At 36.3% G+C, this 57,491-nt stretch overlaps 1 protein-coding gene across 2 annotated transcripts; it reads right to left on the minus strand.

Moving 5' to 3' along the window:
- Positions 1-2,262: 2,262 nt before the first annotated feature.
- TBC1D8B (TBC1 domain family member 8B) lies at positions 2,263-52,751 on the minus strand. Of its 2 annotated transcripts, XM_016206399.2 has the most exons (21): positions 52,561-52,751; positions 41,399-41,509; positions 39,443-39,561; positions 38,714-38,939; positions 37,748-37,988; positions 35,714-35,921; positions 33,871-34,038; positions 27,971-28,120; positions 27,285-27,435; positions 26,326-26,540; positions 22,359-22,476; positions 21,190-21,475; positions 20,090-20,219; positions 19,472-19,570; positions 16,332-16,400; positions 15,927-16,167; positions 15,149-15,214; positions 13,618-13,701; positions 12,208-12,264; positions 7,072-7,169; positions 2,263-5,486 (listed from the first exon to the last, which is right to left on the minus strand). In XM_016206399.2, the coding sequence occupies exons 1-21, from the start codon at positions 52,688-52,690 to the stop codon at positions 5,091-5,093; spliced, it is 3,363 nt and encodes a 1,120-aa protein (XP_016061885.2). In that variant the 5' UTR covers positions 52,691-52,751; the 3' UTR covers positions 2,263-5,090. The 2 variants fall into 2 exon arrangements, with proteins under 2 accessions (XP_016061885.2, XP_016061886.2); XM_016206400.2 differs by lacking the exon at positions 12,208-12,264.
- Positions 52,752-57,491: the final 4,740 nt, after the last annotated feature.

Below are 57,491 nucleotides of genomic sequence, written 5' to 3' on the forward strand. Positions count from 1 at the left end.
CACTGAAGTACAATAGTCATCATTGAAATATAAATTAAAACTACAATATGAAATACTACTACACCCCCCCTTAAAATAGCCAAAATTTAAGAATGCCAAGGGCTGGCAAGAGTGTGGAGCAACTGGAACTCTCATATATTACTGATGGGAATACAAAACAATACAGTTGATCTAGAGAACAGTTTGGAAATTCCTTATGAGGTGAAAAATAAATTTACATCTCATCGATCCCATTCCTGGGTGTTTATCCTAGAGAAATGAAAGTATGTTCACAAAGAGATTTGTGCACAAATGTTCCTAGAAACTTTATTCATAATAGACAAACCTGGATACAACTCAAATGACAATGTACAGGTGAATGGACACACAAATTGTGGTATATTCATACAAATGAAATACTAAAAAGAATAAATCTCTGATATGGACAACAGCATGGGCGAATCTTATATACATTATACTGAACAAGACATAAAAGAGAACTTACTGTGTGCCTCAATTTCTATAAAACCCTAGTAAAAATAAATTTAATATATGACAGAAAGCACATCAAGGGTTGTCTGGGTCTGGGGGTAGGGGAGGTTGACCTGGTTAGGGAACAAGGGAATTTAGAGGGGTGAAAATTTTCTACAGTTTGATAGTGGTGTGGTTGGTTACAAAGGTATATAAATTTGTCAAACTCAAAAATGTATACTTTAGCCCAGCTGGGTGTGGCTCAGCGGTTGAACGTCGACCTAGGATCCAGGTGATCAGGGTTCGATTCCTGGTCAGGGCACATAATTGGGTTGCGGGCTCGATCCCTGGTCGGGGGTGTGCAGGAAGCAGCTGATCAATAACTCTCTCATCAGTGATGTTTCTATCTCTCTCTCTCCCTCTCCCTTCATCCCTCTGAAATCAATAAAGATATATTTTTAAAAATGTACACTTTAAATGTGTATTAATTTATATGTAAATTATACCTAGCTTATTTTTTTTAAATCAGGGAAATGCAAATTAAAACCATAACAAGACATCATTATACACCCACCAGGATGGCTAAGATGAAAAAAGGCAGACCATTCCATATGTTGGTAAGGATACAGAGCTACCAGATCTATTAATTATGATTGACGGAGTGTTAATTGGTACAGTCATTTGAAATACTGTTTGACATCTATGATCTCAGCCTCCTGATGTTCATGCCATTGTGTAATCCTCTTCCCTTGAGAGTGGGACCTGTGACTTGCCTTTAATCAAAAGAATATGGAAAAGGGGATGAGGGGTCACCACTGTGGGATTATGTTATATTATATAAGGAAGTCTTGTTATCAGACTTGTTCTAGAGACTCCTTGCCGGATTGATGAAGTGGCAATTTGGGGGAAACCCACATGGCAAACATCTTTGGGCAGCCTGAAGAAGCTGGGGGCAGCTGCTAGGAGCTGAGTGAAGCTTCTAGGAACTGAGGAGGGCCTCCAGCTGACTACCAGCAAAAAGTTGGGCCCTCCAGATCACAACCATAAGGAAATAAATTCTGCCAACAGCCTGAGTGAGCTTGGAAGTGGATTCTTCTCCAATTGAGCCTCTACATGAGAACCAGCTTGGCTGACACCTTGGCTGCAGTTTTGTGAGATCCTAAGCAGAGCCTGTGTGTGGTCATTTGTTACACAGCAATAGAAAACAAATACAGTGTCCAATGTCCACTCCAGCCTTATAGTGTGCCTTCCTGTATTACAGAAGCTAAAAAGCTAAAAGCTAAAAGGACATGCCCCAGATTTCTTTGCAACATAGGCCAATCAGATGCATACTCATGAGACCTGAATGACAGAAGAGAGGTGGAGGCTATGCTTCTGCCATTTCTGCTGGGAAACATGGTTGTGAAGATGTTTGTTGTTCTCTTTCAATATAGTCACTAGCTTGTGGGTACTGAGAGGTCTGGCATCTATTTTGCTGGTGTAAATCAAAGCAGATAGAGCATGGTTCTGGAGGTAGCAGCTTTAGTGTTGGCTTTCCATCATGACAGCACGAAGTAGCAGTTTCCTAATCATACAAGAGTTAGCAACTCCTTTGGTGGTCTGGTTCTCTGGTGTAGTTTTGGAAGTTGTTCTTGAATGCTCAATTTAGAGTCAGTTCTCTTGCCACTTAATGTCTGGTAATAAATCTTTGCCTAACTAAACTAATTAGAGTGAATTTTGCTCTCTGCAACTGAACCTTAACTAATAAAGGAAGTCCTCAAGTAATAACTGAGTTAAGTGTTAATAAAAATACATCGTAACAAATAACAGTAATATATTTAAGTAAACCATTTTTCATATTTATTATAATAGATTTATAATATTTATTTTTTTATAAAGACAAGAAAAGCCACCTTAGAACATACTTAATTTAATGTATAAGGTATAATGCACCGGTTCAGTTTGACACAGCTACGTAAGATTTTTAATATTAAGAACAATCCATTTGCTCAGCAAGGTAGCAACTATAAAACTATGTGTTTAGCTTGTTTCTCCTACAGACTCAGAAAATATTTGTCATTTTAACTTGTGTGTATAGTCTTTGTGCAACTGAAAAATCTCTTTTAAGTATTCAATTTTAATTAGTCTAGGCTATAATACAATACTAAGGCAATCTTCAATATTCTGACTTTAAAATATCAAATATTAATAGCATATGCTCTTAAGAAAGTATCTCTTTTGTAAATACAATTGACAAAATATTCAACAAAATATGTGCAATAGTGCCTTTGTATATAAGTATAGAGCCTGTGTCTTTCTAGAGCTACTGAAGTTTATCAATCATTGCATAATAGCAAATGTGTGATAGTTTACATATATATCAATTAAACTCTAAAATGTGGACATGTTTCAGCAAATCACTTCTGAGAAAAGGCACAGATGCTATTTACCAACTATCTCTTTAAATGGTAATTTCCTTGAAAAGACAAGGTTGAATAAATCATTTTAAAGACACTACTAGTAAGTGTTTGGCCAAGTCCAATTTATGAAATTTTCAAAGGGTCTACTTAAAAATTCTTGAATCTTTCTGAAAATAATATATTCTGTGGTGACAAAGCCCTCTATGTTAGGCCTTGTTCACAGTGGATTCTTGTCAAAGGCTGACTATACCAATTTCTTTCAGAAAGGGAGACTTCTTGGGTCACTCTAAAGGATGTTTACTCTTTCACTGTTTCACGTCTAAAAAGTCAAAGGGCTTAAAACCAAAGTCTTTTTTGAAGAAAGAAGCTCAATGGATGTTTTTTCCCCACAATTCCAAAGTCAATTGATTAATAAATTGCTCCTGTCAGAAGGGTAGTTTGCTTATTTTTTCTTTAAAGTGCTACTGAAGCCCATTATTTTTACATGGACTTTCACTGATATATAAGCAGCATAAAGTATACAGAAATTACACATCTAAATCAGACAGTAAAAACTTTTTAGATAGATACCAGCAATTCTATACATTACCTTACCAACCATTACACACAAGTATACTCTATGAACTTGCCAGACTAATACAATAATTCAGTCTATCTAATGTAGCTTAAATCATGACTGGTGAAAATCTAATATCTAAATCTAGAACCAAAGCAGTCACAAGCTATTCTGAGACAAATGCCACAAACAGCAGTGCTCAGAAGAATTTCAAGTAATTTCTCAGTTTAATGAGAAACAGTTAAAACTAAACTGTTTCTTTTTTTTAAAAAAATGTTTTTATTGATTTCTGAGAGAGGAAGGGAGAGGGAGAAATAGAAACACCAATGATGAGAGAGAGTCATTGATCAGCTACCTCCTGCATGCCCCCCACTGGGGACTGAGCCGACTACCCAGGCACGTGCCCTGACCAGGAATCGAACCTTCATCTCCTGGATCATAGGTCGATGCTCAACCTCTGAGCCACGCCCAGCCAGGCTGAACTGTTTCTTAACCCTTCTGAAAAAGCTGGCTATATCCAGCTTAGATACAATTTCAATATGGTTTTTCTTTCTATTAGCCCAGAGTTTTGAGTTCTTGATTTAGTTTTATCAATAAAAGAATTAGAAGTGTGAGTCAGCAGCTTCTGAAACCACACAGGTAGGGAGAATTCAGAAGTTAATAAAAGAAAACATTTATTATTAAAAAAACCAAATGAGATTAACTTTAAAAAGTTAACATTATTTCAGTTAGATAACTTGAAAATGAGCCCCCTATATGGTAATCTTATAATTAAGGCTATAAATCTAAGAGCCTGGTTTTCTAAAGCATTCTAATAGGACTGTGGCAATTTGGAAAGTAGCATTCATCCGTATAACATATCATTATCACTAATACTCAAATATTAACACCACATTTCAAAATTATCAGTAATTCATATGTAAATAGTAGCACATACTAGTAATTTCTTTACCAAAAGTGATATGTTGGCGCCCTCTGGTGGTATCATTTAGCATACTCCCCTGATCCTGCAGATCTTGTAAAAGTGAAGGGATTAAGAAGTACAAATTGGTAGATACAGAACAATCATGGGGATGTAAAGTACAGCATAGGAAATATAGTCAATAATACTATATATGGTGCCATGTAGGTACTGGAAATACCAGGGGGATCTCTGAGTAAAGTATATGGTTGTCTAACTACTATGCTGTACACCTAAAACTAATAGAAAATAATATTGAATGTAAACTTTAACTGAAAAATAAAAATTATACATGCCCTGGCCGGTGTAGCTCAGTGGTAGAGTGTTGGCCCTTGCACCAAAAGGTCTTGGGTTTGATTCCCAGTCAAGGGCACATACCTGAGTTTCAGGTTCTTCCCCGGCCCCTGTTCAGGGTGAGTACAGGAGGCAACCAATCTATGTGTCTCTCTCACACTGATGTTTCTCTTTCTCTCTGTCTCCCCCCCCTTCCACTCTCTCTAAAAAAGTCAATGGAAAAAATATCCTTTGGTGAGGATTAACAAAAAAGTAAAATAAAATTAGAGATTACTACAAAGGAATGATTCATTGTGTTTCCAAATATATTTTTTAAACCCTTAAACACACTGGTAACATGATAAATTCCTGATTTCTACCCCCAGGAATCAAGCTGACAACTACAGGAATCTTAGTAAACTTGTCTGGTAGGCAATTTCTGTTAAGAGATTTATATCTTGCTTCTAGAACTTAACTGAGAGGTTTTTGCATTTTCTAGTTTGGCTTTTACATCTATGGGTTTCTCAAAAAACCTCACCACTGCTGGCTCATTCAACAAAGATGCAAGAATCTGTTCAAATGCAAATGACCACTGAGGTTCTTCCCTGAGCAAGGAGGGATCTTTCCTCAAGGGGCTCTCTGTTTTCCCCTCACTGGGTCCTCCAGAAGCACAAACTGTACCAGAGAATCCTTTGGCTGATGATGTAGGGCTATGAAGTGTCCTTCCAACTTCTTCCATTCTGAGCAAAAGGCTGGTTACAACAGCAATGGCTTGATATAACAACTCTTCTTCAGGATCCCCATGAAATAAGTTATAAAGGGTCTTTGAAAACTGAATAAATTGTGACTAGAAGACACAAGTTAGAAATATCACATTTGATATTGGATTTAGTAAATATAAAGAGAACTTAGAAGTGAATAGTCAACTATTTAGAATTTGTACCATATAACATTCACCACAGAAGTTACATGAACTGATGATTAATCCCCAAATAAATCTTGATTCTATAAAGATAGATACTAACAGCAGAATAAAATTCCATTTAAGTCATCTCATTTGTTGCCCTATGGCAGCATATTATATATACAATAATTTCTGGACAGTTTACCTGCCAGCATTCTTTCAGTGTCAGCTGGCACTTCTAATTAGGAAAAGTCTCATAAATCATTCACTCATTAATCAATCTTAAAAAGGGATTAAGATGAGGTATGCTTTATCTCCCTCAAAGGGCTAGAGTGAGTAGCTCAACTAGGATGACTTAAATTTAGGGAAAAATGTTTTGGGACCTATCTAGCAGTACAAGGTAACTCTAACGAGCCCATTTGGACCTTTCTCTTTAAAGACTGAGGTGGGCCCAAGTGGAGAAACCAACTGCATTGTTTGCTAACTGTCCCTAGATAATCACAGACATTCCTAAAAGATATCTGTCAGTTAAAAAAAAAGATTCCAACACAAGAGTCCTATAAGTCAATCCTACCAGAAAAGTTTATTTGTAAATAAAAAGCAATTACAAAGGATGTACCTCATAAAAATATACTGTTCTGCCCTGGCTGGTTTGGCTCAGTTGGTTGGGCATTGTCCCGTGAACCAAAAGGTTACTGGTTCAGTTCTCAGTCAGGGCACATGCCCAGGTTATGGCCCGATCCCTGGTAGGGGTCGTGCAGGAGGCAGTCAATTGATGTTTCACTCTCAGCTCTCACATTGATGTTTCTCTCTCTCTCCCTCTCCCTTTCTCTCTCTCTAAAAATCAACAGAAATACTTATTTAAAATAGATACATATTGCTCCAAACTTTTAAGTTCATTTCTCTTTTTTCCTTAGTCTACAGTACTGTTTATTTATAAAAATTTTAGAATAAATACATCTCATCAATTCATTTTTAAAAGTACTTATTCAACTATCAAATTACCTAGTTCATTGAGAAATACTAAGCTATTTGATAGTTTTCATTTCAGTAAAGTTCTGGGAATATTAAATATCTATGCTAACAGATTTTAATTTAAAAAATATAATAACATATACTATTTTGTAAGAAAGAGATGGATTTAGAATTGTGTCAATACTAGTCATTGAGCAAGTTCAAATACAAGATAATTATGAACCAGGGTGTGACTTAGCTTAGTAATTTCTTATTCATAGTACCTAGCATTGGGTTTGTCCATCTAGTAAGCACTAAAAATGTTTACTGAATAGATAAAAATTTCTAATAAAGCTAGAAATAGAAAACATTGAAATATATTATACATATACATTTTTTTCTATAGGTAGAAACTACACTGATGAATTTAATTGTTAAAAATAATTTAATCCCATTCTTCATAGATGACTTAACTATTTTTATAATAGCATGTTAGCTACTTTAGAGTTGAATACACCCACATTCATAAAAATAACATCAAAAACCTAGAATTTTTTCTTTGAAAGCACTATACCTGTTTCATTCTTGGTAAATCCTTAATGTTTTCTTCTTTTTTGAAAAGCTCATCTTGCCATTGACTAAGATATGCTTGAATATCAACTTTTCCTTTGCCTGAATGAGAATAAAAGCATTTTCATAATAAACAGTCCACTATATTGTCCCAAAATCTCAAAAAATAATTATCATTGAAAGATATTTCACTGAGTTATAAGATTCTACCTTTTTTTTAACCTAGGAAATTATCTGAATTAAACTTTTATTTCACCTACTGGCTCTCAGGACACTTTTCCATTTCCACTAAACTAAAACTTACTTTGGGAAGGTTGGGGACTAGGGAAGATAAGAAGCAAGATTGAGAAGGATGCATTTTAGATTAAACAGTACACCCTAGCTTGAAGATGTAAATTTCATGTAGACGTTTTCATGCACACTACTAAGTTTAAAATAGCTTCTATATGATGTTCTTAATATGCAAATATTAAGTTGTCTTTGGCGGCTCTTTGTGAAAAATTCAAAATACAACTTATTCATCCCTTTGAAGAGTTTAATTAAGATATTAATGTGACTTTATTAATAATTATAAAAATATTGAATGTGCCTATAATTTGAGACCCAGCATTCTCACACCAATATGAACTTGTCCTATCCTAAAGAAATATCTGTAAAAGTATGCTAAAATGTAAGAACAAAGTGTTTGTTACAGCAGAATTTGCAATATAAATCATTAGGAACAACCTAAATATCCATCAATATTGGGCTAGTTATTAAAATAAATTATGGTACGAAGATCCAAGACGGCAGTGGAGTAGGTGGAAGTTACAATCACTTCCTCCCAAGTCCAAATTGGAATTACAATTCAATTATAGAAAATCAACCTGAATAATCAACAGAAGACAAGCTGAACCTAAGTCTTATAACCAAAGATTTACAGAAGAAGCTATATAGAGACTGGTAGGAAGACAGGGACACAAAAAGGAATGGCCCAGCTCCCACGAGCAGTGGCTGAGAATCCGGAGGGATATCTCAGCTGCAAAGGTTCCCCCTGAGGAGTGTGGGGGTCTCAATCCCATGCAGGACTTCCCAGCCTAGAGCGCCAGAGACTAAAAGAAGAAGCCATATAACATCTGGCTGTGAAAATCATCAGGGAGTCTGTCCATCAGGGAGAGACAGGAGTCCGCTAGAGAGACAGGTGCCCTCTTAAAGGGTGAGTGCACAAAATCTTGTTTGCAGCCACTAACCCTGGGCTCTGGTGGAAGGAGGGTAGAGCGGACTACAGTTGTATGAGGACAGTCTGGGGTTTGTGGCTCTGGGGAGACAGCTGAAGGGTGAGCTGCCAGGATTGCTGTGCTAAATCATTCTCTCACACCACAGATGCCATCTTTCTTGGGTGGAGCACTCCATCTCTTATAGCATAAGCCTGGGGGAATGCAATAACCCCATCCTCTGAACTCCCTATTGCTCCACCCTGTAGATCTCATGCCCTGCAGAGGAGTCAGCTGCCCAGGATCAAAATGTAGAGGTCCAGGCAGACTCATGGTGTGCCATAGACTGAGTTGTGTGGCTCTGGAGCAGAGGCCATTCCCACCACCTTCCCAAGAGCCTGACTGGCACCAAATTTCCCCCATGGGAAATCCGCTAGCCTCATTTTCCTGACCCCCAGGCAGCCCTGCCCTGCCCTGCCCTGCCCTGCCCTGCCAAGCTTGGGTTCTCCAAAAGGTAAGGGTAGAATCAAGGACAGACTGAGTTCTGTGGCTCTAGGAAGGTGATTATTTTTCCCTCGCATACCCGACCATTCCACAACCCTCCCTTCACAGGGTCAAATCTTGGTCTGCTTAGGCCTGATAAACTCTGCTGGCCTCCCCCTGACGACTCCCTGAGGCTCCACACTACCACAAAGGTCTGTGGGCTACTGGTGGGTGGCAGTTGGTCTTGGTATACCCTGAGACTTTGGTTGAGTAGCCTGAGACCCAGCACTGGCACTAAGTCCTAATCTGTATAAACCTGGTGAACACCAATTGCCTCTACCTGGTGACTCACTGAGAACATGCCTCATGCAACTAGTGTTCCACTGTGTCACCAAAGGTTTTTTCAGTGACGGAACCTAACAGGCAGCTGGCAAGCAGAGATGGAACTCGTGGTGCCTTGCCCTTTTGCTGATCTGCCCCTGACCTTCGTGTTGGTGGAAGCCAGTCTTGGTACACAGCTTGGCCCCTCCCATGCACATTCAGGCCCAGCAGAGCCAGCCACAAACTGTGGATTGCTCTTTAGCTCCAAACAGGTAGCCCACAGCTGGTCACAGGCAGTGCCTGACACTGACCTGCACCAAAGTCCCTCAGAAAAGGCCCCAGAACCAACACATCCTGTGGTGGGATTCAAACTACATCAGAGCACAAATCAACTACCTTCACAAGCAGCACACCCAAAGGGAGATCTTGGCAGGCAGCAGACTCTGCTGGGTCAAATTCCACTTCATTGGGTCAGCCCCCCACAGTAGCTCATACACTTTGGTTGGGGTTGATCATCATAGTCAGCTAGCCCGAGGGCCAACCTGACCCACAGGTGGGCCAAGAGTAATCAAGACTCAACTACAATAGGAGGCTTCACATAAACCATACAAAGGACATTCCTAGAGCACCTAGCTCAGGTGATTAGGGAGACAGATTCACTAAGCCCCATAATACCTACTATATAAGGGCACCATATCAAGGCTGTGAGGCCTGGCCGGGTGTGGCTCAGTGGTTGAGCGTAGACCTAGGATCCAGGCGATCGGGGTTCGATTCCCGGTCAGGGAACATGCCCGGGTTGAGGGCTCGATCAATGACTCTCTCATCATTGATGTTTCTATCTCTCTCTCTCCCTCTCCTTTCCTCTCTCTGAAATAAATAAAGATATATTAAAAAGAAAAAAAAAAAAGAAAAAAAAAAGACTGTGAGACATAAAATATCTACCTAATACACAGAAATAATTACAGAGAGGCAGCAAAAATAAGGAGACAAAAAAGCCTGCCCCAAATGAAGAACAGGAGAAATCCCCAGAAAAAGAACTAAATAAAAGGGAGGCAAACAATATACCAGATACAGAGTTTTAAAAAAATGGTCATGAAGATGACCAATGAACTTATGCAAAACATGGATGAACTCAGTGAGAACTAAAAGAGATAGAGAACATAAAAAAGGACATAAGTACCATTTTAAAAAAAAACAGAAATGAGGAATACAATTATCTCAAAATAAGAATAAATGAGAAGCAGCCGGCCGGTGTTGCTCAGTGGCTGAGCGTCAACCCATGAACCAGGAGCTCACAGTCCGATTCCCAGCCAGGGCACATGCCCAGGTTGTGGGCTTGATCCCCAGTAGGGGGCGTGCAGGGGGCAGCTGATCAATGACTCTCTCATCATTGATGTTTCTATGTCTCCCTCTCCCTTCCTCTCTCTGAAATCAATAAAAACATATTTTAAAAAAAAGAATACACAAGAAGGAATCAACAGCAGGCTAGATGAAGCAGAGGATCGAATTAGTGATTTAGAAGACAAGGTAGCATTAAACACCAAACCAGAGCAGGAAAAAAAAGAAAAAAGGAATTAAAAAATATTAGGATTAAGAAACCTCTGGGATAGCATGAAGCATAACAACATCTGCATCACAGAGGTGTCAGAGGAGAATAGAGAGAGCAAGGGAAGTAGAACCTATTTGAAGAAATAATGACAGAAAACTTCCCTAACCTGGTGAAGAAAGAAGACATACAAGTGCAGGAAGCACAGGAAATCCCAAACAAGATGAACCCAAAGAGGCCCACACCAAGACATATAATTAAAATGGCAAGTTAAAAACAAAGAAAGAATATTAAAAGCATCAAGAGAAGGACAGTTACCTACAAGCTTGCTCCCATAAGTCTGTCCGCTGATTTCTCAAAAGAAACATTTCAAGTCAGAAGACATCGGCACAAAATATTCAAAGTGATGAAAAGCAAGGACCTACAACCAAGACAACTCTGCCCAGCAAAACTGTTATTTAAAATTGAAGGAGAAATAAAGAGCTTTCCAGACAAGAAAAAATAAAGAAGTTCATTGCCACCAAACCAGTATAACAATAAATGTTAAAGGGTCTTCTTTAACAAGATGATGAAAAAAAAGATAAAAAGTATGAATAAAATAGCGACAAATATTTATCTATCAACAATTACTTTAAATGCAAATGGTTTAAATGCTTTAATCTAAAAACATACAGTGGCTGAATAAATAACAAAACAAGACCCTTACATACGCTGTCCACAAGAGATTCACTCACTTAGGGTGGAAAGACACACACAGACTGAAAGTAAAGGGATGGAAAAATATATTTCATGAAAATGGAAACAAACAAAAAAAGCTGGGATAGGAATATTTATACCAGACAAAATATATTTTAAAACAAAGGCTATAACAAGAGCTAAGGAAAGACCCAGCAATTCCACTTCTGCGTATTATCCAAAGAAAATCAAATCACTAAATTGAAAAGACATACACTTCCTTATGTTCATCACAGCATTATTTACAATAGCTAAGATATGGAAGCAATCTAATTGTCCACCAGTAGATGAATGGATAAAGAATATGTGGTACATATATACAAGGGGAATGAAATCTTGCCATCTGCAACAACATGGATGGGCCTAGAGGGTATTGTGCTGTAAGAAATAAGTCAGACAGAGAAAGACAAATACTATATGATTTCACTTATATGTAGAATCTAAAGAGCAAAATAAACGAACAAACAAAATTGAAACATTCAGACACAGGGAACATACAGATGATTGACAGAGAGAGTAGGGGGCTTAGGGGACTGGGTGAAAAAGGTGAAGGGATTAAGAAGTAAAAATTGGTAGTTACAGAATAGTCATGGGGATGTAAAGTACAGCATAGCAAATATAGTCAATAATATTGTAAAAAATACAATGAGTATTTGTCAGATGGGTACTAGATTTAACAGGGTGATCACTTCATAAGTTACATAAAATACGTAATCACTGGGTTGTATGTCTGAAACTAATATAATACTGTATGTCAACTATAATTGAAAAATTTAAAAATCAAATTGTCACATAAAAAAGAAAAATCTGCTTTTCCCCTTTGTTTAAAAAACAATTAAATTATACTCTTAGATCATAGTACCTTTTTCAGGGCTGTTTTTTACTGATTCTGATTTCTTCTCACTTGTAGGCTTAGAAACTAAAAGAAAAGAGGACAATTGCAATTTGCAAACTATTTAACAAATAGCTTTTGTAAAATAATATTTTATATTAAGACTTTTAAGCACATTATTTTCTTCCGTTCAGCAAACCAATTTTAGCTGACCTGGCCTCCTATCATTAGAAGACAAAGTATTCAAGCCTGGTCAGAATGACTTAGTTGGTTGAACACTGTCCCGTGCCAGTTCCATTCCTGGTCAGGGCACATACCTGGGTTTCGGGTTTGATCCCAAGTCAGGGAGCACATAGAAGGCAACGGATTGATGTTCCTCCCTCCCCCCCTCCCTTCCCTCCCCCCTCCCTTCCCTCCCCCCTTCCCCCCTCCCCCCCTCCCTCTTCTCTCCCTCTCCTTCTCCTTCCTCTCCCTCTCCCTCTCCCTCTCCCTCTCCCTCTCCCTCTCCCTCTCCCTCTCCCTCTCCCTCTCCCTCTCCCTCTCCCTCTCCCTCTCTCTCAGTATGTCCTTGGGTGAGGATTTAAAAAAAAAAAAAAAAAAGATGACAATGACAAAGTATTCAAGAACTTTTATAGTAAAAAGAACATTAAGGGGAAATTCATATGAATAAATTCCTAGGAGGAAGTATAGCAAATATTAAGTATTTATTTCTGGGTGGTGTTTTCTTCTTTGTGACTTTCCTCAAATTAAATTTTATTTCTTTTATTAGGAAATAAAACATACTGGAAATGAGGAAACAAACAGTCCTGATTGTGGCAATGACTCATTGTGAAATCTTGCATAAGTCACTACTACTTTCTGAACTTCAATGCCCTTATCTATGTAATTAAGGGACTTGACTACATGGTTTATTAGGTCTCTTCAAACTTTATGTTCAAACACTAACATATAGTAAACATAAACATACATTAACCAGGACATATTCCTCTATAAGACATTCACATTTATGGAACAGAAGCAAAGGACACAAAAATAAGCTCATAGTCCTTCCAAATTATGTCAATGTTTGAATAATAGCTCTGATCTTCAATCATCAAAGATTCTATTGTCTTCATTGTATTTTTAACAAGGCATGAAAATGATCTGATACATTTTAGAAATTTCTGCAATGTAAGTGGGAACTGCATTTTTTTTCTAATTCTCCAGTAAAAAAGAAATTCCATACATCAAAACCCAAAATGCAGTTTAGTCAATCAGTCAAATATTACTTACCATGCATTTAGCACTTTACTAAGTGCTGGGGTAGCACAAAAGAATCATAAGGTATAATTAACCCAAATTTTACTAGTGGTAGGTAGCTGGGTAAAGAATACTCAAGCCAGGAAGATCTCTATTGAGTGACTTATTATCAAATAGATACATCTTTGAACAGATATTTACCATGGAGCTGACTGAAATAAAGTAATTCTTCCTCAGAAAGTTCATCTCCTTTTGAAGGGTCCTTTGATTTCACTTCAGTGTAAGCTGAAAACACATTACCCAAATCAAATTTACTAACAGTGAGGAACAGAAACAGGTCCTTTAACAGTTCAAGTAAATCTGGGGACAGAGATTTAAGTAAAGGGTTTCTGTAAAAGAAAAGACATATGAAGAAATGTGGAAGTGGTACTATATTGAATAGCAAATAACAGGAAATACTTGATCACTATGAGTTCTGTTGTTTCTCCTACTTGCTTTTTTATAGTTTTCTGAGAGCTATTACAAGTTGAAATAAGAAAATCTGCCATTTGGAAATCCTGAAAATGTGACCTCAGTTATTTTAAAACATCTTCAATAATAAGGAAAACATGAAGTTGAGTGCTCTAACAGATACGTAGTGTTCTTTCTATTTTTGATCCTTCTACTGAAAGCACATTTATTACATGACAATATTAGACATTTTAATGGCAATTTTACTTGACAATGTAAAGTCCTTCATAATTAAACTATTTGGTGGTTTGTCTTTTGTTTTTAATGCTGTGTTTATGATCTGGGTGTGTGAGGAGTTAAAGATGGCTTTTAGATTTTTGGTTTGGTAAAATAATGTTTCTTGGCTATCCTGGGAAGACTCTAAAAGAGATCCCAAGTGTAGCTTTAGACAATGTTCTTTGTTTTTGTGAATTACCTATCTAAGCTAAAAGGTACTTTTGCAATGTTCCTTTAGTTGAAAGCCTAAGACTGTTTTTCCAAAATATGGGTCAGGCCTAGAAAAGTCAGCCTCTTAAGGTTAGTGGGAAACAAAGTAAATTGGAATGGTGTGGTAACACTGAGGCAGGTAGAATAGCAAAAAACCTGAGCTCTGGAGTCAAGACGTCTGTTTGAATCCTAGCTATGCAATATATTAGCTGTGTGATCTCTGGCAAGTAATTTAATCTTTTTGACCCTTAGTTTCCTTATTGTCAAAATTGGAAATATAATACCACCTTTCAGTAATATTGTGAGAATTAAATATAAGAATTCATGTAAAGTAAATGCCCTGACAGAACAAGTGCTCACTCAAAAAATGGTAGCTTTTACTTTGTTTTCCAAATCTTCACTATCCCTGCCCTGGTCTCATTTTTCTGAATAATTTGTAGTATTTCACAAGTTTGTCTAAAGTTAAATTCTACTCTCTAATGACAACAACAATAAAAATTCAACACTATATCAATATTCAAATGATAGGTAGTTCTTATATACAAACTATTTATCATTAAATTGACAGACTACTAACAGGAGGGAAACTTGTGAACCCATATGTTACAGACTCTTTTCCATAGATTTCAATGTATTTATATATCAGCAAAAGTACTGGCAGTATGATCCACGGGCCACAATAAAGGAATAACCTTATATACTGAATATTGTTATTTGTTAAAATGGAATTATATCTGTAATTATACTTGTGAAAATGGAGTCAACTCCTATACAATAAAGACTGTTAAACTCTTACCTGGAGGAATATGCAGCTTAAAAAGTAGTTTAAGCTTCTCAGTAAAACTTCCGTTATACATAATGTCTGTTCAATAAAATTTAATTGCAAATAGTCACATATCCAAAGGAAATTCAATCAATTCCAGCAACACAGATTAATTAAGATAAAGATATTAGCCAAGAATTAGAATTCAGAAACCTTCTGTTACTTAAGCTAACAGTTAAATAACCCAGTCAGCGGGATACTCTCTTTCTAGTGTGTAAGCACAATGCTCTTCTGCTGATCTCTCTTCCCTCAACCTCATATTTCTTTTTTCTTACATGTGGGCTTATACATCACTTGAGGAGAGAACTCTTCTTCAAGGGAAAATCCCTGACAAGACAGCATGCTGGGGTGTTGGAAAAGAAAGGAATGATAAAACTGGTGGCCCATCTCCAGGTACAACATGTTTGTTGGATATTTCTCTACCACTTGCCTTAGCTGTGTGGATGGATTTTTACTGAGGGAAAAAGTCCTTCTGAAGTATCCATTTGCCTGAGTGTGGGAAAATCAGGACATTCTCTTCTTCATGTTAACTGTTAAAACATCCATATCTAACAGCTTGCTTTTTTAGAAGGGTTGGGGCAAAAGGAGACCAATATAATCAGACTTAGCAACAAACACAGAAAAAGATTCAGTTATTGCTAAAGCTGGAGACAATATAACACAGGCTGATAAAAACCTGACTAAATTGGCAATAATAGGCAGTACAACTATTTTTTGCTTGATAAGAGAAAGTTATTCAACATCATCTTACCAATTGCAGAAGAGAATTCTTTGAAGTTTATAAGGCAGTCAGAGTTTTCATCCAACAATCTGAATGTCCATAAAGCTAGTGAGTCTCTGTTTGCAGAAGGAGCCCAGGGACTCAACAAGTGATATAACACTCTGAACTGCTGGCAGTCAATCTGATACTGTTCCAAATATGGCAAACTGGGGTCATGGTGCTTCAATACTGGACAACACAAACCCCAATAATAAGAAAAAAACAGCTCTTTCTATTTAAAACAAATAAAAAAGGAAAGGCATTAAATCAGCAAAAGTAATTTTACATGATTTTTTTTAAACATGTCTACTAAAATAATTAAAGACAAAATACTTAAGAGTAGTTGTGGTAAAAAATCTATTACAAGAATATTATTTTTCACTTGAAGAACAGTACCTTAAAGATGACATAAAGTTCATCCAATTCATGAAGGCTCAATTTCACATCTTGTGATACAACACGCAACTTAAAAAGATTAAAAGCAATTTAGAATTTAACACTTCAGTACAGAAATTCTCTTTGACTCCATTTAGAAATCTCCCTCTGCCAGAGTAAAATATTTTTCTTCTAACTTTAAAAAGGAATAACAAAGGTAAATGCATCTATTTTGCCCTTTAAAAAGGTTGTACATAAAATACAGTTGAATTCTACTTCACTATGTCCAAAAAGTATTAGAACTAATGACAGTCAGTCATATGGCCATTTAATAAAGGAACATAAACAAATTAGAAAACGTAAAGGAAAAAAAAGATCTCATTCATAGTAGTAACAAAACCATCAAAAGCATAGGAGTAGATAAACCCAACAAGAAATATATAAGACCTACATGATATAAACTATAAATGCTTACTAAAGGACATTTAAAAAGACATCCTTAAAATGAATATTAAAAACTTTTAAAAAGCCTTACCAGATTTCAAAATGGACTATAAAGCCATAGTACTTAAAACACTGTGGTGTTGTTGCAGAAAAAGAGACTCCAGTAATGAACCAATGTATGTATATAAGTATTTAATGTATGAAAAAGGCAGAGTATAGTAAGGATGGACTAGACAATAAATGGTAATCAAACAATATGCTGTTTCAGTTGGAATAAAATTCTATTAAGGACCGATCTCACACTTTAAGAAATAAAAGATTTAACTACATAAAAATTTGAAACTTATACACTCTGAAATATACCCTAAAGAAAATTAAGAAAAAAACAAGATTGAAGGGAAATATTAGCCGCAAATATAACTAACAATGAATTAATACCACTAATATATAAAGCTCTCCTACAATCAATAAGAAAAAGACAAACAACCTCTTAGAAAAATGGACAAAGGCTATGAATAGGCAATTAAGAGAAGAAATAAAAAAGCTAATAAACGTGATCAGTGAAATAAAAAGGATGATTTGATTTTTTAATCTATCAAATTGGTGCAAATTAAAGATTTTTAATATCTGATGTTAGTGAGAAGGTGGGGAAAAAGGAATTCTTACACACTGGTGGTGGGATTATAATATGGTACAAAACATTTGGAGGATAATTTGGCAGGATCTGTCAATTTTCAAATGGGCATACCCTTTGACTTAGCTTCTACTTCCAAGAATCTACCTTACAGATACACTCTTACAAATATGTAAAAAGAGGTATACAAGGATGTTTAGATATGGTATTACTTATAAGAACAACAACAAAAAAAGAATGTATATACACAAATAGTTAAATAAAGTATAGCATATCCATACTATAATATACTATTCAATACATTAAGTGAGGTAGATCTATAAGCATTAATATGCAATGACCATGATATACATTTGAATGAAAAGTTGCAGAATAAAATAACTAGTATGCTCTCATTTTAAAAAAAAACTATACTAGCCCGGCCGGGCGTAGCTCAGCGGTTGAGTGTCGACCTAGGATCCAGAAGATCAGGGTTCGATTCCCGGTCAGGACACATGCCTGGGTTTCGGGCTAGGCAACCGATCAATGACTCTCTCATCATCCATGTTTCTATCTCTCTCTCCTTCTCCTTTCTTCTCTCTGAAATCAATAAAGATACATTTAAAAAAATTAAAAAAAACTATACTACCTGCCCCTACCTCCCACATACACATTTATGTCTATAGATATACACAAAAATGATCTGGAAGGATATGTGCCAAATCATCTTAATATTGGTTACTCCTGGGATAGGAAAGCTTTACTTTTTTACATTTCTGGACTATCTGATTTATAATAAGCATGTATTACTTCAGTTATTTTATATCCTCATCTAAGGATATGTTTTTATTGATTTTTAGAGAGGGAAAGAGAAAGAGAGAGAGGAAGAGAGAGAGAAACATCAATATGAGAGAAACATCTGTTGTCTACCATACACTCCCGACTGGGGATCAAACCTACAACCTTTTTGGTGTATGAGACAATGCTCCCACCAACTGAGCCAACCAGCCAGGGCCTACTGCAGTATTTTTATTTTTTTATTTTTATTTTTTTAAATATATCTTTACTGATTTCAGAGAGAGGAAAGGAGATGGAGAGAGAGATATAGAAACATCAATGAGAGTCATTGATTGGCTGCAGCACACAACCCGGGCCTGTGCCCTGACCGGGAATTGAACCCCGATCGCCTGGATCCTAGGTCGACGCTCAACCGCTGAGCCACGTCCGGCCGGGCCTTCAGTATTTTTAAAAGTTAATATAGAAAAACTAAAACAAGGGGGTTCTATGCTAATTATGTCACAGTAACATCACTGATTTCATTGAAATCTAAACCTGGAATCTTATGCTCATGATAAAAGCTCAAACAGTACAGAAGGGTATATAAAACTCTCCCTCTTCTGATCAGCAGTCTATTAATCCCACTGACCAGAGGCAACCAATATTAACAGCTTCTTATGTACCCATACAAATATTACAAATGAGTGTATTTAAAAAACACTGCTTTAGACATTTTCTACTTTATCTTAGGTATCTAGGATAATAATATACATTAGCAGCATTGACTGCTATGAAGGTCAGCTGTTCTTATTGACAAAGTACATCACAAATATGTTATGCTTAAATGCCTACATCATCGTATTCACTACTGAAGGTCAAATAACACAAAGCATGGGTGAAAAAAGTGAAGAGATGGAGAAATACTGATTGGTAGTTACAAAATAGTCATGGGGATATAAAGTACAGCATAGAAAATTAAGCCAATAATATTGTAATAACTATGTATGGTGCCAGGTGGGTACTGCAAATATTGGGGGAAACACTTGGTAAAGTATATGATTGCCTAACCACTATGCTTTATATCTGAAACTAATACAAATAATATTAAATGTAAGTTGTGATCGAACAAAATAAAAAAATAAAGCAATTTCCCCCAAAAAAGAAAATAACTTATTTCCTCTAAAAAATTTATAGTAAGTTGTGGCAAGAATCTACATAAAAAGTTTAGTTATTCTCATTTTCTTTATATAGAATGATAATTTTTAAGAGGAAGTTGAAGAAAAAATCGTCACTCCAATTGGTTTCCCTGCATTGGGTGGTTACTCACCACATTCTGCTTTGTCGTTTCCTCTAGGGTCTGTATCACATACAACCTACTTCGACAGCGCATGCTGTGTATATCTTCACAACGAATAGTACCATATTTCTGCAAGAAATATGATTTCAGTGAATACTCATTCATAATAAACATCAACTTCTCTTACAATTGAATTTCATCAGATTCAATTCTCAGACTCTTTCTATTTCTAGCTATTTTCTTAACTTGGTCAGTGATTATGCAAATTTTCACCTCCCACATTTCATTTTTTCTACATATTCACTGGAGAGAATTCCATCTACTATGTGTCTAGAATAAGTATAAGAACATTGGTAAAATTCTTAGTCTCTAAGAAGAGAATATTTTCTCCTTTTTATATAGTGACAGATATTTACTTATTTGTGAAAGCAAGTGAATATAGTTTCATTTAAAGAAAAGCAAATGGAAGTAGAGGAGGCTACATAACCTAGGAACAGTTCACAGAACTCATTGTTAAAGTGAATTCATATTTTAAAATTGTATCTTTACTTGTATTATCTTACTCCTAATATACCACTAGAGACAGAACTATAGTATCAATTATTTTAAATATGCTATGTAATTATATTTATGATTTGAAAAACTTACCTCATTTGACTCTCTAATCAAATCTGTAATATCCACTCTAATATGACTGTTTTTTTCATCACTCACATTTGAACCCTGCTGAACACTTGAAGGCAATGGGCTATCCTTATTAGTGATACTGTCAAAGAACCTATCCAAAAGTGATAGTAATACAAGAATTAGTGGAAGTAAAATGCAGAGAAAATGACAGCTAATTTCTCCATAGTTAGTCAGAGGTTAATTTCAATTGAGAGGACAAGGGATAGTCTTATGAAGAAGTGAAATTTGAAGATGGTTTGGAATTAGGAAGACATGGGAGTGGGGAGTGGGGAGTGGGGAGCGGGGAGCGGGGAGTAGGGAATGGGATGGTGAAGTAATTATTTCAGTGGTGGGGAGTACAGCATGATGGAAGCAAACAGGCTCAGAGAAATCTGAGCAGATTCAGTAAACACCACATAGCCCAGTAAGTATGGAATATAGTGTATGTAGAGGCATGGAAGGAGAAATAAGTTAAGAATAGGTACATCAAGGCCTTAACATAGTGAGTTCTAAATGTTAGAGTGAGGTATTTATATTTCATGTTTACACAATGGGATTTGGTGCACATTATAACAGTTACCCAATTAAATATTCATTCATTTAACATATACATACACAGTGTGTACACACACACACACACACACACACACACACACACACACACACAGTGTTTTAACACAAAACAGCATTTGTAGAAAAGACAATAGGAAAATAAAGCTCAGTCTAGCACTTAGAAACCAGAACAATTTCCCCCACTGGATATTTAACATTATCAACTACCCATTCCCCCTCAAATTACTTTTACACAGTACACTTTATAGCTTAAACTGGGACTATGAAAATCCCAGAACAATGAATCAACAATATTAGTGGCTTACTTCAAAGTGATTTACTTTTGTTATGTTCTATATGGAAACAGAGGAGTGGATTTTAGGCCTAGCTTAGTCATTCAACTAGCATTGTGACCCTGGGCAAAATGCTTCAAGTTTCTAGGCTTATGTTCCACACCTGTAAAATAAGGGACTGAATAACATAATCTCTAACGGGTTCACCAGATTTAAATGTTATGGTTCTTATAATACCTGTTTAAAGCTGTCACGGCTTCAGCATCATCTTTACATGCCAGCAGTTTGTCTAAATTATAGTCAAGTATTGCCAATCCCAGTTGTAAAATGGCCTTTATTCCATCATAGAAGAAACAGTCCACCACATTCACTGCACTTTCAATAGGTAGTACACTAATAAAAAGTGTGAGGAACCATGAGAGAGAAACGGAAGAAAAAAATGTCATATCGGTCATGTGTTCTGTCAGCTGGGGAAGGTGATCCCTGATAAGTTCTTCAAATACAGCCTGATCTACCAAGGCACCTGGAGAACATAAAAAGAAGTTTAAAATTGAACACCTTTCAAAAGGACTTGTTACTGATACTTCCTACTTCTATTAGTATGCTGATAAATCTTTTTTTCTTCCATAAATTATGAATTTCTTCAGTACCTTTTCTATTTCACAAATCTCTTTATCTGTTAGTAGAGTGTCTTGCATAAGGAAACACTTGAAAAACTAAATTTATTGAATCGTTATTATGTGTAGAAATCTGTAATATGCCAATTAATAAAATGGGCTCAACTTCAATAAGCTCAATATCTAGTAGAACTTAAGATAAACACATAAAAAACTAAAATGAAAAACTATACAATCAATGACCTAGCCATGATACCATGAAGGCTTGATGGTACAAAGGAGAGACCATCTATGGTTTTAAGATAGGGGAATCACAGATCTATAAATATTTGATTACTAAAGACAATATTACACAATTTAGAAACCAAGAACCTGGTCCTTCTTTCAAACCTTTTAAATATCTATACAATCCATATAAATGTGGGGATTTTAAGCTGATTAAAACCTCTCATCAAGAAAGTATTAATCCAACAGCTCTCAATGCTTCAGATCACCATTGTTTTAGCAATACAGAGAGAATAAACTTAAAATTTCTATTTTATTAAGAAACAGGCCAGGTACTTTATTTTTTTAAAGCAACATATTAATCTTCCAAATTATTATTTAGTACAAAAATCTTTTCACTTGAGTGTGCCTGTGAATGTGACATTTTGATACTGCTTACATTTTGTATATTTTAAAACCTAACTGATCAGTTCTTCCACTTGATAGGTAATTGGATAGACAAGAGGCATATAAATTGTTTAGAAAATAAATGTGTTGTTTTATGTTTTTTTTTTTTCTTTTTACCAATAATTCGACGATTAAAATAATCAGGCAACATTCGTTCACATACAGCAACCAGAAGCCAAAAAGCTTCTTCCTCTTTTGCATACAGAAGCAACACTGAAGTCAAAATGTTCATTGCCTAAAATTCATAGAAAAATAAAAAACAGTCATTTAGATGATCCATTCATTTAAACTACTTTTCCAAAAAAAATCTGTATTGAAAAGTTTCAATGAATAAATAAGATCAATATGCAATCCTTATGGGTGCTCAACCCATTATAAATCAATCTGTGGCAGAGAGAGCTAGCTATCCACCATAATCCATACTTGCTTCTTCCATAGTATCTGGACATATGTGTGCTCAGCCACACATTTTGCAGACTTCTTTGTAAATAGGTGTGACCACGAGACCAAGATCCTCCAATAGAATGTATGTGAGACATCAAAATTACAACTAAACTACAGAACAACCATTATTCAGAATCGTCTGAGATCTGGCTGAATGGAAGTACTACACCTAGGGAATTAAAAAAGAAGACACAGGGATATTGGTAGGAGGGGTGGAGACATGGAACAGGCTGGTCCCACACCCATGTGTGGTGGATGAAAACTGGGAGGGATATCTCAGCTACATAGGTGCCCCATGAGGTGCGAAGAGTCCTAGCCCCAAACCAAGCCCCCAAGCCCAGGGTTCCAGTGCCAGGAAGAGAAGTTCCCACATCTTCCAGCTGTAAAAATACCAATGGGTATTGAGGCTGAAGGAGATGGAGGGCTTCTGGAATCCTAGCTAGTTCCTCTTAAAGGGTCTGCACACGGACTTAATCAGAATTACTTGCTCTAAGCTCGAGCACTGGGGCAGCAGCTCAAAAGGCATCCAAGACATACTAGGAGGAACTGAATTCTCTGACATCAGAATGAGAGCTGGGGGAAGGCACAGCTTTCTCCCAGACAGAAGTGCTGGCAGAACCACAGTTCCTTTGATGAGTCCCCACCCCTACAGAGCCAGCAGGTAGGCACCATATCTGAGAATCCATCAACCTAGATCATACTATTTGCCCAACCCAATTTTCTGGCCCTCCCAAGCTGTTTCTAATGGTTTTTCCATACAAATGGCCTGTCTTGGCTCATGCTTCAGATTTTCCTAAAATCTCTCAAACAAGCAGTATCTGGCCTCAGCGGCACCGTACCTCTTGCTAACTGGCCCCAGGCTGGGTACTACCAGTAGCTGGCCTTGGTTTGAAGCATGGCCTCACCTGGACACCTCTAAGCCCAGCACAAGTGGCAGCCATTTGCCCATTGTGTTGTAGCTCATGCTGGGTGCCCCAGGCAGAACATATGCAGCAGCTGACCTTGGCCTGCACTTCCCGGGAGGCCCCAGACCCAGTACACCCAGTGGACAGCTCCAGACCACATCAAAGCACCACCATCCAACCCCTTCCATAAGCACACACTCAAGGAGTGAACTCAGGAGCCACCAGAGCCCCACTGAAGTAAGCCCTGCTCTGTGGGGTGGGCCCCTGCACAGCTGATCCTCCATGGTGGTCCGAGGTCAGTGGTCGTACCCAGTCCTTGCAGATGATTGATGTGGAGGTAAATCTCTCCCCCCCATTGGCATGACAACAGCAATCAAGGCTCAACTACAAGAGGAAGGTGTACATAACCCACATGAAAGTGCACCTCGAATAACCAGCTTGGGTGATCAGGGAGGCTGTGCCACTGGACCCTGCGGAACACCTACTACATAAGGCAGTCTACAAAACCTGGGAGAAATAGCAGCTCTACTTAATACACAGAAACAACCACAGGGATGATGCCAAAGTGAGGAGACAAAGAAACATGTCCCAAATGAAAGAACAGAACAAAACTCCAAAAAAAGAACTAAACAAAAGAGATATAAGCAATCTACCAGATGCAGAGTTCAAAACGCTGGTTATGAGTATGCTCAGTGAACTTAGTAAGAACTTCAAGAGCATAAAAAGGAGCATTCAGAAATGAAGGATACACTAGCTGAAATAAAGAATAATTTATAGGGAATCAACAGTACAGTAGATGAAACTGAGAATCATATCAGCGATTTGGAATATAAGAAAGCAAAACATGCCCAATCAGAACAGCAAAAAGAAAAAATAATAAAAACAAATGGGGATAGTGTAAGGAGCCTCTAGGACTATTTCAAGGGTACCAAAATACACATCATGGAGATGCCAGAAGGAGAAGAGAGAAAGAAATTGAAAACCTATTTGAAAAACTAATGACAGAAAACTTCCCTAACTTGGTGAAGGAAATATACATACAAGTCGAGGAAGCGCAGTCTCAAACAAGAGGAAACCAAAGAGGCCCACATCAAGACACATCATAATTAAAATGCAGAAGGTTAAAGACAAAGAGAGAATCTTAAAAGCAGCAAAAGAAAAGCAGTTACCTATAAGCTCCCATAAGACTACCAGCTGATTTCTCAACAGAAACTTTTCAGGCCAGAAGGGATTGGCATGAAATATTCAAAGTGATGAAAAGCAAGGACATACAACCAAGATCACTCTACCCAGCAAAGCTATCATTTAGAACTGAAGGGCAAATAAAGAGTTTCCCAGGTAAGAAAAAGCTAAAGGAGCTCATCACCACCAAACCAGTATTACATGAAATATTAAAGGGTTTTCTTTAAGAAGAAAAACATAAGATAAAAAATATGAACAATAAAATGGCAATGAAGACATATCTATCAACAATTGAATTGAAAAAACAAAATATATAAACAAGCAGAATATAAACAGACTCATAGATATAGAGAACATTTTGATGGCTGCCAGATGGGAAGGGGTTTGGCGGGGATAGATGAAAAAGGTGAAAGGATTAAGAAGTACAAATTGGTTGTTACAGAATAGTCATAGGGAGTAAAGTACAGCATAGGGAATATAGTCAATAATATTCTAATAACTATGTATGGTGACAGATGAGAGTGAGATTTATCAGGATGATCACTTAAGTTATGTAATGTCAAATCACTGGGGTGTACACTTGAAACTAATATAATAATGTATGTCAACTGTAATTGAAAAATAAAACCTCCTTCCTCTGAGTAGTAATGGCAATAAAAGAGCACCTTGGAAGCCATGTTTTGAAGATGACTGAGTCTGCTGTCAGCCTAAGTCCTTGAATAATATGGAGCGCTGCCTACTGACTCAAAAATTCACTCTCCTCTGTTTATTTCAAGTAAACTTTTTTGTTTTAAGCTATTACCTGTTTGAAATTATTTGTGTTAGCAGTCCAGCATACCCTAATAAATATGCTGTGTTCCTAAAGGATTTTTTTCAATGATTCTGCAACTGCCTACAAAATAAAATTCAAACTCCTGACCTATCCTAATCTACCTTAGTGATTATTTTTCTCCAATTACTTTGCTTCATTCACCTCACACTTCTACTAAATAGAACAGAGTCCTATATACATTCCACATTTACCTTTATCTGTGTTTGTTTAGACTGATCTCTTCTTCTGGAATGTTCTTTCATTCTATCTCCATACATCCAAAATTCATAATTTTTAAAACCTACAAATGCTACCTGCTCCATGAAGCCTTCTCTGATTCCTCTTGAAAATAACTTTCCCTATTTTAAATCCTGACAGGACTTTATATTTCTCTAATAATCTTCCTCATTTTTCATTTGCCAATGAACATGTTTTTAATACCTATATACTTCTAAGGGCAAGATCCTTATCTGATGCATCTTTATACAGTCTTTGGCACCTAGTACAATATCTTTTACAGAGCAGAGATTTAGTAAACATTGGTTAAATATAAAAGAAAAATGATTTAACAAATATCAGTTCTCCTAAGTATTCCCACTATCATTCTACTTCGACTAATATCCACTATTAATTGCAACCCAACCTCTGTCCTTATCACAACTTTCAAACTAGTAGAGTTGGATTTGATGTGATTTTTATCACTTGGAACATGTACACAGTTGGGTTCATAAGAAAGTCGTACCTGGCAGTATCCAATTTTGGGATTCCTGTATGCATAAGCAGTGAGTACTCGTCTCAGAGCAGATATGCCCGTGTCACTCTGAAAGGCTGGGTGCTCAGGCAGGGAGCGACGTAAGTCACGTTCAATTTCTTCAGTAGCCAAGTTGCAGGTCCCTAAGGACTGTTCAACCACTTTAGCATAATAGCCAGGATTAGCAGCCATGTCATTAACAGCGCCTGTAAAGATGATTGTATTAACACACAAAAGAAGAGGAATATAATAAAACTATAACTTGCATATATACATGAAGAATTGGAATACCTTTAAATTTAGCTTTATGCTTAAGTGATATCTGAGTACAAACAAAAGAAAAACCTTGCCCAGCCAGGCGTGGCTCAGCAGTTGAGCGTCAACTTAGGATCCAGGTGATCGGGATTCGATTCCCGGTCAGGGCACAAGCCCGAGTTGCGGGCTCAATCCCCAGTCAGGGGCGTGCAGGAGGCAGCCAATCAACGACTCTTTCATCATTGATGTTTCTCTCTCTCTCCCTCTCCTTTCCTCTCTCTGAAATCAATAAAGATATATTAAAAAAGAAAAACCTTCACCCTAGAATCTATAACATGAGGACAACACCAACCTCATATAACAGAATAACATTTTCATGAACTGTTTTCCCCTTTAACTTTCCTTTGACACTAGAGATAGAGATACCCCCAACCTATTAGCTATAACTTGCCTAATAAACTAATCTGCCTAGGCAAGGGATATGAGGATATATTGGTAAGTATACATAACTAACATACCCTCTGTGATTAGTTTGGATTCATGATGAATAAAACTTTGTCCTAGCCATCTTTACAATTATTTTTATTTAGCTTGGTGCATAATTCCTAGAAGGGGCATAATTAATGTCTGTTAAATAAATAAATAAATAAATAAATAAATAAATAAATAAATAAATAAATAAATAAATGTAATACCTGAAAAAAGCATCCAGAGCTCTCCTCTTAAGGTCTCTGGAATCCCTCTTATAACCAGATCTCGAGTCTTTTTGGTCCGAAACATGGTAACACCACGCCCACATTCTGAAAATAGGATGTTCCATGATTGTTCTTTCATCTTTTCTTTCAACTATAACAATAACAAAAAATCCAAACAACTAAACATAATGAGAAATTAACTTCTTTGAAATAACTTGATAGCTCTCATCACCAAGAAATAATACATATGGAAATCAAGAACATACAAACTCAAAATCAGTATTCAGAGGGGACCAAAATTGGACTACCATCATCACAAAAATATTTTAGATCCATGTGAGCATAACAGATTTAACTTACTATTTTAATTCTTAGCTAAGCTCATATAAAGTAGGAAAAACATTACATTTAGGACGTAAAGCTTTGAACCATCATTAACCTTGATTAGGACTGATTAGAAATCTATACAATTAACTCAATGTTCAACTATCATCCTTTATCTTAATTCATGAGAATAGTTCTTTTGTGTGATGGAACCAAACAAATTATACAGTAGTACCTGCTGGAAAACCTTTTCAAGCCCCAAAAGAAGAGTGGTTCAGTTGTGGTACCTTCTAGTCTGTTCTAAGATTTTTATTTTTGATCAAGTGTTTCAGTCCATAGTAATAAATATTTTGTTTCCCTACCATTTTGGAATTAAGAGTCTCCATATTCTGAGGGTGATACACTGTCATTAAGGCTTCAGTGTTCACAGTTTCACTGTGTTCTCTCTGACATGTCAAAGATTGTACCTCATTATTATCAGATGGATCTGTAGAATGAGAACTAATAGGAACCTGAAAAACAAAGAATGTAATTGTCCCAAATGTACGCTTAATAGTTTTTGCAAAAATAAAAAGTGATAATGTTTTATCTATAATTTATAAAACACAATTTATATGCATAATAAATATTATTAAAAGCAATGTTTAAGGAGACAGAGAGACACTGTTTTTCTATCAAAATTAGAGATGACAACAAACTAATGTCTCTAACAGAGAACTCAGGACCTACATGAACCAATCCACTCCCCTACAAAAGCAATAAAATACTGGCAAAACATTGGGGAGGGGACACAGAACATAGGAAATGAACCAAAGGCACACAACAAACTGAAAAGCATCAATTCAAGTAAAATGAATGAATCTCAACAAGAACACCAGCCTGTGAAGTTTTAACTTGAGGCTATTCCTATCTGATACCCTCTCAAGCTCAGAGGTGTGGTAGTCATGAAAACCAGCATTATCATAGCCAAGGGTCTTCCATTGGAGCTGCACTAAAATCCCCATCCCTAGGACACAGTATTTTGACTAAAGTATCAGCTCCCTGGAAAATCTCCATTCCCAGGGTGTTATTATTTAATTTGATTCAGAGCTCAGCTCTGTGAAAAAAGTCCCTTCCCCATGTTAGAAAGAACCACAGCATAGCAATCTGCTAATTACTTCACAGCTGCCTAAACCTAATTATGTATGCAGAAAACAAGAGCCTGGCTAGAAATGTAAAAGGAAGACCTGGAGAACTAGATGGCCATAGGGAACTTTGAAAGGTGCCAACATATTCTTGGGATCTAAACGTATGCATGCATGTGCAGGGCTATGAACCTGCCCAGGAAAAGAAAGAGACAGGAGAGAAGATCCAGTCACTCAACTCTGGATGACTTTGAAAGTAAGAAATGAAAGCTAAGACTAATTTATAAACTGCCAAAAGTTTGAGGTATACCTTCACACAAAGATCCCCTTGGCAAAAGGTGGCAAACTTAATAGTTTAAGGCATTTAAGGAAATCTTGACTCATTGGCTGACCACCAATTTATACTAACCCAGTGGCTGATCCAAGCAAGCCAGGCTTAAAAATAAAAACAAAAAGTATAAACAGAAAAGCAGACAACAAAAAATGCCCCTAAGGGGTCCAGTTCTTAGATTTTGTAAACTAAAAGTGTAAAGCAGCTATTATAAATATATTCAAAAGACTAAAGGAATCTTAAAAAAATACAGGACTCAGTTAAAAAGTGGGCAAAAGATGCCCTGGCCAGGTAGCTCAGTTGCTTAGAATGACATCCTGATACACCAAGGTTGCAGGTTCAATCTCCCTGGTCACGGCACATACAAGAACCAATCAATGAATGCATAAATAAGTGGAACAACAAATGGATGTTTCTCTCTCTCTCTCTCTCTCTCCCTTCCTCTCTCTCTAAATCAATTTTAAAACATTAAAAAAAAAGGATTATTCATTTAAAAAAAAAGAGAGAGATCTAAGATGGCAGCAGATTAACTGGAAGCTACACTAACCTCCTCCCAGGACCAACCTGGAATTACAACTACATTATAGAAAAATCATCCTGAATAACCAACTGAAGAGTATCTGGAAAGAAGTCTTATTAACCAAGGACTTACAGAAGGAGCCATATTGAGACTGGTAGGAAGTACAGAGGCATGAGAGGACTGGCTGGGAAGAGCACCAGAACCAGAAAATGTGCCCACAAAACATCCTGCTGGGAAAAGCAGCAGGGTCTCTGTCCACCAGGGAGAGATTCCTAGAGACACAGGCACCCTTTCAAAGGGCCAACACACGAAATTTCATTTGCAGCCACTCATATCAAGCAACTTCCCTGACCATAATGCTCTGAAACTAGAAATCAATTTCAGGAAGAAAATTAAAAAACACACAAGGACATGGAGACTAAATAACACATTACTAAACAAAGAATGGGTTAACAATGAGATCAAGGAAGAAATCAAAAGATAACTTGAAACAAATGAAAATGAGGACACAACAACCTAAAATCTGTGGGACACAGGGAAAGAAGTCCTAAGAGGGAAATTCATAGCATTAGAGGCCTATTTCAAGAAAGAAGAGAAAGCTCAAATAAACAATCTAATTTTACACTTAAAGGTACTAGAAAAAAAAAAGCAAGCCCAAAGTGAGTGGGAAGAAGGAAGAAAATAATAAAGATCAGAGCAGAAATTAAAGAAATAGAATTTAAAAAAACAATACAGCCCTGGCTGGTTTGGCTTAGTGGTTAGAGCGTTGACCTGTAGACTGAAGGGTCTCGGGTTTGACTCTAGCCAAGGCCACATACCTTGGTTGCAGGCTTGATCCCTAGACCCGGTTGGGGCGCATGCCGGAGGCAACCAATCAATGTGTCTCACATGGATGTTTCTGTCTCTGTCTCCCCCTCCCACTCTCTCTGAAAAAGCAATAGAAAACATATCCTCAGGTGAGGATTAAAATTAATTAATTTTAATTTAATTTAATTTAATTAATTAATTTTTAAAAATGAAAGAGAAGTAACAACTGACATCAAAGAAATAGAGAGGACTGTAAGAAAATGTTATAAACAACTACATGCCAACAAATTGGACAAACTGGATGAAATGGGTAAATTCCTAGAAACATACAATCTTCCAAACTAAATCAGGGAGAATCAGAGAATTTGAATAGATAGATTACAGCCAGTGAAATTAAAGTAGTAATCAAAAAAACTCCCAATAAACAAAAGCTCTGGACCAGATGGCCTCATAGGTGAATATTACCAAACATTCAGAGAACTAAAGCCTATCCTTCTCAAACTATTACAAAAAATTCAACAGGAGGGAAGACTTCAAAGCTCATTTTACAAGGCAAGCATTATCCTAATTCCAAAACCAAATAAACACATTACAAAGACAGAAAATTATGGGCCAATATCCTTGATGAAAATAGATGCTAAAATCCTCAACAAAATATTAGCAAATCAAATCCAGCAATATATTAAAAAGATCATACACCACAATCAAGTGAGATTTATTCCAGGGATGCAAGGCTGGTACAATATCTGCAAATCAATAAACATGATACACCACATTAAAAAATGAAGACTAAAAACCATATGATCATATCAAAAGATGCAGAAAAAGCATTTGATAAAATCCAGTTCCCATTTATGATAAAAATTCTCAGCAAAGCAGGAATAGAGGAAACATACCTCAATGTAATAAAGGCCACATATGACAAACCCACAGCCAACATACTCAATGAGCAAAACCTACAAGCTTTCCCCTTAAGATCAGGGACAAGACAGGAATGTCCACTTTCACCACTCATATTCGACATAGTACTGGAAGTCCTAGCTACAGCAATGAGACAAGAAGAAAAAATAAAAGGCATCCAAATTGGAAAGAAGGAAGTAAAGCAGTCATTATTTTAGATGACATGATACTGTCTATAGAGAACCCTAAAGATTCCACCGAAAAACTACTAGAACTGATAAGTGCATTCAGTAGAGTAGCAGGATACAAAATAAATATCCAGAAATCAGTTGCATTTTTACATACCAATAATAAATTATCAGAAAGGAAAACTAAGAATACAATCCCATTCACAATTGCTTCAGAAAGCATAAAGTGCCTAGGAATAAATTTAACCAAACATGTGAAAGACCTATACTCAGAAAATTATAAGACACCGAAGAAAGAAATTGAAGATACAAATAAGTGGAAGCAACTACTCTGTCCATGGATAGGAAAAATTAACATCATTAAAATGTCCTTACTATCCAAAGCAATCTACATTTTTAACACAATTCCAATCAAGATACCAAATGCATATTTCACAGAACTAGAACAAATATTCCAAAACTTTACATGGAACCATGAAAGACTCCGAATAGCAACAGTGATCTTGAGAAAGAAGAACAAAGTTGGAGGTATCACTGTACCTAATATCAAACTATACTACAGGATCACACTAATCAAAACAGCATGGTACTGGCATTAAAACAGACATATAGATCAACTGAACAGAATAAAGAGCCCAGAAATAAACCCATGCCTTTATAGTCAATTAATATTTGACAAAGAAGGCAAAAACATACAATGGGGTAAAGATAGTTTATTCAATAAATTGTGTTGGGAAAATTGGACAGATACATGTAAAAAAATGAAACTAGACCACCCTCTTATACCACATACAAGAAAACTCAAAAATGGATTAAATAAATATATGACTTAAAGGCATAAAACTCTTGGAAAACACAGGCAGTAAAATCACTGACATTTCTCTTAAAAATTTTTTTCTGATGTTATCTCCTCAGGAAAGGTAAACAAAGAAAAAATATAAACAAATAGCACTACATCAAACTAAAAGTTTTTGCACAACAAAGGAAATCATCAACAAAGTAAAAAGACAGCCTACTGAATGAGGGAAGGTATCTGTCAATGATACATCTCATAAGGGGTTAATATCCAAAATTTATAAAGAACTCAGTCAACTCAACACCGAAAAACATAGACAATCCAATTAAAAAATAGGCCCTGGCTGCATGGCTTGTTGATTGGAGCATCATCCCATACACCAAAAGGTGGTGGGTTCAGTCCTGGGTCAGGGCGCATATGGGAGGCAGCCAATCAATGTTTCTCTCTCTCTCTCTAATATCAGTAAAGAACGTATCCTCAGGTGAGGATTAAAAAAAAAATAAGGGCAGAGGAACTAAACAGACACTTCTCCAAAGACATACAGATGGTCAATCAACATATAAAAAGATGCTCAACGTCACTAATCATCAGAGAAATGCAAATTAAAACCAAAATGAGATACCACCTCACAGAATAGCTATCATCAATAAATCAACAAACAATAAGTGTTGGTGAAGATCTGAAGAAAAGAGAACGCTCAGGCACTATTGGTGGTATTGCAGATTGGTACAGCCACTGTGGAAAACAGTATGGAGTTACCTCAAAAAATAAAACATGGAACTGCCTCATGACTTAGCAATTCCAATTCTGGATATATATATATATATCCAAAGAAACTGAAAACACTAATTCTAAAGTATATGTGCATCCCTATGCTCACTGCATCATTGTTTACAATAGCAAAAAATTAAAGCGACCTAAGTGTCCATCAATAGAGGAGTGGATAAGAAAGTTGTGGTACATATATACAATGAAATATTACTTGGCCATAAAAACAAATGAAATCTTACAATTTGCAACAGCATGGATGGACCTAAAGGGTATTAAGCTAAGTGAAATAAGTCATTCAGAGAAAAACAAATACTCTATGATTTCACTTATATGTAAAATCTAAAGAACAGAGTAAATGAACAAAATTGAAAAAGGTGAAGAGATTAAGAAGTACAAATTGGTTGTTACAAAATAATCATAGGGATGTAAAATACAGCACAGAGAAATAGTTAATAATACTGTAATAACTATGTATGGTGCCAGGTAGGTACTTGAAACACCGGTAGGAACACTTTGTAAAGTATGTGATTCCATAACCACTATTCTGTACATCTGGAACTAATACCAATTAATATTAAAATATTAAATGTAAAGCGTAAATAAAAAATAGTTAAAAATTAAAATATGAGTTCCTAAAAAGGATAAATTCCTAATTCTCAATTCTGCTTTATAATGGGTCTTAAAGAATACAATTTCTTTTGTCTTAGTCTTTTTAAAAAATAGACCTAAGAATGAATAGGAAAGTCATTATGAATTAGATTTGAAATAATGAACCACACAAAACACACACCTTTTTTCAAAATGACTTAATTGCTATGTAATTACCTCTGTGCTAATATCGTGATATTGACTTGACGCTGCCCCACACTTGAGCCTGAGTTTTACCACCAGTTGTTCAAAGTCTGTAACTTCACTGAAGCGAAAAGCTGTTTTTCCTTTGATGCTAATGATGACAGATTTGCTGGAGTCATTTGTCTTATCTATAGCTAAGACCTGGAGGATAAAAACATTATAAGTGAATCACATTCTCCCTTGATGCTTACACCTCCAGGCAAAATGTGTTTAGCTTACTCTTTCGTGGCTAAAGTTTAGGTCCCTGGTATGACTTGTTAAATAATAGACTTTGGAAAACCACAATGAGATCTCACCTCACACCTATCAGAATAACTATCATGAAAAAAATCGACAAGCAATTGAGATGTGGAGGGAAAAAAATCCCTGTGCACTGCTGGTGGGATTGAAAATTTGTGCAGCCACTGTGGAAAACCATATGCATGTTCCTCAAAAACTTAACAAAACTACCATTCCCACTTCTTGGTACTTATCCAAAGAAATCCAAAACACTAATTCAAAAAGATATAGAAGAGGGCTGTTCACTATGGAATTATTTATAATGGTTGAGATATGGAAGCAACCTCACTGTCCATCAATAGACAACTGGATAAAGAAGTTATGGTACTTATATACAATGGAATATTAGTCAGCCATAAAAAAGAATAAAGCCTTATCATTTGCAACATGATAGGCCTAGCAGGTATTATGTTTAGTGAAATAAGTCAGACAGAAAAAGACAAGTACCATATGATTTCATTTATATGTGGAATCTGAAAAAAACAAATCAATGAATAAACAAAACAGAAACTCATAGATACAGAGAACAAAGTAATGGTTTCCAGATGATAGGAGGATTGGAGGGCTGGTGAATGCATTAAGAGGTACAAATTGGCAGTTACAAAATAATCACAGGGATTAAAGTACAGCATAAGAAATATAGTCAGTAATATTGTAATAACTATGTATGGTGTCAGGGAGTACTAGACTTATTGGGGTGTAAATATCTAACCAGTATGCTGTACATCTGAAATTAATATAATATTGAATGTCAATTGTAATTGAAAAAAATAAAAAAGGAAATAATAATAAAATTTCTTATTGTCCTAAAAAATAAACAGACTTTAGGTACTAGTTTACCACTGATACAAGTAACCTCAGTGCAAGTTATTTAACTTCTCAAGGAAAAGTCTTAACTAACATGCAGTCTTTAAAAATGACAAACAGCCCAGCTGGGCGTGGCTCAGCGGTTGAGCATCAACCTACGATCCAGGCGATCGGGGTTCGATTCCCAGTCAGGGCACAAGCCCGGTTTTGGGCTTGATCAATGACTCTCTCATCATTGATGTTTCTATCTCTCTCTCTCCCTCTCCTTTCCTCTCTCTGAAATCAATAAAGATGTATTCAAAAAAATAATAAAATAAAATAAAAATAAAAATGACAACAGAAATGTAAAAATTCAGTGCTGCAATGCTGACTATTTCTGACTTACACAAAAGCTATCAATTCTATTCTTTCTGACTGTGTATATTAAACGTCTAAATTTTGGTATTCACATCATAAATGTCTGACTAATGATGTTCCATTTTGAGTCATCCTAAACCCTTGTTTCTAAATTTTATTTTTTATTTTTTCAATTTCAACAAGAGCTATACGACTCTTATCCTAGTACTCTTATCCTGAAGAATAATGCTGGACTTAAAAATCGTTATCTAAAAATTACTAAAATAATGTGACATAATGAGTTTTTAAAAATTTACAGAGTTAAAGGACATTTTACTCTGTGAATGATATAATCTTCAAACTAAAAACTGGTATGTAACCAAATTTACATTACCTCTCGAAATGGAATGATTACAGTGCACAGATTGCCATCCTGGCTAGCAAAGCAGATATAGTTTTCTGAGATGCACATTTTGCCATGAGCATTGAAGTGGCTGAATGGTACCCATAAAAAACATTCATGTACTTCTTTCAAAGTCTCTTCTTTGGGCAGCCTAAAAAAAGCATTAAACTGCTCACTATGGGCTCGATCTTCCAGACCTCTGTAGGAAAGAAAAAAAGGAGGGCTTAAGTAATGACTTTTATTATTTTTTTATTTTTTACTTTTAAAAATATATCTTTATTGATTTCAGAGAGAGGAAAGGAGAGGGAGAGAGAGAGAAACATCAATGATGAGAGAGTCATTGATCGAGCCCGCAACCTGGGCATGTGCCCTGACCGGGAATCAAACCCCGATCACCTGGATCCCAGGTCTACGCTCAACCGCTGAGCCACGCCTGGCCGGGCAGTAATGACTTTTAAAGTGTACACATGTCTACATTGTTTAATCTAAATGCACGGTAAAGCAGAAAGTTTGAACATTACATGCTATGTTCTTCAACAAATTATGAAATAGAAGAAACACTGATTCCTAACAAATTCCTTTTGTTTGTTCTCTTTTCAATTTTGTTTCATTAGTGGATTACAATGCACAAAAGTTAGCGATAATGTAGGTCCTAAAACCATCTGTTAAGGAGTGATTTGCTGGAAGACTATTATTTATATTATTATACAGTCATATTATATGAATATGGCTAAAACCAATCTTGGTAGACAGTAATTATTACATTTGGTTATCAGAAAATCATGAGTTAAAAAGCTCAAAGAAAATAAAATAATAAAAATTTATGGCATCTAAAAAATTTAGACAAGAATAAGTGCATAAAAGATAATAGTGCATAAAATATAATATTAATGTTTTAAAAAATCCAAATGAAAAGCAAGATAAAACAACACTGCTTGCACAGTATTGGGCACTGGATAGGTGTCAATACACAAAGATAATTAGTTAAGTTATACATAAATATATAAATAAAAATAATTGCTTAAAATAGTACAATTTTTCTAGAGGCACTAAACACTTGAGTTAACAACAGTGCCATCTGGGGTAGTAAGTAAATTATTCAAGTTCTAACTCAAAGCCAATAAAAAAAATAATAAATTCATCCTTCCAGCATATACTATTTGAATATGAGATACTTTATCTTTCAAAATAATTTTGATAAATATGAACAGAAAGCCACATCAATTTTTAACTCAAATTGTAATTAGATGGGTTATTTCACTATTATTTAAAAGGATGAGGTCTATTTATATCAATGAAAAGATATCCATGATATATTATTTTAAGAGGGGAAGCAAATTGTAGAATAATATGTGATAGCAAACCAAGTATAGAGGGAAACAGCTTTCAGACAAATACTTCTAATGCAAGAACTAATAATGATTACTATTTATCTAGTGCTTTATTATTTTATGAAGTGCTTTCACACAATATATTGCTCATTCCTTACAAATGCTCTCTGAGGTGGAAATGACAGATGAAGAAACAGAGGTCCTGAGAGATTATGACTTGTCCAAGAGTTTCTCTACTCTCCTTCTAAAGACTATTCTCCACTGACTCCACAAACTTGCCTCTTCATAAAAAAAAAAAAAAAAAAAAAAAGCTATTTATAAATTATGCTTAAAAAATAATACATTTAACAATTTCGGACCTGAAACTATCTAGTCTATTCATACAGAAATTTAGAGATAGATTAACCCTACACACATAAATCTCTACATTTCTAAAAGAACTCCAGAGTAAATCCTACAGGGATCTCAAGAAATAATTTTCAAACCTAACTTCTATTGCTTCTTAGGATTAAATTTTATGGAGAAAATACTATCTGTGAAATGAATATAAACAAAAAAAAACCCCAAAAATAATTAACCCCAAAGAAAAATTATCATATAATATAGAACAGTTAACTTTTAATGCAAATCAATGCTATCATTCTTTGGTCAAATGATACTTTAAAAAAGTAAGTATTAATTAAAGTTTGAATACCTTTTGGTGATTTGTAGAGGATCAGCAAGGATTGGGTCATTATCAAATGTTTCCTTATCAAAAAGTCTCTTTACAGCATAGTTGGCCAGCTGTTCCATAAGAAGGTATGTTTGGTTAATATGCAAAAACATTGAAAAGTAGTGACTCTCCCCTTGGGAACACACATGAATACTCTCTGTCAGTATGACATTTGAAGTTTTTTCAAGTTTTGAGACCACATCCCAGGAGATAATGAGTTTTACTGCAAATAAGAGGTATAAGCAAATCTGATTAAATTTCTCAATATTGATTAATGTTTATCAATGAAGTCTTTTGAAACAATAGTAACATACTTGAAAAATGCTATGAACAACTAAAATACTTGAGTTCAACGTTAGTTATAATTTTGAATCATAACCAAGCATAGTAATTGGTGAGTCTAGGAATAGATATAAATTATTCTGTTACTTTACATAATTTCATAATCACTGATATACTATGGTTACTATATTTATATTGTATGTTTAAAACAAGGATTAAAACATGGATTGAGGAAAGTAGGTAGTTTAGAACAATGGAAAAAAGGAGTTATATGCCAGATCACCACCATCATTTCATATTCATTCACTTCCCACAGTACACAAGGCATTATGCAAGGCACTCTATACACACTTCTTATGGTTCCTATGTTAAGCAACCACCCTTAAAAGAATTCTTTCTCTAAATCAAATGAACTTTTTTTTTTTTTTTAGATGGAGAGGAGAGGGAGAGAGGAAGAGGAAGAAAGAAAGACAACCCTTCAGTCCACAGGACAACGCTCCAACCAACTGAGCCACACCGGCCAGGGCTAAATCAAGTGAACTTTTAATGTAGAGTTTAATTACTCTTAATATCAATCTTATTACTTTATATACAACCTAACACCACTACAGATTTGATAGGTCAGTCAGCAAGTTCAAAGTCATGGTAGCAACAGAAACCACTTACTTTCTGATCCCAATAAAAAAGAATAGAAGCTCAGGAAGTTGGTGCTAAGATAGAGCCAGCCCTGACAAGGAACCCGTCCTTTCCAATAACTGCATGAGTAATAGGTCACTAACTTCTCCTGTTCTGGTAAACCAAAACATTTTTCAAATTTCAAAAGAGCTTCTCGAAATTTCTCAGGATCATCTTCTTTTACAAAAGAATGTTTTCCCTCTTCAGCAATTAATCCCTAAGGGAGACAAAATATTTTCTGAAAATTAATCATTACCTACCAACAAAAATTTATTTCATATATTTAAACAGTTCATTGAATACAATTGTATATCTACACAGGTGCATATATCTATCGTATGCATATGTGTGCATATTACATACTTAGGACAGAGGTGAGATTTTCTTTAATTTTGTCATTAGGCTTTTTCTAATGCCTCACAAAGAATTACCACAAATACAGGTGCTATATATTGTTTTGATTGAGTGAACTGCTTATTCAAACTCCAAACTCAAGATATATTAAAATGAAAAGATCCCTAAGAGCATTCACAAAGGCACCAAAGACTAACCACTGACTCCGCAAATTTATTTAGCACTGATTCTGACATTCATATGTGTGCTTCTGCCAATACTGAAAGGTGCCAATAAACCGCTGACCTTCCATGCAGCCTTTGATCCTCAAATAAGAGGGTCAAACATTTTTGTATTCCATCTATAAATTGTATCCATGCCACTTACTCTTATTTTTCCTTGTACAAAATTAGTAATATCTTCACTTGAATCAAACACAGATAAGGTCTTCATGATATTTTGTTCCAACCAATCCCAATGCTTCATTATTTCTTCTCTGCTGGCTCCTGATTAATAATGAAAGAGAATAAAAGACACAAGAAACTCCACAACAAAACTGCTCTTGATATTTACAAGCTTAGTTAAAAAGAAATAAAATTATATTTGCTCATTTTCAAAAATGATATTCATTAAAAATAAAGGTACTTCAATTATTCTCTACTTGATTCCTATATGTGGGCATGAACACTATTTTCATTATAAATAAAAATAATAAAATATTTAATAAAAAGGGAGAAAAGTAAATATAATTCATGAGAAAAGATAAAATTCTGAAAACAAGTTGCCAATAACTGGTGCCTACAATAACCAGTATCTTTTAAGAGAATATACAGAGTACCAGAATATAAATATGCATAATTTAATCCTTAGTCTTCAAACAATAATACTGTACCTATAATCTGTGTGACTAAAAACAGCATACACGTGACATTCCTATGCACACTGTATGAATGTGGATTTCAACTGTGGAAACTCAACTAATTTCAGAAGGTATGAAAGCCTTTGCTCTGAATCACCCTTTAATTAAGAGGCCTAGTCACTTAAAAGAAATTTCAAGAAAGAGGTTAGAAACCCTATAGAAAGATCAAATCCATGTTGCCTGCTGAATTAGGGTTAGGTGGCTTTTGGGGGGTCAGATTAAATAAATTAAATCTGGGTTGCTTTGGCTTGAAGAACATTACAATATCAATCTCTACATATAGCCCACATATCTTTAAGATCTCCCGAGCACTGTGGATTATACAGATCTCAATCAGAAGAAATACCTTGACTTCTCAGTATATTTTATAATATATGGAGAGTGACACTTAAAAAATTTACTGAAACTGCAAAATTGCATTATTTCCTATAATTCAGTTAGAATCGTATTCATGTTATTAAAGTCACCATATTAAGTGTACTAATTTCCTTTAATGAACTACAAATAAAATTCATAGGAAAACCTTAAGGCCTTTATTTTGGTCCTTTACATATAAGGAAAATTCATTAGTAGTTAACGACTATATTTCTGCATCAGGTCAATTTGGGGGGTTAAGTCATATAATCATTCTTTTAAAACATAAAAGTGGAGCCCAGCCAGGCGTGGCTCAGCAGCTGAGCATCGACCTAGGATCCAGGTGATCGGGGTTCGATTCCCGGTCAGGGCACAGGCCTGGGTTGCGGGCTCGATCCCCAGTCGGGGGTGTGCAAGAGGCAGCCGATCAATGACTCTCTCATCATTGATGTTTCTCTCTCTCTCTCCTTTCCTCTCTCTGAAATCAATAAAGATACATATTTAAAATAATAATAATAATAAAACATAAAAGTAGAAAGAAAATTTTTTTTCTAAATAATTTCTACCAACCAAATTCAGAGTTGAGGTTACAGACCTCTCATGATATCAGCAGGTGTGGTGTCTTCTTTGTTTAGTTTAAATGACATTCAATTTAATGTGGTGAGAAAATGATCACCTGCTACACTAAAGAAAATTTAGAGGGAGTTGTAAAAAACAAGCCACATGTCTTTAAAAATTAATTGTATGCTGTAGCAATATATTCATGCATATGAACTATCCAAAAGTCACATTAATTTTTTTAAAAAGTATATCTACTTAAGAAGGGGGAGAAAAGAAAAAGAAAGATAAAAAGACAGTCTTTCAACATTTAAAAAAAAATCTGGGATTCTAATTTAGAGCAACATTATAATGGCATCATAAAAAAAGTAACAAGCTGTCATGGTGTTTTTTAAAATTTTGAGTTGCTTTAGTAGGAAGAATCTAAACCACTCCAGGAGGAATGAATATGTAGCATTACCTGAAAGATATCCTTATTTGTTTGAAGTATATGTTTTAAAAATCATACTCACCACATGCAATTGACAGGTAGACTTGAGAATCTGGTGTCTGGTGGAGAATACGAAATGGAGCTACTTTGGCAGTAGAGTCTAAGACTGAATCAAGAGTCCCGACCAGAAGCCCTGTTGTAATAAAGAGACTGTTGACATAAGGATTTTACAAGAGATGAAACTAATATGACAAAAAACAATGGATTTACTTTTTTAAATTTCTAGCCCAAAGCTTCCTTACAGAGACCTTTCTTAAAGAAAAAAATATATTCTGGATGAAGAATGCAGAGCGTTCCGACGTGAGTAGTATTTGAGAAAAAGACCTTTCAATAAAATAAGTCAGGCTCAGCTGTTCAAATCTCAAGATATATTTGTAATACACACACACACACATACACACACACACACAATCCCCTTTACAAGATTGTATATTGTACATATAACAGGTAAGAATGTAGATTCTGGTATCAGAGACTATGTGGGTTTGAGTCCTGGCTCTGCTCTAGCATTTATGTCAAATTGAACCAGCTGTACCTAACCTTTTCTTCATCCCCGTTTGCAAAATAAGGGGGTTAAAATAGGACCTACCACAAAGTGTTTTTGTAAAGATAAAATTAATTATTATTACACATAAAACACTTAGAACAATGCTTACCATGTAGTAAAACACTCAATGTTAGCTAATACTAATAAAGAAAATCTTAGCTAGTTAAACAAGAGAAAATCTTGATTAATTAAAATGCTTAGATAAAAGGATTTTTAAAAAACAATTCTTAATTCTTCATTTGGAATTCAAGGCTTTTGATCAGTTAGTTCCAACTTAATGACTTGATTATATTTCCTACTTCTCCTTAGAACAAAGTTTTCTGTTTTCTTAAACAACCAATTTCCCCCTTGGGGTCTTTGTTAAGCAATTCGCTTTTACTTAGAAATGCTAATGAAAGTCTTCTAGCCCAGTCCAGCTAATCCAAATTCTACATTTTCTTTTTTTTCCAAGATCCCCTTCCCCCATGAAATCTTCCCTGGCATCACCAAACAACAATGCCTTCCCTTTTCTCTGATTATTTATAGCACTTAAAGTCTATATAATACAACCTATCATTTTGATTATTAGGCTAGTTATTATAACTACTTGCTAAATGTTCCAGGTATATTAATCTTGTCTCTTTATCTAAATTATTAGTTCTCTGAGGATAATAACCACATCTTCTACCTCTGAGTTTGTATCTTTAACTTTCAACATATTTCTGGGCACGACAGGAGCTGAATTGTTGACTTAATTGTATCAATGGGATGGCTGAAATATATAAATCCACCTTCCTTTTTGGAAATTTTGATTGGTTGAGTGTTGGTTTTGATTTATGAGGCATTTCTCTTTAATTTAGATTACAGATTTTTGAGAAAAACATTAAATCGATTATAAAGCAGGCTTTTGGCTACTTTCATATCTTTATTCACTTAAAAGGAGTTAAGATTTCAAGCAAGCTTTGAATGAGAATATGGGTAGGTTGGCAGATGTGAGGTAGGAAGTTATAAACTTAGAGGGAGGTAAATCAGAAGAGTAGGAGATAGAACAAAGAGATAGAGAAACTTGGCTGGGTTGAAAGGATGGGAGAGTGAATGTAGGAATTGGTAGAAAGTAAAAATAGGAGTCACAAAAGCAGCATAATATCAATTAGCAACCTGACAGAGGGTTGTTAAACACTTGACAAAATTGTCAAAATAAAGGAATTGTAATTTCAAACAAAACCATTTATTAAACACAGCCCTGTTTTAGCTTCTAGATCTGCCTCCCAAGAATTTAAATTCTAAAAAAAGCTTCAACAACAAAGATAAATTTTTTTTTTTTAATCTTAAGGAATAAAAAAGTTTTCAAAAAAGTACTTTCAAATTTGCGAGGAAAATCATTTATTTCACCTTTACCACACTTTCAAATCCGATTTCCTTATTTACATACACTAGAAAAAAGTAGTGTTAGAAGAACAGGAGAAAGAACACAAAGGTAAAGAAAAGTTTGACTCAGCTGAAAGATAACAGTGGGAGTGTGGATGTGTGAGGAGGCAGAGAGGAAAGGAGAGGCCACAGATAATCATTCCTGAGTAACATTACAACAATTAGTTCTCTCATAGAATGTTTTGAGACTGGGTACAAAGTGGTCAAAATCACTGGCAAGAAAGGTCATTTCTTTTTGCAGCGGAAATGTTTGCAAGATAGGTGCCTTGCACTATGTAGAAAGGAAATTGCTCAGTTTTTCTAAGTGCATTAAATCAGGCAGTTAGTATAAAACTATGCAACAGATAATTTGGAAGCTATTTCGAAAATACATTTGTAGTCACTTGGGGAACTCTTCAAGCTCATTAAGCTATAATCATCAAGTCTCTGCAAGTCATTCAGGAATTAATTTGTGCCAATGTCTGGGTTTTAAAAGTACAAGACAACAAGCTGACAGCTTTGGGTTGCTTTTTCATATGCCCAGAGGTTTATCATCTGACACCCCGAACATCCAAGGTCATAAATCAGCCTACACATGGGAAGAGAATACTCTCAGCTGCATGACAAAAGAGATTTTAAAATAACAAGAAATATCAAGAAATTCAAATCATCGTTTGAATGTCTATAACTGAGTGAGGTACCAACGTTCTAGACCCTGATAAAGGTCTATGGGGTTTCAGTAGCATCCTGCCATACAAGTAATACCAAACTTCTTAAGGAAATTCACCACCATAATTGATGTGAGGTACTTTTTATTCAATGGCATAGCAAAATAACAAAAAAAGCAAGGTTCCATGGTTTTTTAAAAAAAAGGCAATTTGCAGGTAATGATTATTGTTCATGAACCAATTCTTTTTAAAAATTTTTATTTATTGATTTGAGAGAGAGGAAGGGAAAGAGACAGAGAGAGAAACCTCGATTTGTTGTTCTACTTATTTATGCATTCATTGGTTGGTTCTTGTATGTGCCCTGACTGGGGATTAAACCCACAACTTTGGCTTGTTGGGATGACACTTTAGCCAGCTGAGATACCTGGCCAGGGCTCAAACCAATTATTTTTGGCTGGAGATATATAGCACCACCGACTTTACAGATGAAAAATATCCAAATAGGTCATGTAGTCCAACCTCCAGCACATTCATCTACACTACAGGATCCCTGATAGAAAGCCTAGCTTTTTTCTTTATAACTCCCAAATTTACTTCTCCCAAGGCAGCCTATTACATTGGCAGGGATTTCATTAATTGGAAAGTTTTTCTAAAATAGGAAAGGATTTAGCCAGGCCAGTGTGGCTCAGTGGTTGAACGCTGGCCCATGAACCAGGAGGTCATGGTTCGATCCCTGGTCAGGGCACATGCCCGGGGCTGTGGGCTCGATTCCCAGTAGGGGGCATGCAGGAGGCAGCTAATCAATGATTCTCTCTCATCACTGATGTTTCTCTCTCTCTCTCCCTCTCTCTTCCCCTCTCTGAAATCATTAAAAACATATTTTAAAAAAAATATATGAAAGGATTTATATATATCCACATGGTATAGTTTCAGGGCTGGCTTCATGGACTTAGTGACCTGTTCACAGGGCCCCATGCTCAGAAGGGCCCCTTGCTTAGTTAAGTGTTCTGCTGTCACCATCTTAAAATTCTTCATTTTTAAACAAAGAGCTCTGCTTGTTCGTTTTGCACTGAGCCCCACAAATTAGGTTACAGTGGTTATCTCTAGGGAGTGGGATAATGGGTAACCATTATTTTCTTTTTTATACTTATACAATAAACATTTTTACCCTTTAAGATAGAAAAATAAAGCTACTTCTTACACACTTGAAAAAGGAAGTTCATTCTTAGGATAAATAAAATGTTACTTTGCAATTTGGAGGCAATACAAAACATACTATACTCTATTAAGTATGATGGGTCCTCAAATATGATTATAGCTATCTTGTCTCCTCTTGCTTATTCTTTTCTTCTCCTAGGTTAAAATATACCTAGTTCTTTCAACTGCTTGTTGCATGAGATTGTCTGAGCCTCTTATTATTTCTACCATTCTCTTAACATAAGTTTGTCAAGGTCTCATAAAATGTGTTATTCAGACCTGAATACCAGATATGGTCTGAACAATTATAGGTTTTTTATATTGTGGGTTTTGTGGTTCTGTTAATGCAGTCTAAGTTCATACTAGCTTTCTGTTAGCTACATCGTATTACCACACTAAGCTTATGATTAATTAAGCTACTTTGATCTTTTTCACAAAGATAAGCACCAACCTAGGTATTCTGTCCTATACAGCTGGTTTTCTTTAAAAATCTAAAAGCAGTGCATATTTACCCATGTTAAATTTTATCTCACTGATTTCAGCTGAGCATTCTAACTTGTCAAGCTCTTTTTGAATCTTGATTTATCTTCTATGATAATGATGCTCAACCCAAACTGCAAATGTAATCATTTGGAGGAGTTTTTGAAATTACTCAAGCTCAACTTTTCAAACTATAAAAGCCCAGAGATTCTAATTTAATTCATCTGGGATTGGAATTGGGTATTCTATTTTTCCCTTAACTTTGTATTATAAAGTTTTTTAATCATACAAAAATAGAGAGAATATATTGCAACTTCTATGTGCCCATCACCTAACTTCAATAATTATCATCACTTTGTCAGTCTTCTGCCATTCACTCCATTTAAAGTAAATCCCAGATATTATATCAGTTTACACATAAATACTCTAGTGCCATTTAGTTTGTTTTAAAAGTTTCTCAGTTGACTATAACATGCTGTCATTTTTGAGAAAACTGATCTATGGTAGTAATTGTCCCTTTCAATTTTTAAACACCTGCAAATCTGATAAACATTTATTTTTTGTACTGGGTCAATTATAATGATGAACAGTTAGGACCAATGGTGGAGTGTTGGAGAGGCCATTAAAACAGTTTGAAGACGGTCCTCAGCATCAATGTGCTAGTTTAGCACACTTTAGTTTGACAAGTGGCTCTTTCTCCTTATACACTAGACTGAGGGCACTGTGTAAGGCAACGCTGCTGTAGCTGAAGAGTCATTTAAATGAACTTCCTAATTACAAACAAGATTTATTTCCATTCTAAGTAAAATGTTGAATTATAAATTCTGGCCATAAAAATAAAACTTTATAGTGGATTCTGTATCTTGTCATTGATTGCCATGTTCACAAAGTCAAACAAGTACACCTTTAACTGAATTTTTTATAATCTCAACTTCATTAAATGTTAATGAACAAACTAGTAAACTGCCAACACACTTAGTAGGAAATACATTCCAATAGGAGAAAGCAGTGTCAGTAGAGGTGTGGATTTTCCTGATTCTACTGCTTTTACTACCATCAGATCTAAGTCTTTAAAAGAGTACTATGTATGCTTATTTTAGAACAATCTAATATCTAATAGTCAATTGGTATTTTGAAAGCTACCAACTTAAAAAGCACTGGAAAACAGTTAATAATTCTTCTTTTGTCCTCTTTTCCCTCTCCCTGAATTTTAAAAGACATTTAGTTGAAAATTGGAAATATGTAAGCACTCGTTTCCTTCCCTAATTGAAATCTTTGCTCATTAAAGGATTTACAAAAAAAAATTAGTCAAGTAATTGATGCCCAAAATGACATATTACAATGGCATGCAGTGGGGGTGTGCGTGAAAGAATTATCAATCAAACCCAGCTACATTTCTAGAGATTAAAAATAGGGAACTATGAGAACTGTTACCATCTTTACTTACAGCACCTTCTTACATGTTAAGACTTATGCATCAATGTGCAAAAAGAGTAGCCCCACTGAAAACTAAAGAAAATAACAACATCCGAATTTCTAGGTGCAAAGAAACAAGCAAGTGTGGCCAGAGGAATAAATTCATATACAGTACAGCACTTTAAAAACCAACAAATGTAATTATTCTTTGTCTTAAAAATTCGTTTATTTTTACTGGAGTAAGATAAAAAATAAGACCATCTAGGCTACAGTGGAAAGAGCAGTGGAGACAAAAATAACAAAGGTTTAATTCTCAGGTCCCTTAATTCTCTATCTCAGGTTTTCATTTTCCATAGATAAAGTCATTGCTCTTTAACCTTTTCTAATTGCTCTCTCTTAATTCTCATATTTTCAGTCACAAATAAATGAATCTGGAATAACTGCTAAGTCCCCATCAACTGCCATTTTTTGCTTTTGTGTTATCATATTACTCTTCCCACTTAGAATGTCTTCCCCTCCCATCCCAGATACTGTTAGTGCTCATAGATGGCTGATTTAATTCAAAAACAATCCAAACTGGTTTTTGGCAAGTTGCACCACAGATGTCACACTGGAATTCTGCCAGCAGAATACCACCTATTGTTATTAACCACTGCTTTTAGGAAATCTCTGTGTCATTTAACAGGACATCTTATCAGCATACTTTATACCAGAGCCGGTCTTGGAAAATTACTTTTGGGGTTTCAAATATCCCTTATTTGTGACTATTTAGAAGCCACCAAAACCAGGGTGATATTATTGACTACCCTAGTAATTATATATTTGTTTGTTTACGTGTTTATTATCTGTCTCTACCACCAGATTATAAACTCTGTGAGGGTAAGAACTCTGTTTTATTCACCACTGTATACTCAATATCCAGTACAGTAGCCAGCTACCAACCCATTTCTCAACTTCCCTTCACAGCAAAATTCCTAGAAAAAATTATGAATATTCACTCTGTCCCAAAATATCTGCTTGGCTCATATACTCCAGTCCCTCTGGTCTCTGCTCATATGTCACCTAAGAGGCCTTCTCAAACCAAATTATCTAAAATACCCTCTCTATCCTTATACCTTACTTTATTTTTTTTCATATCACTCATCACCACTAGCCATATAACACATTATTTGTTTATTTGCCTTCCTCAACTAAAATGTTAGTCCATGAGAACAGGGATTTTGTTTTGCTCACTGCTGCTATCACCAGCACCTAAAACAGTGTTTGGCTTTTAGAAGGCACCTGTAATTATGTGTTGAATGAATCTATCTTGTTCTATCACATTTCCTTTTGTGCTTATATAGCAGCAGTAAAAGGTGGAAAACTGGGCAAATTTTCTAACATAAAGGTGATATAAAATCCATGTCATAGCTGTACAACATGGTAAACATTACAGTGCCTTTTACTGTTACCAGTTTTTGGCTTACTTTACAACCAGTCCTTCCACAAGTGTCCAACAGAAGCATGGACTTTCACCAGTTAAATCTATTTCTTCAAGTATTTATGTTTTAAAAAACATAACTAAGATAACTAGAGTTATATGTACTCTTTAATACAACTCAGTAAAGCAACAAGTGATACTTATATCTGTAGAAGCTCTGAGAACTTCTAGGTTTTGGCCAATTGTAGATCAAAAAGTAATGCTGTTGTGATACTTTATTCTAACTGTTGTACATTATTCTGATTATGAACCATAAATGTAGTTATCATCATACCAAAATTCTTGAATTATTAACTAGCAGTGTTTTGCTTTTTCAGTGATATCACTGCATGTTGAACAAACTCAATGTTACTACTCCAAATAAATTTCTACATACAGCATGGGAAAATTAATTACTAGGAAAATGGTGCTTAACATCTTACTCCTTCATTAATAGATAAATGAATAGCAAATGTTTACATAGCTGCTCACAGGTTTCAAAACTCACTTGACTCATATAACATTGCTGTGAGTTAGAGAAGGTAAGTTTTGTTCCTATTTATAGATGAGGAAACAAAGCCTTTATAAAACAATTACAACTGAATACAGGCATAAAAATATTAAAGAATCAGGAAAGATAAAGGAAGCAGGGTTAATGCAGTAAGTAGAATTGCTGGACTCGGTGGTGTGTTCATGTACTTGTAAATGTTGGCTTATAGTTAACTTATTAAATAGAAAATCCACCCCTGGGGAGAGAAAAGCACACTGTGTTCCTGATTGTCAGATCTTCCTAAATCCCATACACTAACTAGAATGTAGCCCCATAATTCCACTCATGTAGTAGCTCCCATCTGCCAAGCAGAGCAAATTAATTTGTGCTTAATAAGCCAAATATGCATAAATTATTTTTAATCACATAAAAACAGGTGCTAAATTTAGATGCCATAATAGAGACATTACCCTTAATCAGGCAGGAGGAACAATGGATAATGTAAGGTAACTACAGAAATTCAGAATGGTGAATTACTTCTCTAAATGAAAGTAACTTTATCTGTAAAATAATCTTATGGATAACAAAAATTGCCACAAGTTATTCCACTCTGCTGGGAACCAGGACAATTAAGTAAGATAAAGTTAGGCAAATGGTAAGTAATCTATCAGATATCCACCAAAAGTGCCAGAATTTTTAAAAAAGGACCTCAGAATTCTAACTTCCAAACTAGTCTCTTACTGTAACCATACTAGGGTTCCCTATTGCTCCAATCCCATTATTAGAAAAATATAGAGTCACCAACTCCACAGTGAAAGCCATTACATTTCTGGTGGTTATTACCAATTATCACAAGGCAAATAAATGAAAGTACAACTGTTAACATTTTGAGATGGTCATAATCTTTTCTTCATTAAACAAAATGTATAAAGGAACCTTTTACGGAGTAACACATAACATTGGATTTTAGCAAACAAAATGGACAAAGGCAAACTTATGCTGGCACACAAACTCCTGTGGAAGCTAATCCACATGTGGATTTCTGGTAAAGCACAGCAAAGCTCTTGGCTTCACAATTTTAAATAAGAATATAGCAATTGAGCAGCCATGAAAATCAGCACATTGCCCTGCCGGGCGTGGCTTAGTGGTTGAGCGTCGACCTAGGATCCAGGCGATCAGGGTTCGATTCCCGGTCAGGGCACATGCCCGGGTTGCGGGCTTGATCAATGATTCTCTCATCATTGTTGTTTCTATCTCTCTCTCTCCCTCTCCTTTCCTCTCTGAAATCAATAAAGATATTTAAAAAAGAAAATCAGCACACACTTTAGCTCTAGACCCTCCCCCCCAAAAAAAACAAAATGAGAAAAAAAAACCACCCAAACACATCTCTTTGTTCCTTTCTTACCCACTGTTTAATTTACATAAAATATAGTGGCAACTCTCACATGGTCATTTCAAGCATCTTGACAATACCACAGGTAAAACAAGCATGCAGAGATATAAATTGAGCACAAAAATAGGGCTATGGATATTCTCAAGATACATGTGTGGTAGAAATCTTGGTTCATTTCAGACAAATCTCTTACCCTAGAGGTATGGGGAAGAGTAAATGGGAGTGGATAGGATAGAAACTGGTGCAATTGGTCCATGCTTTAAGAAAGCATATCAAAAGAAAAAAATCAAACAAAGTGAGTGATTATTTAAAGGAAATGTACAACAAGTAAAAAACCATTTAATATATTACAGTGATTTGATTCTCAAGAATGGCTTGCCTATTGTTTTTCAGGAACATAGTTGTAAAAAGTAAAATACACTTCATAATGTGGGCAAGAGCACCAGAAAAATCCTGGTCAAATAGAATTATGGAGAACCAAAATATTATGCTGTAACACAGGGCTGTAAGGATCTATTTAAATATATTCTGACCTGTTCTCAATGGACTAAGAGGATAAATTACATCACTAAGTCAGGGTGAACATTGATTCTGGAAAATATCTGCATCTATTAAATGGAAAGATTCCTCTAAGAAATAACGCAACTTTTAAAAACTAGAAAACAAAAAGAGAATGGCAATTTTAACAAGGCAATTTTCATTGTCATATTTTCAAGAGAGCCTTTTTAGAAGCTGGATAAGATAGGTATTGCAAGATTTTTAAAAATGTCCTGTAGAATCTCAAAATTATCTCCACACTTGGGGTGGCTTGAAAAAAAATGAAACAACAGCACACATCTAACAACATACATTGATTTGGCACCTGTCATCTCTCATTTTATCCTCTGAGGCAAACACCATTTTGCAGAAGAGGAAAAGCAATGTCATGTCCTGCACGAATATTTATCCAATCCTTCAATTATTCGGTTCTAATTATAATTAGTTGGTTTCCTAGTTACTGGTTATAATTTGCCTGGATTACTGGTTACTTCCTCCTAACCCGACCTTATGAGCACTTCAAGGCACGGAACTGAATTTATGTCTTTGCACCCTGGCATTCCATGCAGCACCTACTAGGCTCTTAAGGTTGAATAAATGAAAGAATTGGTCAAATGCAATTTAACAAGACATGAGAATGGGACTAAAATGCAAAGTTTCGAATTCTTCCCTCTTTCTGCTACACCACACTGCTTAAATTAAGCCTGGTCCACCACTTTAAGGCCACAATACCAAACTAGAAATTGTCAAGAAAAAGAGCTCTGGTCTTCCCAATGTCGAGAACTTTGAATACCCCCATTCCAGACGTGCGTTCTCAAAATCAAATTCTTTGGTGGCTTTAAACACTTGACCAAGAAGCAGTTCTTGATTTGTAAATCAAAGAATTGAAGGCTGGATGGATTAGGCGGGAAGAGTTAAACTTCCGTTTGTTTAATTGGTTTGCTTATAATCAGGGCTTTGAAAGAAAGGGCAGCGCCATACACTCAGGACAGGAGTAAATTGCGTAGGTTACTTCGAGAGAGAAGCCCAAGGATTGAAACCCTGGTGACAAAGTAAAATATGCTAAATTGGGAGAGGTCAGCAATTTGTGAGACCTCCCCTTCGCCCTCCCCCCAACTCCCGTATCTCTCATTTGAAGCCAGTCTTTCTGGAAGTGATGGGGCTCCTTCCTTTCTCACCATCCTCCCTGCACCCCGCCCCGCCCCGCACACGCTTACACTCCACAGGGTGGTGATTATCAACAGGGGTTTGTGAAAACAGTTAGGTCCACAACCGGGAACTGGCCCCCGTCACCAGCCTAAATGCGACCTGTCGAGGTCTAGCACTCGTCATCAGCCCCCTCCCCCACGAGAAGCGACAGGGAAGGTACTGTGCCTCAGAAAGAACCCGTCCTCCCTGTCGCTGCCCCATACAAAGAGTAACTGCTGATCCAGGGGTGCATTCTCAGGACTCGGGGAGGGAAACGCAAAGGTCGTGTCGGGGAAGAACCCCAGTCCCTCCGCCAAGGGTTTAGGATCCGGCGGCGGGTGGCGACGAGTAACTGTTCTCCTCACCGCCTTCTAAGTACCGGCGATTCTGGCCCCGAGGCGGGTGAGGGTGGGAACAACTTACCTGTGAGCCCCCCTCCGCCGTCCTCCCCGTAGCCCCGACGCCGTTGCAGCACGAAGTAGTCGTTGGACCTTTCCATCAGCCACAGCTTCAGTGCATTTTTCAGGAGCACCTCCTCAGGCTTCAGCCACATCGCCGAGAACTTTGTGCCGCTCGCAAGCAGCGACCTAAATCCCCTCTTCACCTCACCCTCCACCCGTCTTCCCCCCTCTACTTTGCCTCCTACCAAATCTTCCTCAGGCGGCAGCAGCTGAGGTTCAGGTTTTCCACACTTCCCCCAACCCTCCTCTCCCACGTAGGCAGCGAAATTGCCAATTCCCTCCCACAGCGCTACTGCTGGACTGGGAAATAGTCCCGCTTCTTCATTTCTGGGAATTGTAGTTTCCTACCCGCTTTTCTGTACTCACGTCACTGGAGCTCGGGACTACACTTCCCACAATCCACTGGAGTGAAAACTAGGTGGGGGTGCTTTCAAAGTGGGTCCCGCCACCAGTTAAGTGCATTTTGCGTAACTAAAATTTAAAGCGATTTTTTTTGTCCAAATAAGTGAGCCCCAGGTATGAAAGTGTTTCTTCTTGTCATCCTTTTACAGCCGAGAGTGTTAAACTACAGAAAACAAAGTTTCTGGAATTTTGTAGTAAGGAATGGCCCATTCTTGGAAGCGGCAGTAGCACCAACTAACATTTGATGAGCTCTTACTGTGTACTGCGGAGATTTCGCGGACTATTTCACGTAATCCTTACGGAAGTCTTGCGGATAGATCTTATTCCCCATTTTGTACGTAAGTAAACAAAAGCGCAGATGGGTGAGTGGACTTATCCAAGGTCACACAATAAGTGGAATCATATGACTCCTTGTCTAATTCAAAACCTTCCTTAGATTAAGCTCTTTCTCCCCTTACAGGAAAAATATAAAACCTCCAGAAGCCACCTAGTTTTCTTCACAGCGCGTACCCTTCCACTGCCGCCCCAATCAGTTTAACTACTGCAATCGGCCACAAAATGTCGTCGTTGGCTTTCCTTTTCAGGATCTAAATAATTTGTGAGCAATATTTTTTTCTTTCTTAAGCTCTTTAAGAAAAATCACCACCACCCTTTTAGGGCAGCCTTCACCTCTTTGTACCTTGGCCATAATACACAGCTGCTTAAACATTAAGGCGAATGAGTTCGGTGATTTTCATGACATTGCGGTGAGGAATTATTTGAGGGACCTTTTTTTATTTATTTTGATAACTAAGCCCACCAAAATTAAAGAGTGCACTAAAAGGGAGGACAGGTTTATAAGAAGGAAGGCGTTGGGAGGCAATGTACAAATAATCAGGGGCTCTTGACAAGCTATTTTGAGAATGAAGCCTCAAGGCCATTTGGCAAGAAAATGGGGTGGGGCACACCCAAAGCCTAGTCCTGGAGCCAAAGAACTCTGCCTAGGAGCAGCCTCTGTGGCTTAAACTTCTCAAGATGTGGGCCAGCTCAAGGGAGACAGATGTGTGCTACAAGCAGAAATTTTTCTTGGGGGTGAGAAAAGGGTCAATTTGCAATTTTCTTCTAAAAGGCAGTAAGAGGGGGGGGTGCGGGAAGAGATTAAGCAAAGAACTGTATATGCATATATGCGTAACCCATGGACACAAACAACAGTGTGGTGAAGGCCTGGGAGGAGTGGGCTTAGGGGTAGAGGGGCTTAGTGGGGGTGGGGAGGGACATCTGTAATACTTTAAATAAAGGTAAAAAAATTTAAAAAGTCAGTAAGTAGTCCCATGGCAGCTTTCTGGAGAGGATGGGAAGAGGCGGTCTTCCCTGAGTCCAAACTACAATGTATCCCTGGGAAGAAGCCTTCCCAATTTGAATGTGTACTAAAGAAAATAATTCCGTTTCCTAGTGGAAGATCAATAAATGTAGCAAATGTAGAGAGATGTGAGGTGTCTTCCTTTTCTTTTACTTTTTTCTTTTCTTTTTCTTTTTTCTTTTCTTTTTTCTTTTCTTTCTCTTCCTTTCTCTTTCTAATCTTGCCTTCCCTTTTTTTATTTCCTTACTCATCAAACCACATTCTTTCCTAATATCCTTAAATGTTAGAGTTGTGGCAAGTGCTGTCCAGAACTGGATGGTTCCTCTGCCTCTTTATTCTGCAACTCCACCAGATATGCCAACGTGTTCCCCACTTTTAGCTCAGTAGGGGCATTTAGAAAGTTCCTGCTTTAGTAAACATTTCATTAATTATGTAAAGAAATATTTTTTTGAAATTAAATTACTCCTGTGATACAAATTTTGGCTTGATTATAAACTATATTTCAAGCCTTTGAAAATCAAAGTATTTTTCTGAAAGTATTTTTAAAAAACAGAGCATGTCACTCTATTTAATATTCAATTGTGTACATTAATATAATTTGTTTTAGGGAAGAACTGGAATTACAAACTGCTTTAGATATCATTGCTGATACCATACTAGAAATTTGAGAGGGGGGGATATTTAATCCTCATTAATAAATACACATTTTTCCATCCTTACTTTACAGATGAAGAACAGGAGGCTCAGAGAAGTTAAGTAACTTCCCTAAGATCGCATAGCTAAAGAAATAGCAGAGCTGGAATTTGAACCTAGATTTGTATAATGCGAACCATGGCACTATCCTACATATGCATATGGGCTATAAATACCTCAAATACAACATGTCCAAAGCCAAATTTTTCCCCCCCAATATCCCCCCGCCCAAGGTTGTTTCTCCTACTAGGTTCTCATAGCTCAGAGCACCATTTACCAAGATGCTCAAACTAAGAACCTTGGAATAATCTTAAACTTTTTACTCTCACCATTTCCTCCCTCCCCCCCCTTCTCTCCCCCCCTCGCTTCCTCCCTGCCTTACACACACACACATAAACCCAAACCTGTACTTCTTTTATATAAGTCCATCCCATTTTCCTATTATTGCTTCAGATTAGCCCCACATCAGTTTCCTGCTATACTATTATAGTAGCTTCCCAACTGTCTGCTTCTATCCTTGTTTTCTGATCTAAGCTACATAATTATGGACACAATGGTATACCATGCATAGATTTATCTAGAGGTCAGTCTTCCAGCCAATTCAGCCTTCTAAATCATAGCCTCAGCACCTAAGTAAAAATGTGCTAGGAAATCCCAGATAGCAATTCCAAACCCTGTGCCATGGAAAAGCTAAGGCTGACTCCCAAGATTTTACTGACTTATTTGAAATGAATTTCAAAAGCTTAGTTGATGCTTTATAGTCTACAGCAGCTTTTGAAGCAGTAAAATTCAAGACAGGAGGAGCACTCCTAGAGAACCATTTAAGACTTTGCTACTCAAAATGGGGAGCCCAGGCCAGCAACACCTGCCATCACCCAGGATCTTGTAGAAATTCAGAATCTCAGACTCCATTCCAGACTTGATGAATCAGAGTGTGCTTTTTTTTTTTTAAATCTTCACCTGAGAACATTCTTTCTATTGCTTTCCAGAGAGAGTGGGAGAAAGAGAGAAACATCCATGTGAGAGAGACACATCGACCAGCTGCCTCCCGCATATGCCCCGATTGGGGCCAGCGATCGAGCCCGCAATAGAGGCCCGTGCCCTGGGCCAGAACTGAACCCAGGACCCTTCAGTCCGCAGGCCGATGCTCTAGCCACTGAGCCAAACCGGCCAGGGCCAGAGTGTTCATTTTAACAAGATCCCCAGATAATATGTGGGTACATTAAAGTTTTAGATGCACTAATTTAAAGCAAATTGGGTATTTGAAAAACTGTACAATAAATTGGAGGTGATTAATCACGTTTCCATTAAGACAATCATAGGCATCTTTTAAAAAATAAGCTCGATTAATGAATTTTAGCCGACTAACTTGCTTTTTAAAAAATATTCTATCAAGATATGCCCATTGCCCGGCCGGGAGTGGCTCAGCGGTTGAGCGTCGACCTAGGATGCAGGCAATCGGGGTTCGATTCCCGGTCAGGGCACGTGCCCGGGTTGCGGGCTGGACCCCAGTCAGGGGGATGCAGGAGGCAGCCGATCAATGACTCTCTCATCATTGATGTTTCTATCTCTCTCTCCCTCTCCTTTCTTCTCTCTGAAATCAATAAAGATATATTAAAAAAAAAAAAAAAGACATGCCCATTAAAATTTTCTAATGCAGTGGTTAAGAATGGAGATATTAGTTGGAGGAGAACTTGCCACTAGCTTTTTATGTTAAATCGTATTTTATATACTACTCTATTAAAATCTAGGTATGTCCACAAGTGTCTTACATATCATGAGATCATATGTTTCTGTAGAAAAAAGTTAAGAACTAATGGGTACAGTTTTTCAAACATTTCACTGAATTAGTTCTAAAGAAGAAGACAATGAACATTTATCTCAGGTCAAAGGGCCTGCCATAATCATGAATTTCTTTTAAGTCTTATGTATTATGTAAACGTAAATTTTGTAATAATATGTTTTAAAATATTTTAAAAATCCACTACAAACAGTAAAGGTGATGAGTGAAGTAATAACTCATAAACTGTGTTATAGCCTAAGGCAATCAAATTTTTCCAGATGTTATAGAACTGAATTAAAATATTTAGTAAATGAACCAAAACCAGATATAGGGGGGAAGAAGGAATATTCCCAGCATTCCAATGGTATCTTTAAATGTATTTTTATTGATTTACCTGGGAACCATGTATATTCCTATTTACAAGATAATATGGCTTTACTTCTGATAAACTTACAAATGAATTCTCAGAAAACCCCTCTTTTTTTAAGTTAGAGACTCCATATATTTACAAATATGTCTACTGCCATTTAAAGGTATCAGCTTATATTTTGATTATTATGTGAGAGTCATAAAGTCTGTTGTTCAAACTATATATTTTTACTATAAAAAGATAATAGCTGGAAGAAAATTCACAAGTGACATGAAACTCCTCTCCTTTGTATATACATAAGAGAAT

Source organism: Miniopterus natalensis, chromosome X (assembly GCF_054644295.1).
Source record: "Miniopterus natalensis isolate mMinNat1 chromosome X, mMinNat1.hap1, whole genome shotgun sequence".
In the NCBI taxonomy this organism is placed as follows: domain Eukaryota; kingdom Metazoa; phylum Chordata; class Mammalia; order Chiroptera; family Miniopteridae; genus Miniopterus; species Miniopterus natalensis.

What these genes read in the sequence shown, in the direction of transcription:
- TBC1D8B (XM_016206399.2), bottom strand. Translation starts at nt 52,690, where the DNA reads ATGTGGCTGAAGCCTGAGGAGGTGCTCCTGAAAAATGCACTGAAGCTG. An exon ending in AACTTTATGTCATCTTTAAG is followed by an intron (nt 16,168 to 16,331) that starts GTACTGTTCTTC and finishes TGTTTTAAATAG; the next exon opens with AAAGAGCTGTTTTTTTCTTA. An exon ending in AGAATTCTCTTCTGCAATTG is followed by an intron (nt 15,215 to 15,926) that starts GTAAGATGATGT and finishes TTTATTGAACAG; the next exon opens with ACATTATGTATAACGGAAGT.